The sequence below is a fragment of the Coloeus monedula genome, assembly GCF_965178545.1.
Source record: "Coloeus monedula genome assembly, chromosome: 8".
NCBI lineage: Eukaryota > Metazoa > Chordata > Aves > Passeriformes > Corvidae > Coloeus > Coloeus monedula.
The window spans coordinates 6,716,029-6,788,117 of NC_138788.1; the positions used below are offsets into that span (position 1 = coordinate 6,716,029).

At 38.7% G+C, this 72,089-nt stretch overlaps 1 protein-coding gene across 2 annotated transcripts; it reads right to left on the bottom strand.

The window, feature by feature from the left end:
* Positions 1 to 635: 635 nt before the first annotated feature.
* Positions 636 to 51,895, bottom strand: CABCOCO1 (ciliary associated calcium binding coiled-coil 1; the record flags this gene model as incomplete). 2 transcript variants are annotated; one of them, XM_082285921.1, is made up of 8 exons in its annotated part: positions 636 to 1,372; positions 3,992 to 4,120; positions 4,549 to 4,608; positions 34,339 to 34,411; positions 38,541 to 38,685; positions 41,775 to 41,944; positions 44,843 to 44,973; positions 51,878 to 51,895. In XM_082285921.1, 8 exons carry the CDS (start codon positions 51,893 to 51,895, stop codon positions 1,361 to 1,363), a joined length of 738 nt encoding a protein of 245 aa, XP_082142047.1. In that variant the 3' UTR covers positions 636 to 1,360. The 2 variants fall into 2 exon arrangements, with proteins under 2 accessions (XP_082142047.1, XP_082142048.1); XM_082285922.1 differs by lacking the exon at positions 3,992 to 4,120.
* Between the last annotated feature and the right edge of the window lie 20,194 nt (positions 51,896 to 72,089).

A 72,089-nucleotide genomic window follows, 5' to 3' on the forward strand; every position in this document is an offset into this window, starting at 1 on the left:
ACCAAGTAAAATGCTCTGTCCCCTTCCACCAGTGAACCATTGGTTTGCAGGAGCTCCATGCCCACACTGGACACGCACTCTGCAGAGCACACCCAGGCTCCTGGTGCCCAGGCACAGCTACTGGGTGCTGGCTTTGGCTGTGGGACCGCTTGAGCGCACGGGAATGACCCTTCCAGCTGCACGCTCGGCGCTGCGCCCACCAGGAGCGGCCCCTCAAAGTCAGGCATCAAATCAGACCTTTTAGGAGAACTGCTATAAGCTATTTTCATCTTTTGGCTGGCTGAGTCAGGCTTGCAAGTTTTTTTCATTTACCACCATCAAAAAATGAGGATGAAATGAAACAAAATCTAACTTTTTACTTAGTGGTAAAGAAATATGAAAATGCAATGAATAAAACACTCTATTTCTCATATACTCCACTAAACATGTAATCCAATCCAGCCTTTACGCTTCAAAGCATGACTTGTATTTCACATGCTTTCTAGGGCACAGAGTTCTGTGACACAGTAAATACAGGCTGCAAGTTTTAAACATAGATGTTAAACCGGTTCTTCTGAGGTCATTTATTTGGTTGGATTCCTTTTGAGCATGAAACATTTCTATCATGTCTGACAAAATATGGAAACATTCTCAGATGAAAGGATACATGCATTCCAGAAAAAATTCCACTGAAATCTAAAGGAACTCTTCTTGGGAATACTGGAGTGCAAACTCTTCAGTTATGCAATTTTAATATGGTGGAAAGAAAGAAGTGTAAGCTATTAAATTTTTTTTAAAGCTTAGGAAGCAAATTAAAACAAAATAACATACATATTATTAATGAACAGCTACAGTGAAAAGTCCATAATTACATGTTAATTAAATTCTCTCCTTATTATATCTGCAGTGCCTCAAAATGATGTTTTCTCTCTATGTATTCTCCTTGTAGCAACCTTTCCTGAAAAAAAAAATAGGTGTAAAGCAGAAACTGTTAAATATTTCACAACTGGGAGAATGAAACTGCAGCTTTTTTTTTTTTTTAAGCTAGAATTTCTATTCAGAAATAAACTGAATGTCACCATGTTTTAATTATGTGTCCTTCTGTTTATAATCTTCAACTTAAGTCTAAACTAAACAACAACGCTGGCAGAACACCGTAAATTTGAGGGACTGGGATGAAGTACTTCTAGGTAAATGTTAACAGAACCATTTTCCTCTATACAGAAATAATTTTGTTCAGGCAGCGAGCCAGACTCTGTGTGTGCCATCCCCTACTGCCCAACTCCTGCAAAATCCAGCATCACCTTTCTTATCTGGCTATTTAGGAGTTTTCAATTTTTCTGTTCTCCAAGTCTAAGCTTCTTCCTGCATTTGCAGCTTTTCATTTGTCTGCCTGTAAAGAAAATCAGAAGAAAGAAGTGGTTATGATGGAGCTATCTTAGGCTGCACATTGTCTTTGTGGTTTTGACACAGTGTAGTGCAGCAAGGCAGACATTATCCTGCACACCTTCCTGTTTTGCAGACGGAACGGTGTTCCAGCCTGTCCTTATGTGATAACACGTTATCATATTGCTGTGCACAATTCCAATGGATGGCATGGCTGCCATGAGCAGGAAGTGATCTGGGACAGCCATTCCTCATGTAACCTTGTCTTGGGAGATAGGCTAATTTGCCTGTATTCTCAGACAGCCTTTACCAATAGACACCAAATCAGAAAAATTGCTTTGGGATCTGGTTGTTGCCACTGTTATCCTTTGCTGCAGATGTTTGTTTTCTAATGTAATGTGTTTTATTGAAACAGTGCTGGAATTAGAAAGCATTACTGAAAATGAACAATAAAAAACCGTATTTCTGTGATGCTGCTTGTCTGTCTTAATTACAAACACAATTATGACTTTGTATCTCATTCTGGAACTCCAAACTGCTGTAGACATTGAGTGTTTAATTTGCAATGTAACATTTGTGGGGAAGATACAGGGGTTGTGACATATTCTAATGCAATCTTTGGCAGTGATAATGCATAGCAATCTCTGATTCCATGGCATTTGGAAATGTGGGATCACGGGAAAAAGGGCCACAAACACTGGTGTTTTATGGGTAATTTATGCATATTTATTAGTACCAGCATTGATTACTGCAAAAATACAAGAGAAATGGAAGTAGTACAATGACAGCATTACTAAGAGTCATAAAGTTTTGTTCAAACAACTTGGACAGGCTCACAGGTCTTTTACAGACTCTACATAAGCCGTTCCAAAACTCAGAGTTGCATTCTTAATGGAATCTTGATAAAGCAAATGGATTTGTCCCAGAAGTGTTTGCAGTAACTCGATGTTTTAGGAACTTTGTGGCTTGCCAGTCCTAGAAATCCCTGCTAGTGCCATTCTGCAATCTATCAGTGGGCAACCACAGCTAAAATGTTTTCAAAGTTCTCAGTAGCTCAGATTAGAACCAAAAGGCTGGAATTTCTCTCTCAACTTTGTATCTTTGGAGACAGCCTTCATCTTATTCAATCCAAGTGTCAACAAATATGTCTTCATCCCTTTACATGATGTGTGTTCTTGGTTGCTGGAACACTGATCCTCTGGGCTAATCCTCTCCCAGCCACTCCAGATGCCTTTTCTTCTCCAGTTTTCACATGCCTCTGTCTCTGGTCCTACCTCCAGTGAAAATCATCTGCCACCACACTTCACTATGGCTGCTGCTAAGACCACTGAGTGTCAGCACTGTGACATCAGACGAAAAGTTATTTTCAAGACTCAGTTAGAGCAACAGCTGCCTTGTTAATGCATATGTTAAGACATAATGCAGATTGTGAAATCATATTTCACACATAACAAAAACCGGTATGACTTTGATCATGAATCAGGCAAAAATCTAATTATAAGATTACTTCAGAGGTCAAGAAACTGAGAAAATGGGTGAAAATGATACACTGGTGAAAGAATTAAAACCTGAGGGGAAATTATTTCCTTTTTATACAACCAGAGTTGCAAAAGAAGGAAAAAAAAAAAAAAAAAAGCATTTTTCTCATCTGTGCAGTTTTGTAAAGAAAAAGCCTCTTAGCACTGATATTAATGGCATCAAGGTCAAGTGAAAACTAGGAATTGACTCTTTTCTATTGGTAGAGACAAGAGTAAAGTAACATAGGCCAGAGATTCCCTCCGATTTCTACAGACATTTTGAAATGGAATATGAACTCCAGTAGGTAGATCTAATGATGGCATCATTATCCTAATTCATATTCCCCACTGATGCATAGTCCAGGTAAAGCAACTTATCAATACCACACTATTTTCAGATAATATTAGGTATCTATTAAGCTGCTGCTTCATCAATAGTGTCTAATGTGCTGTATCTGAAGTTCAAAGTGCCTAATGCCACCTGCATGTTGCCAAATTCCAGCAGTTCTTTGGTGCAACTCCCTTCTAGCAGGTTTGCTTTCAATCATTTCCTATTAATTCCAGAGACAGTAGCTTCCTTCCCTTCCATGAACCTCACAGAAAGAAATCATGGACCTCTCAGAGTCTGTAGATCACATACTGACAGCTGATCTGTTCCATTGAGGCAGCTCTTGTGTAGTCACACACCTACCAGACAAAGCCTAAAATTGGCATAAATGAGTCATTTCTTACACAAATTGAAGGACGTGTGACATAGATGCATCTAACAATTTATATTAAGCACACATTGCATATACTCCAGCACAGAAGCTGGTCCTGAACCCCTGAGAAGGAATTTTACCACTGACATCCCTGAGAGCAGGATTTGGCCCGTGTTTTTGACACATCGTAAGGCTGAAGATATATGTTGTCATATTACTGAGTATTTTTTATCTTATCATATGTAAGCTGACTAAACTAGGAGTTATTTATAGAAGCTAATTCACATTTTTACAGCATATGGATGTGCTTTTTGCCAGCTTTAGCACAAATACAGTTTATATTCATTAAGACTGAGCTAGCTAATTAACCATAGACAGAATTAGTGAATAGCTTTCTAGTAATAGTACCTCAAGGTTGCCAGTAATTTCATTTGGGATTTCACATACTGCAGACTTCTCATCTTCAGCCACAGCATCTGCCTTGGAAGACGCTGCCTCTGGACAGGGCTCTTGCAGGTAATCCCTCTGGTCAGACCCCTAGCAGCAACCAGCCACAGGTTGTAGTGTCAGCCACAGGTGTAGAGTTAGAACATCCTCCTGCTCTCTACGAGACCCAAGAGCACCAGCACAAGGACAGGTAACAGTCCTGCTGAAACAGGACTGTTTTTTCCCAAAAACAGAGCTGCTTTTTGGGAAGTGCTGCCTTGACAGAGACCATCGTGGCTGTCTCACAGTGCCCAGGCCAGGCAGACACATCCTCACACAGGGCGAGAGCCCAGAGGGGCTCACTCAAATAAATTTCCTCTGCTGATTAATGCATTAAAAGTCATTTTATTCAATCTAAGAAGAGAATGCATGCTATGTTCTAGAGAATAAATTTCACCAGTGACTGGGATCCAATGGAAATTCATAGAAAAATAGTTTAAAAAAACCCCCAACATTAATTAAAAGGAACAAAACTATACCTGAAATTCTCTTGCTGAAGCTGAGGGGGAAACTGCAGGTTGGTCAAGTTCAATCTCATCCTGGTAGTATTAAACAGGAAAAAAGAAAAAAGAAGAAAGTAATTCATGTTTAATTATTTCTCAGAGGTTTCTTGCAGATTTTTTTAAATGGAAATGAAATGGCTGGCAAACAACAAAAACCAGTACCTTTTCTATTACTATCCAGGTGCTCAGAGCTGGAAAGCATTCTGAAAATGATTATAGATCAGCTTTAATTTCTAGTTGCCTCTCAAGGGGCCCTCTTTATAATACTTGGAAAGAACAGATGATTTTCATAATTTCATAACACTACAGCTTCTTACTCATGTGGATAATTACGTTTAGAAAACACAGTGCTCAGGTAACATTCTGCCTTCCCAGTGCAAATTTGTCACTTCTGAACAGGGACCTTGCCGCAGTTCAGAATTGCAGAGCTGTACCAAAGGAGTCAGTTGGAGTGAAGTTGCAGTGACACTAAATCAAATAAGGTTCTAAGAAAAATATTTTAATGTGTAACTAGCATTTAAGAGTCGCTAACGGTCCAAGTTTTGCTGCTTCTTCTTGTTCCTTTGCTGTGACCATGGGAACCTCACTGCTGTTCTGCCGGTGTGTGACCTGCAGCTCCAGGAATGCTCTGACAAGGGCAGGGCTTTTCCCCCTCGGAGCAGCTGGATGAAGCAGTGAGTCCATGCTCAGGTTCTCAGGAGTGATGCAGAAGGCAGCTCTGTGTCCTCTAAAGGGACAAGGTTTTGTGTCCTACTTTAAAAAAATGGATGACAGAGAACATATGTGCCAAATAGGGCGAAAAAAGGCATTTGTGAACAAGCAAGGAGCAGGCTACAGCACTGAAATGGTGTGTCTGGGGCCTCTACAGGGGAAGTGCCCATCGAGAATATGAGGCAGATGTTCCAGTTCTGAGTCAGCGATTACAAACAGGATTTTGCTTGGATGGTGTAAGTAAACTACATTAATTCACATCAGGGTAATTGCAGCTCCCATAAATTAATTTCCTCATACTTTTGAAATTGTAGCTAAGTTGATATTTGGGTCATTTCGTTATTTCCTACAGTAAAACATGCTGAAAATAGTAAAGATTCTATACATCTGCAGAAATTATAGCAACAGCTGAAAATAAAAAGTAAGACCTAGTCACCTCATTACAATAAAAATCTCTTTTCTAGTCCTAAAAGCTTTTCAGAACTTCTGTTTGAACTCTGTCACTACCTCCAAGGCTCCCTGCCATGTGTGAGCTCAGTAAAGCAGGTAGACAGTATTAGCCCATGTTTATAAGAACCTAAAAGGCTGACAGAAAGATTTGCAGATTATAACTGAGGAGAAGAATAGATTTATAAAAGCATTTTCCTCTATCACTTGTAACTCAAATTTTTAGCACTTTGTCAGTACCTGCATACTCACAAAAGAAATAGTCAGAAAGTTTGGGCTTTGTATCAAAATGAAAAAACTGGCCTAAATTGTATTTCTTTCAAAAATAAAGACACTTTGTTTTCAAATTCTAATTTTTAAAAAAACTGGGGCATTTTAAATTTAGCAACTATTTCCATTTTCTCTGATTTCTTACCTTATATTTTCTTATTAAAAGTATTAGCTGAAGCTAATGAGAATTCAAAATTACTTTCTGCTTCCTTAAAATAATATTTTTTGCTTAGTTAGTTACCTATTCACTCAAAATATATTTTTACTTAGATTAAATCATTATTCCATTTATTGTCTCCAGTCCAAATTTTAAAAAAGCAAAATAATGTTTAAAAGATAGACCATGTTTTTAGAATCAATTCCAAGCTGATCAAACACATTTTTGTTGCATGGATAAGATTTTCAGAGGTTCTGTTTTTCTGAATAAGATTTTTACTTCACTGCGTCTTTTTACAGAAAGCCATTCTTTACTCATCTGTTCCATGTCTAATAATAACCCTTGGATCATTAAGAAATAACTAAATTACAGCAGAACTAGTCTCTTTAATGAGCCATAGTAGTCCCAACATTCAGCCAAAAGTTTTTTTTAAAGACTGTGAAACTTCAATGTAGAATATGAAGCATTTTGTTTAGTAATAACAAGTTTATGAGCAGGACTACAGTTTACAGCCAAAATATAGTGACCTAAAAATGCCATTCTGCATTGCTCCTTCCTATACATTGTGTCCTTAACAAGTCCAGGGAAAATGAGAACGAATGAATTGTGGTGAGAGCCCGAAGCCAACAAACGTATTTAAATGAATCCTTCTGATGCAATACTTTCCTTTAAAAAATACAATTAAGTCTTTGTGTTTCCTTTGAACAAAACCTCATGTTTAATAGCACCAATGGCTCTGTAGTAAAATCTATTTAAAAACAGAGAAGGAGACAGAGTAAGTTTTATACAGTTACAGTGGCTTTAGAAAAATGTTGCTAGTTTCTGAAGTCTGAGTAAATTTATGGTGAATTACTCCCACTGACCTACATTAAAAACTTCATCCTCCTTTTTTTAATTCCTGAAGATTTGTCATTGTGTGAGCATTATTCACTATGACAAAGATGTATTACTCAAAGTGTCCTCTTGAATCAATATAACTATTGAAATGTGAGAAACAGTTTGGCAAGATGATAATGCCTTAAAATTAATTGGCAATATTTTCCTGCACATTGCGGTCCAGCGGGTCCACGGGAATTCAAACATAACGAAATTGTGAGGCAGTTGCACAAATGTAGCTGGCATATCAGTGTCAGCTGCTCTGAAAGAGACTGGAGGGACAATTAGGTGCACTGTTCTTACCAGTTCCAAGATGAGGGGGGCTGCCAGGAGGGCACCTGGCTGGGAGAAGTCAGCACAGGTTGATGTGGGACTGATGGGTCAGCACCACTTTCCCAGCCCAGTGGCACCCGCCCAGCTGAGAACTGCAGCTGGTGCAGACACTGCTCTCAGAGGACAGCCCTGGGCCTGTCTGGAATCCCACTCCAGAATTTTTTCTGGTACAAGTGTGCATAAAGACAGGTTTGTATAAAAAGCGCTGTATTGTTCTGTACATAAACTCACACTCTTTTCTTGTTGTTGAGAGGTAGAAAATTGCCTTTTTACAAACGTAGGCAGAGAAAAGACAGTAAAATAGTACACAGGGAGATTTCTAAAACGGAATAATGGCAGGAAAGAAGATTGGTAAAGCATTCTAATAGATGAGTTCCACAGATGTGGTAGTTGTTATAAAATTTGCTTTGCATAACTTACCAATATACCATTACATTTTTCCCCAGATGTTATCTGTTACTTAAATTAATTTTGCTTAAGTTACTATTATTGCAGATTTTATCCACGCTGTATTTTATTATTTAAGCTTCTGTGGCATAAAACAAGCCCTGGCTGATAGCATTACATTTAATAATATATATAAGAGGTTTTAGTAGTATAGAAATGGCTGCTGGGTATATCTTAATAGTCATAGCACAGAACGTCTGCTCTCAAAATATTATGTAGATTAAAACCAGCTATTTACTTACACTCTAATTCAAGGCATTGGAAAGGTTTGCAGTATTTATGTATGTGGTACGAAGGGAAACAATCTACTCCAGGAATAAATATCAGAGTTTGGAAATTAGCAAAGCTAAGGTCAAGGTCAGTTTGGATTTACTAACGTACTTGCTGAAAATGAGAATTCAAAGTTTATGTTTACTTATTTCATAAATGAGATAAAAGACTGAGGGGGTGGGGTGATACATTTGCCTCTTTGGTAGAAGGCTTTTGTATCACAGAAACATTTTAAAACCACCTTTTCAGCTTGTTATTATCTGAAATTCTGTACTCCTTTCCACACAGTCTTAACATAAATTCTCTGCAGCTAATCTTAACCAAACACAGGAAAATAATTATTTATAAGGATTGGATAAAAGATCCCACATTCAACATGGACCATTTCTAAAGCCTTGTAACATCTTGCAAAGCCTTTCAATGGATTTGGGTTTGATTTATATGAATGGCAGATGAGTTTCAAAAAGGGAGTTCTTTGTGCATTTTTCTCTATATTCATATCGCCTGTGTAGTTTGTACTTGTATGCCATGGGACCTTATGCTACCAGAGGCCTGCACAGATTTCTCTCACATATATGTGAGATTTGCTATCAAACAAACTCTGTAATACAGGATTTACATCAGTTTGCTATTCATGCTAAGCATGCCTGGCCACACACCTACAAATGTGCTGAATTCAGCTGCTAGAATAAAAGGCATTTACAAGAGATGGTTTGTTGGCTGCCTGTATTTCATGTGGCTGAATTTGAATGAATACCTAATGGACAGAGATGCACTGACTCAAACCTGCCTGGCTTTTTTATCCCTCTCCTTTAACCTGCCAGTGTATGCAAACACAACAAATGCACCCCACCTGCCTGCGGAGGCATCGCCCACCAGCATTCCCACAGGAGGCTCCTGGGAGGCTGCTGATAGCTCTACAAATACATCTGCCATCCTCTTTTGCAGCAATTTAATACATGAGGTCCAAAGGACTGAAGGATTTTACGAAGCACTCAAAAACTTAATCCAGATATCTGATCTCTGTGGTGTGACTGAGGTGGCAGAGCTTCCTCCTGCACACCCTCGCTACGTGGATTTGTATTAATATTAAAAGCAGAATTAAGATCAATGATGGCCTAAAACTCTGCCTCTGAAGGATGTTCCCCAGTTGGTAATGATGCACATGGAAATTCTGTGTGTGTGTTCCTGGGCAGGAGTTTTCAAGCCACTACTCCTAAAGAGACAGAAGTTCAGTGAGTCAAAGGTAGGCTTTATGCTCTTTTTCCTGCATTTCAAAATCCAAGCCAATATGTTCTAAAGAGAATTTTCCATGTTTCTGAGCTGCGATGTGAATTGACTTTGTTGACAATACATTAGTAATTAATCTAGTCTAAAATAGCTATTTGAAGCAATTTGGTGCCTACATTGACAAAACAGGATCTCCTCCTCCCCCCAGGAAGCTGTAAATCAGTCAGTGACATCTGGCCTCAAGGACATCAGAGTCATCTGAAATGTGGTAATTTATATTAATGAACATCAATATTAATTTTTAAATAAAAAGAATTTGCTACTGCCATTATGTTTACATAAGAAATATTATTTATAGCTTGTGTTCCTCCTTTCCTACATTTTGCCCATAAATTACTGTAAGGAAACACAATGTCACAGTTATAAATATTTTTCCTTGGAGTTAAAGCTTTTACATATCCTCTTACTGTTTTCAGTAACTGTATGAGGACAACAACCAGGATTTTCTTGCTACTCCAGGAACTGCTGCCAATTTTAATGCTTGAGTGAGTAGAAAAGGGTGCTTCTACAAAAAAAACCAAAGCCTTCCTCTCTAGAGATATCTTAATGCAGAATGTCCTTAATACCTAGATTCTGTAAGAATCTATCTATCCTAACATACCAGGAAAAAAAACCCCAATAAACCCCTCCAATTTTATTAGGCTGTAGTTTTCTTCTACTGCTTTTACCAAGCTTCCAATTATTGCTGCCAATTTGCAGATTATTTAGAAAGACAAAATGAAAGACATAGAAAAAAATATCCCCAGTTGGCTTTAATGCTGAGGACACATCACTAAATTATTCACCTTGGAATGGTCACTCTAAATTCACATTGTATTTAGCATTGCCAAATCTCCTAGAGTTATGGGATTACAAGAGAATCTCAGCTTTCATTTAAAAATAAAGTTAGCTCTTATGGTTGCAGAGAAAAGATTGAAAACATAAATCTTGAAAGCTCAAAAACTAGACTGCAAGGAAAAGGAACCAAACAATTATTTTTAAGCAACTCATGATTTTTTGGGATATGTCTCATCATTTTAAATGCTCGAGGTTAATGTAACCCTTTTAAAAATAGTACCTACATATTTTCAGGAGGGCTGAAGGATTTTTTTTTTTTAGTTCTTGAAAGTGCAAGTCTTGCATGTCTGGACTCTTCAAAGTACCAACCCCCCACTTTCCACTTCAAGGGCACCCATCAAACAAGCAAAGAGAAGCCAGCTCCTATTCTGGCTGTACAGTCATAATCAACAGGGATCTAAAGTCATTTAAAAAACAATTAAACCTGACAAGCACCTTTCCCACAGTAACCACCTATCTAGAGCTACAAATGTTTTTAAAAAATGAAGGCCCTTTTTATTATTCATGTGATCACATCTGAAAACCTTAAAAGTAAGTTCTGTTGAACCCAATGAACAATAGGCAGTCTAATATTTTGGTGGCATCCACCTTTATCAGGTTGGAGCTTTACACCTCTTTTTTGTGCATCTCTTTTCCCACATTATTTAATCAGTAAAGATCCAATATGAATGCTGAAAACGTTATGATAAAAATGTGAAACCACATTTGGCCAGGTGCATCTTGGTACCTCTTTCTGGGACCAGGCTTCAAACATTTTATAAATACTTGCTGCAATTCCATACTCTCAGAAAACCAATTTGCATGAGATCATGTGCCTTTGGCAACAAAATGGCCTATAAGAATTAAATTGCTTAGGGGGCTGGTATTCATCACACCTGCTTTAGGGGCTCTGTCAACCCCCTAAACCCCTCCTTGCAGGAAGTGCAAAGATGATTGCCTCTCCTGAGAGACAGTCAGAGCAACTAAGATGAATTAAGAACCTAAAAATTCCTTAATGTACCTGCCCTGGACTGCAGCAAGCACAGCCTGCTCCCTCTCCTCCTCCTCCCTAGGGGAACCTAGGAAAGCTGTCTTCCTCACTCAGGGTCCCTGGTTTGCCTGGTGCTGAGAAATATGAAATATTCCCTTTTATATTCAAATGGTCACTGTAGGAACTCAGAGATGATTACCAGCACCACGTGTTCCTCCTGCACCCCTGTGTGTAGAGGAAGAGTCAGACAGCTGTTGGCAGTATCCTGGACTGTTTTTTCCAGGTGTTACCTCTGAGATGCAGCAGTATCTCACCAACTCTTACTGTTCCACAGGGCTTTAGGTCAGCCCTAAGACTTCCAAAAAAAGCCTGCTAATGTAGACATGCCTGTTTCCAGCACAATGTGAATTTCCAGTGTGTCTCATGCTCTGTACACACCAGTTCAGAGCAGCCTGTGCCCCTGGAGCTGAGCCCCACCAGATTTCTCTTAGCTCAGCAAGCAGAGACTTCAGGTTTTACCTAAACAGGAGTGCCATGTACAGGAACGAAAGGCAACAAGAAGATTCCAAAAACCTAGGAAAACTTAATCCCCCACCTTTTAGAACAAAAAGGGTTTGAGAAGAGCCTGGGGGCTCCTGCTGAGAAAATCTGACAGCAGAAAAATAGTATTTTGCTGTTGATACAGTAAAGTGCAGTCATTGCCTGATGCTGGAAAGAGGTCCCACCTCCTGCCTTTGTCTGCCACTGCTCTTGGACAGGCTTCCCTTCCTACCCACTTCCTCCGAAATCAGCCTTTTCTCCACAAGACTGGTCATGGCCAAGCCCCTCACACAACTGCCCCGTGCTCTGCACATTGTCTCAGCACCAAACACCAGGGGAACAAGCTCTCTCCAAACTCCTCTCAGTCATTAGGTGCATTAGATGTGGATAGGCTTGTCTGTATTGATTCACCCCCAGCTGATGCTACAGAAAATAGCTGCACTAACATTTAAAAGGTTGCATTAAAAAAACCCCAAACCAACGCAACCTAAGGAATATTGATCCAGAGCTAAGAGGGGGAAAAAACTGCTCACACAATTTAAAAAATACAATATAGATTTTTTTTTTAAAAAATGCCACATTAGAAAACTTTCCAGAATATATAGCCACATAAAAATGGGGATCTTGTGGTTTTTGTTATTAGACCTAAAACGTAAGGTCTTTGCCTGAGTGTGTAAGTTTCTGTTAAAACAACAATTTGTCCTGTGGACTGTAAATTCAATTACTGTTTTTATTGGAATCACATTTTGCTTTGGAAACAAACATGCAGAAAAACAACGAGTAACGTAGACATCTTAAAAACATCTCAGAACAGGCATGGTTCTGAGAACAGATCAGTTATGGTAATTCTTCCACTGTGAACTACAAGGTTTTTAAAATCCATTTCCATATTTTTAATTAACACCTAGTTAAAAAAAAAAATCTTACTGTAGGTCATTTTAATCACAAATGGGAAAACAAATTTGTTTTATCAGAAAATTGATTCAACACTATTTTAGGGACTTATTTTTCATGTTTTTATCATAAAAATTAAGCCATTAGCATACATTTCCCAATTTGGGAATGCAGAAGCAAGCCAGTTCTTCTCTGAAATTTCAGAGTTACAGTTTTCAGTCACCTCTCTATGTGAAACTAGTCTATTTTAACACCAGAATATTTGATCAGCACACACAAAACCCCCACATAAGTCTAAGATATCAGTAGTTCTTTACAACTCCATTTCTATATAACTTGAATCTGCAGAGTTCTAACCATAGCCTGTTAGTCACAAGAAACCACCCCTTCTTTATGTGACACTTGGATTTGGTGCCCCATTGTAAAGAGGCTCCTCTCATTACGTACGTGTTCATAAATCTGTTAATGCTGCATCTCAGCTTGAGTGCCTGTGTTTGTTTTAACTCTCCCTTATAATCCTGTCCTTCACGTTAGATAAAAAATGCAGCTGTGGGTAAGGGCAGGGTTGGTCTGGTGAATGCAGGAGTTAAACAAAGCCTTGCCTCAGCACAGCTTGGCTAGGTGGGTGATTTGAAATCTAGTAAAGCTTCCCCTTGGTAAACTGCCAAAGCCAACCACACCTTGGATGATGTGAGGTTGTTTTTGAGAAGGTAACATCTCCTTACAGATTATCTCCTCCCACTTCGACTTGGAAGGTTTCTGAGAACAGTCATTTCCATTTCTGTTGGGGCATGAAATGGTTTCTGCTGAGAAAGAGCATAAATCTCATTCTGCTTTGACTTGTTAGGAAGCTCATGACAAATCATATAATCCAATGTGGATTTTTAGAATTTGTTTAAACAATGCATGAGAAGAAACAAACATCTCTACTGAATAATTTCTTCCAATTAAACAAACAAACAAACAACAGTCTCTTAACTTCTTATCCCTTATAAATTATGTTAACTACATCTTCTAGAAAATTACCAGGCACAAAAGTAACAGAACCAACAAAAATCAAAGATTTCCACAATCATACAGAATTCTATCACAACTCAGAATAGAGAGCAAACACTTCCAACTTTGGAGTGAAAATCTTGAGTCAGCCATAGAATAAGTGAAGCTAAAGGGTACTGCATTGAGTTGTACACTGCAGCCTTTCCTCTCCTCCCCTTGTGCTTTGTCCTTCTGAGAAACTCTGTTCTACAAAAATAGGCAAAGAACATGTGATCACCAAGTTTGCACACAGTTTGCCTGATGAGATAAAGACAATGTGTCGGCTTTCGATGGGAAAAAAATGAAGCAATGATGCCAAAGGGTTTTATTTATTCCTTTCAGCAGCACCTTTTCCTTGGCAGCTTTCCTAAATTGCAATGTCATAAATACCTAGAGGGAGCAAACACCCAATGGCAGCATCTTCTCTTGAGAACACAGAGCCATACCCAGAAACCTGACATCACCTACTCTGAAGCTGGTGTATTTTGATCTAACCCTTAAAGAAAGCACTCAGCAGGAACATCCAATGTGTCTGCATTGCCAAGCAGAGACGTGGAGAAGATAGGAAAATCATTAATGGCTGGGAAGCTCAGCTGGCAACAGAGAGAAAGGCAGGCTGGATGAGGGCACAGGACTTCATTTGGTGCTGTGGAAGGAAAGAGCAAGGGCAATGGGAAGCAGCAACCACTTCTCATGGGCAGAGGAGAGGCAGTAAGGCTGAGTGTAACCCGGAGAGCAGATCAAAGATCACACTGAAGACTCCTCGAGGTGGGCCCTATTCACTTCCTTACCTACATCAAGCTCTTCCCCTCCAATAGCCCCTTGCTCCATCTAGACAAAATGTCACATATCCCAGGTCCTTCTATCATGTGATTCTCCATTTTCATTTTAAAAACTGGCAGAATGTGAAGCAATTCTCACATCTGTCACTGGGTTTGTGCTTTTATGTCAGCCAGAAATATTGACCTATGCACTGAAAAACAGTCCATACACAGACATACACATATATATATGCAACTGCTAATTGTTGTTTAAGCCTGGAAGGACTGAAAATAAAATTAAAAAAACCAAGGTTTTTGGAGTCAATACCAAGAGCTGAAAACAAAAATGACTCAACTAGAGACCCTAAAGAGAAAAGACCTTACCAAGTGTGATAGACAAATTTTCAGTAAAGTCCCTCTGCACAAAGTATCTTCACATTTATAGGACTGACTGGTTTTAGAGTTCTTTGCAGGTGTCCATTGTATCATATATACATCCTAACAAATTATACTGGATGCACAGCTCCATGTGGAAGAAATAGAGCTGATAGGAGGTACCTTTGAAAAACTTGGCCCCAGAACCAGAGACAGGTTATTTTTCTGTGACAACAAGTAATAGATATATTTCTCTCTCCATGGTAAATTAGTCTCAAAGCAACATCCTCCATCAGAGAAAGACCTTAAGGCGTTCTTATAATACAAGCAAAAGCCAAATTGAGCACTTTAACTGGATTTTTTAACAGCCCTAAAATTATTAAAATCATGAACTTTAAATAATTATATTTCAACCAGTGTTTTACTAGTTCTCTCCCTACCTTCTCTGATTTTAATTTTCTCACTTGTCAGCATGTCTTGGCAGTGAGAACAAGAAAGACCTCAAACCTTTGCTGATTGCTTTCCAAGCAATCTGATTTCTATAAATTAGAAGTTGCTGATGGGAAAGCAGACAGCAGTACCCTTTGATCAAGATACACATCTTGATCTCTTTTATCATTTTTTTAAAAAACAATAATATTACAACAAAAAAAAAATCATCATACAAGCTTTTCGATCAAAGTGTGTCACTGTCTGCTTCCCAGTCAACATACTGCCAGTAAATTGGCGAGGTGCCCAGAACGCGCAGGCAGCAGCTGGTGGGTTTGATTACCATCTGTATAGCCACTAATGTATAAAATATTGTGTCTCCATCTAGTGGGCATCTGCAGTTTACAGGAAATTTGAAAATGGGTTGGAGCCGACTTCCGTGGGTGGCAGAAGGAGCTTCACTCAACTCCCCACCAGCAGAACCGGGCTATCTGAAACAAGGAAGGCTTTGGAGCTTCGCCCCAGTTCCATCCCTGTGCTGGCACTTGTCCATGAAATCATGTTTTCTGCAGAGGCATTCACAGAACAACTAGTTCTGTTCTCACAACAAGCCACCTCATTCCAGTGCTCTGCAGCACCCTGGAAATCTTGGTGGCCAAATTTGAAAATGTAAAAGAGGTAACAGGAAAAGGAAGAGCAAGGGTGCCATTAATGACCTGAACTCCTGAAATAAACAATAAGGAATGAGATGAATATGCCAAGACAATGTCTTTCCTTATATTAAAATATTACAAACTGCCCCTCCCCACTGCTTAATGGCAGGACATGCAAAAGGCCTGTTAACTCTCTCATATGGTTTCTGATAACATCCTTGACTAAAAACCAACAGGGGTAACACAAGATACATAAACCTGTTTTTCAGGAGAGTGCCACAGAAACAGTCCTTGGGACACAGACTTTAGAGTCCATGTCGCCACCCAAAGCAGAAACTGAGGCACAAGGCAGCACTACAACATCTCTCTCACAACAGACACAGGACTAGAACAAACAGTTAAAAAGATGAACTCTACCCCACTCGTTACACCATGCTCCTTTTCATCGATTACCATCCTTTTTGACAACTACTCCACTAGCGATGTACTGACTGGGCATATTTTATGCACAGCCATCTACTGTGAAAACTGCATCTTAATGAAGAATATCAGTACAGCAAAATGAAATAAAAACCAACAAGATCATACTATTGATTTTTTCCATCCACACGGACTAGACCTAAATTCCCCTAGCTTGAAAAATCTGTTGAGATAACTCTCCAACACAGCATGATTACATTTCATCTAATGACTTCTCTGGATCCTAGGTCCTAAAACAACTCCTCTTTTTTTTCTGAATAGCTTTTAATAAAGTTTTTGTAGATGTGTTTTGATTTGACACCTAAACTGGTTACAGTAAAGCATTTTTTATTTTTATCATATATTCCATTGCATTAGAGGAAAGTTTATTACTCTATAAATAATTCATTCAAAGGAACTTCAGTTTAACAGAACCTAATAGACACAGTCACTTAAGGTAGCATGCTGGCAAACTTCAGCTTTAAATCAGAAGCTGATCTGTCTTCACATAAAAAAAAGTCAACTTCTCAGAAGAAAGCATCGGTTTTAAGAAACTCAGGCATGAGCACTTAAAAACGAAGTCAAGGCATGCCAACAACTTTTGTACTAATTTATTATATTGCTTGTTTGTGCAGGAAGGGGATGAGATTTGTTTCAGTCTAATCTAATACCCTTTATTTCAACAGAAACTGGAAGAATTAGAAATGACTGTTGTTCTCTCAACAATTTGCTGTGATAGAAGCTTTATTTTTCAGGTCAGCACTCTCCATTTTTGATTGCTCAATGGGAGCGCCACTATGGCTAAAAAAAGAAGGCTCTGAAACTTCAGGAAATAGAAACTGCTGAGTACCTGGTGAAGGAATAATGATTTATAATATATGAATAGGGGCAATAATTGGATAGCAGGCTGTACTCAAAAAAGCCTTAATTCACAGATCTGACATCAGAAAGTCATAATCCATCGATCTAGCATCAGAATGATGGATTATGACTTTTTGAGAACATGTAGACATGTCAGCTTCATGAGCATTCCGGGAATCGTAGTCCAAATTGTTTTACTGAGGTAATTTGAACAATTTCAGCTTTTTCCAATAAAGCTGATGCACTAATATTTTGAAATATAAAAGTTCCATTGTTTTTCTTTTAAACCCTAAAAATCCTCCAACTAAACACCACAGGTTGCCGTAGCTTGAGATTGAAGAATTCTTTTTTTTTTTTTTAATCACTTCAAGTCTGTATAATTTTCTAACAGAGATTACAACAATTTTAAAACCTAATTGCTTTTTGTGTCAAAAAAGTTTTGTATTCAAGTTTGGATGCAAAATAAACAAGGTGCAAAGTGAGGGATTAATTATCTTGTTTTCTTTCAGGAAAGAACTGACATATCCTGTGCATGTTTTCCCCCTAGGCTACTTTAAAAAAAAAAGTTATTATGTGCATTTAGATAGAATTCTTTATGCAAAGAAATAATACTCTTGCAATGCACGAATACCTAGAGGTTGAAAAGTATTTTTTATACATAAGCTTTTGACATTTTAAATTAAAAAAAGACATAGTTGGAACTTCACTTTCCCCATAAAAACAAACATGGACTGAGGTTATTGAATAAAACGTTCACAAAATTCTAGAGATCATTTCATTGAGCACTGCATACTTATTTAAAAGTAAACCACACTTTCATTCATAAAATTCCATTGCAAAATCTTCCACTGGCTTTTCCACATTACAATTAAGTGAAACAACCTATCAATTAACAACTGCTACATTAGACTAATTCAGTGGCTCAGATGGGTAAGAGTTCTTCCAAAAATGCTTTCTGCTTCAGTGAAGTGTTGAGAATAAAAAGAAAACCCCACATTAAATGTAAAATATTACTAAGCATTTTCAATGTATACTCATATTAAAACTATAAAAAACCTGTGACTAAAGCCTCTTCCAAAGGTATAAAAACTTTATGTTATACAAGTAACAAGGGCTAAAGGGCAAAAGAAACAAATCAAACCAAGCCAGGGTTGCATATCTCTGTATTTTTTTTTTCTGGAAACTCATTTGTCTAGGAGGCTGAGTTTCTCCTTCTCTGGTTTTTCTCACCTTATTTTCCTTCTTACTCACAAAATGTTCGAAAGGGAGCTTATTAATAAAGGAACTACTTAGGTGAAGTTTTTTGGGTTTTTTTTTCCCCCTTTCATCTGTGTTCCTAAATAAAGCTATCACAGAGGAGAAGTCACAGGGCTCTTTTCTAATGGCTGAAATAATTTCTTTCACTAAGCCCCACGTATACATTAAGTAAAGGCATTCTGGGTCCAGTCTCAGCCCAGATTTCAAAGCAAACAATGACAACAAGACCAAAGGAAGGGAAAAAGCTGCAGGAAGAATAATGCACTTTTTAGAGCAGACAGAAGCAATTTACTTCATTTTGACAACTAAATATGAAATGGCTAATAAAAAAATCACTGCCATGTTCCACAAACTCCTTCCTCTAAACACACCTAATGTTCATAAAGGTCTCACATAAAGACATCACATCACTGAAAAGCAACTACTTCTTTAAATGAGCCTTAAGCAACAATCACACTGCACAACTGATCAAAAGAGGGAGCACCTCATGCGATTAACTTTTCTGGGGAATTACCATTGGCAGGCTGTAATTACTCACTTGGAAGGCAGTCACGAAGACACCATGGCCAACTGTTCTCTGCCTGTGATTTATATGCCTGAGGTAATGACCAGTGGCCAGGATGTCAGTGTGGCAGCTCCCTTCAAAGAGCCTGTTGTGCAGCACCAAACAAGGTTCACTATTACTTCATCATCAAACCATCTTCTACCTGCATTTTCCTCGGATCTTTTTCGACCCAAGTATTTACCCAGCTCAACTCAATTAAGCTTATGACATCAAATGAGCCCAAGGAGGGTGGCTACAACCTTTCCAGACTGAGGGAAGAGTAAAGCCCTCAGGACTGCATGCAGGGGAAGACAGAAGTACATTGGGTATCTCCCGATTCCTCCTCTTTTTTGGACCCATGCATTAGTCCTACCCCTTTTCTTGTTATTGAACTGGTTGTTCCCTTTCCTTGTCTCCACAGACACCACGAACCCATTCAATGTAGGTTATGAAGCAGCAGTGGGATGTTAGCTTTCTGTCTTCAATGATGTGCTCTTGAACCAATGACCTCGAAGTGCAAAGCTGTGTAGATCTTTACCATTCCCTCGATAGCCAGGCCTTTATTCATCAAGTTCATAAGCAAAACCTGTGTGCAAAAGGAACGCTTACTCACAACTACTATTACGGTCGTTCTGCTGGGGCTGTACATTGCACTGAAAGAATATGAATTATAAAGTGCATGGCTTAGTAAAATTTAAATTAAGCAAATGTTTAATATTAAGCCATTTCATCTTTTTCCAAAGTTCGGCAAATTTATTACAGAGCACTGAAATTGCACTTCAAGCCCTAAGGCTCGCAGTGTTGGAGCCTGCTTGATTAATATAATTAAAAGAATAGCATAACTCAAAATTTATTAAATAATTAAATATATGCAGACTTATTGTTTACTTCCAACTGATAGCATGATTTCTAGCTAAAAATTTGCACTGCTTCATAGCTGACAAGTTGCTAGAGCACATCCCCTTTTTCCTGCTGTGCATATGATTAAAAGAGCAGAGGTTAAACACAGCAATAAAAAAAAAAAAAATTGGGGAATTCTATTTTTGGTCACAGGGGTGCTTAGTTCTTTCCTCTCTTTTTTACAATAAGCAGGTGCTGCTGAAGAGGTGGAAAGTCTCATGGGAAGAGGACATTGAGCTGGAGAAGGGTAGGAAAATGCTTCCTTGGAAAGAATTGTCCTCCCTTCCACAATCACTACATATCTTGTACTGCATTTTTCTACCTTAGCCAAGACCCAGCTTGCAGGAGAAACCAAGCTATATCCATTAGATTACTGGGTATACATAGCTTGTGAGACCTGATCCAGAGGATTTCTCAACAAGGGCAAAGCTCTCAATTTTATGTGGCATAAAAATCCTGCCTTACTCAGTGCTTGCGAGCCACTCACACCTGCATGGCCAGCAAATGCTGGCTGGCACACCGAGGGCTCCCAGGGGTCACAGAGACAGGTTTTATGGGATGGAAATCTTATTTTCTTCAGTATGAAACCACAGTAAAAATGCCTACTTTTTCTGCAAATGTTGCCTGCTTATCTTCATTTTCTCCTGCAACAATTCTGCTTTCTCCTTCAGCCACTGCACTGATCAGCAGCCCCTCCCAATACATGAGGTGGAAAGCCAATGACAAAATTAAAACAAGTTGGCAAATGTACCTATATATACATATTTCATGTCAGCACAGTTATGCTTTAGAAATTATGGCAACAGCAATAGAATTCTGCTGCTGTGATCATGGATAATCAAAGCAAGCGAAAAAAAAAAGGCAGTGCTGAAATATTTTCAAAGGTATGAAAGTCTTTACTGTTGTGTAATTTAAATTTACTTGCCATCACTTGAAATTTCCTTTCGTCTGCGTGATTAGAATTTAAATGCTCCCAAAGTACATTAACAAATATAATTCCTGTTATATTGCAGAAATACTGCAGCAACCTCCTCTTAATGCTGAAAACTAACTAGGCTCCCTAATTTGCTACAGAAAATACAAAGCACAATTAGTTAAAATGTTTTCAAATGAAGTCTTATTTGGGAATGACCCACAAGATGAACCACTACAGCACTTTCTACTCTACTTATACAGACACACATACACCCACACATTACAAAGCTACTATTTTCTACAGTATTAGCAGTAGAAATTATGTAGCAGTATTTTCTACAGCTGTAAATATGGGATGTTTCCATTTTACAGAGAACATTTCTAATGTAATAGTTTTCAGTTTGAGGCCAAATTTTGCCGACATTACACATCATGGTAATGCAGTGTTTATTTTAGATACAATCCTAGTAGTTCCCCTAAATTTACTTGGGGCACAGCGGATTGAGGACACATGAATTGAACAGTAAATCTTAGCTGCTCACTCACAACTTATATCTGACAATGGTGACAGAAGGGCAGACATTACAAGCCCTCTCAAGCATTATCCCATGATAAATTTGTCTAAAAGTCTCCATCCCAAATTCTTTAATTTTCAAATTCAAGATGTTCTTGATGAGTAGAAATTACTGTTCCCTGAAGACAGAGTTCCACAGAACATTAGTGTCACATTGAAGATTTTATGCAGCCTGAGTAAATTGGGTCTTAACTGGGAAGTAGTTGACAGAGTCAACCTGACCGCCAGGTAAAAATAAAGCTACAATGCCCTGCTGGAACACCACTGTTTATTGTAGCATTGGTCAAGTTTAGTGTACTCTTCATGAGCACCTCTAATTTTTCCCCACCTTACTGATCTTACTGGATTTAACAGGCAGAACCCTGCAAGCAGCACAAATCTACAAAAATGACCTTTTACACAACGGAATTCCACAAAGCAGGATTTAGTTTGTTAAGTCATGCTACCATTTCTTTAGTCTTTGTCCATTCTTCTCCAATTGATTTGGTAGAAGGAGAAAATGAAAATGTAAAAAAAATCAAATTCTATGTGTCTGTGTAGGTTAGAGTTATTGGTACCTATCTGATTAAGAAATTTATTTTGCTAATAAAATTGCTAGTATGTTAACAGATAAATGCTAAGGAAGAAAGCAGATTTGTCTTTTTAATTGTATTAGTTCACTACAAAATGAAACAAAACCAACTCACATTATGGTCTGCAAAGCTGTAAATGTGTTAAAATGGCAATTAAGCTCTGAAAAACTTTAAGGCTTAAGTCCCAATTCCCAGAGGAATCCAGTCCCCTGAGTAATACACCATGTCCTGCTGACCATTTAATGTACAACCTTTAAACTTTCCCATTCCCTAAATAAGCTTCCTTACCACAGACTTCTTCTACATTTTATTCTAATGCATATGGTTTGCTGCTTATTAGTTTGTGTAATGTTCCCACTACTATGAAAGAAAGAAAAAAACCCAGCAATCCAGGAGACAAATTCTCATTTTATCTTACACTTGTCAAATATTAAGATTCTCCTAGTCTGTCAGATTTCTAAGCTTGTCTAATGTCTGTCATTTGTATCCAAAATTAATAAAGTCTATCCATGCTGTATGATTTTCCAGTTGCTCTGATTCTGATTATGCACAATAATTTGTAATTTAAATTCACAAAGATGTGCCAATGTATTTGTGTTGTCAGTTTTAAAGGCTTGGCCTTTTTGACTCTGATACCAAAGCCATGTTCTTTCTGCTCACTATAAAGTTCCAGTAATGCTTGGACCAACCAATTACTCCTGGTAATTTGATTATGTATCCTCTTTCTTTTATTATTTACCCATTTAACTGAGGATTGATCAGAACAAAGAGACAGTTAAACATACTGCAATAAAACCAGTATGAATAACAAGAGTAGGAACTGAAGACAAACCAGCAGTAGTTCAGAAACACAGAGATAAGACTGAAATCCTGTCTTTAACTTCTCCTATTGTGTTTGGCTGTGTCAGGGCTGCAAAGAAAAGGATATTAATTTTACATTCAGTAATTCAGAGAGCTCTATTTGCAAGCAAAGAGGAGGGACAAAAGATAAAATCTGTGTCATGGCAAAATAAGTAACATTTGGCTCCTTGCTTCCACCTTGACAATTCCTTGATTTCTCAAACAAAACATGATTATTAAACAGAAATGAATGGTTCAGTGCACAGTTCCACACCAGCATGCATGCAGTATCAATAGACTCAAGGGGTCATTCTCAAAATCGACAGAAACATAATGACATTTTTTGAAATTCCACCGGAGGGCACCACAGTGGACCAATGGTAGGATTATTTAAAAAAATAAATGGAAAACCAAAAAAAAAGCCACACAGAAAAAGCCAATCCTCGTTCCCCGCCCCCACCCTCCCCAAAAAAGTCACCAGCTTAGGCTCTCGCCCTCACTTTCTTTTAACCTAGACCTGCCAGGACAACAGCAACGCTAAAAATTGAAAATAGTCTATTGTGACAAGCCTAAATGAGAGTAAAACTTTTCAATACTTCATTGGAATATGACCATTACAGGTAATTTAATGTTTCTGCAAATGTAAGTCTTCAACTACATCCTAATTCCTGAGGAATACAAAAAGCTGGCACAGTATCTTTCTTAGAACAAAAGAAAATCATTAAGATCCTAAATGTATAACAGACAGAGACAAAAATGATAAATGGGCACCATGAATACAAAATGAATTCTAAGAAAAACGCTGAGAGAATGTAAAGCAGATATTCAAAGTAGAATAATCTCTAAGGAACATCCCTAGCACTCTCCCATTTTATTATACAAGAATACTACATGCACTGGTTGCAATGTACTGCAATCTTTTCACAACACACAACATCCAGTAGATCCAGAGACAGACCTGAATTCCAGCCTGTTAATGCCTGAAACTTGTCCACAGCCTTGATCAATGCAAAATTCAAGACTTCTCAAGCACAGGATGTTCTCACAACTCTGAGACCATATTTGGATGGTCTTCCTATAAATGAAGCATGCAACATTCATCTTTATCACTTACAATCTATGCCATTTCCTTAGATTGTGTTCACAAGCCAAATTTGATATGCACAGTCAAAATAAATGACAGTGCAACTGCACGGGAGATATTTTTCCTTGCCTAGTGTTATTTGAATAGAACAGAAACAACACACCAAGCACATGAATTCTAATACTAAGAAAGTAGTCATAAGCATATTAGCAGGTAATTCATGCAAAATGTCCTGTTCTGTGGGAGTGGTGACAATGTTTTCTGCGATATGTATTTACAATATTGTTGGATTCTCGTAGAACCAACCAAAAAGGTCAGAAGGAACCACTTGTCATAAAAGTGGAGAGCAGAAACTTGAGGTATTCCAGCCAAAAACATCTGTATTTGTTTGGGTTTTATCCTGGACACAGCACCAACTGCGACGTAACTCTGCAGAACCTACACAGGCTCTGACATAGGCTTTGCAGTCAGAGGACAAAATCTGAGGATGAAATCAGCCTAAAAAAAAAAAGGTGAACACTGACCACATAAGCATCTTAAGGTCAGCCAAAGAGTCTGCCTACTCTAACAAGTAGGAAAAAGCAAACATTAAGTATAAACAATTATACTCTCTTTGCTTTAAGTTGGCCAAGAAGAGATGCAGGATGAGGTCACTACCAAATTTTCAACAGTGCACGTGGGAAGCCAAACCATAAAATACTTTAGATAGTAGTCTTGACCCTGAAGAACACCAAAAGGCTCCAGCTGCTGTGTTTCCAAGCCTGCCCTGAGGAGATACAGTATAGTCTACCTATTCGATGTTGTTTTTCTGAGTGCTGGAAGCACATAATGAAATCTCAGCTTCCACAGAAATGCAGTGGATTTGTGGGAGACACAGGAAGCACGAGGCTAGCTAAGGCTGATGGAAGTGACAGATGGGAACCTACTTCCCAAACCAGAAAAGGAGACAGTGAGGTTCAGTGAACTGGAGCTGGTGGGAGCTGGCCATAAGCCCACACTGAAGAAGGGATTGGAAGGACAGAATTTCCCACCCTGCTCTTTCGCTAGCAGCCTGAAAATGACTCCTGCCTTGGGATCAAATGGTGAAGGAAACTGCAGACAGGAGAGAAAGGGGCCAGAACCAAGGCCCTGCACTGTCACACCTGGGCTACCTCAGCCTGATCTCTTTGGGTGCACACCAGGTGCAGGGGAAGGAGGACATGGAGGGCACACTACACCCAAGTATGTGTATGGCTCTCCTTCCAGTACCATTTGGCAGCTTATTCCCATATTTCTGGTGCCTTACAATATTGTTGCAGTGTATTTAGATTCTCATGAAAGAATCAAACATTATGCTTTGGATAAACTCCATCCCTTTGCCAAATGTTTTCCTCATTTAAGCCCTAATAAAAACATTTTGAATGATTACACTGAACCTAAACGGTGTTGAAGTCTTCCAAAAGTCTAGCAAGCTACAAAGAACAAATAACACAAATGCTGAAGAAAACAGTTGTTTTGTTAATATTCTATTTACACAGCTGGATTCTTAGGAATTTTATCCATCTGTATATTTAGTAAGCAAGGCAAATTAATGCTTAGAATTGCCATTTCCTAAGTGAAAAACAAACCAGTAAAATGAAAAGGCTCCCCCACAATCTGCCTCTCTCTGCCCCATTCCAGATAGACACGCACACCTCCCCCGTAGCCATGAACCACGAAGTAACTGGAGAGGATTCTTCACAGACAGATGTAATTTATAACAAAGGCAGGAAAAGGCAACCCTAACTCAGAGCTTGCTGCCCTTCCTATAAAGTTCACCTCCTTACCAAGAAAAAGCAGAGAATAATTTGTTTGGTTTCTGTACTCAACTCCTTTTTCTTTTATTGTGAAAAGTTTCCATTGTCCTTTTATGTTTTGATTATTGAGTAAGTTTAGAGACTTGCCAAATAGCCCTAGATTGTTAACAGACCACCACTATTTAACTTTGAATGCTTTAACAAAATAAAGGCACAGTTCACATTAATATTCGATGCCCTCATTTTATTTATTATCTTTTCTTTGAAATTTAAACAATTTTCCTAGCTAAGGTTTATTAAATGTAAACCTAAGTAGCAATATAAGTTACCTCACATACCAACCAGACATCCTATAAAACTCAGCTTTCTAATGAGTAACACCACATTTTGCTGAGCTTAGCATATTCATAGGAAATCAAAATAATGTTTTATGAATTAAGTATTCAAATACATCAGATTCAATGTTCAGTAAAAATACTTTATGTTGTATCTTATGACAAGTCATAAAATTCAAGGTGAAATTAGAAGACATACAAACTTTCTGGTGCATTTTAAAAAGGAACTTTCAAGGATTCCAAAACTTGTCTGTTATTTAGACTTGGATTACATTTGTCCTCATAACATCAACTAAACAGATGAAAATTTATTAAAATGTATATCGATTATAAATCATCACAGTAAAGAAATGTCATGCTATTTATTTATATGAATAAGGTCAACATGTTATTCATAACATAAGGTCACAAGATGTATGAATTTGATACATAAATATTCACCCGTGGGGATACATTCCCATGAAATATCACATCACTTGCCCATTCCACAGATACTTTTATGAATACAATTTAATCTTCAAGATGATGAAAAGCTGCAGATAAAGGTAATGGGTACAAAACAGTTGTTCATTGTAGTATAAGGTCATGGATCTCTGTCTGCCAATTACCAAAATTTATGCAGGAAATTTTGGAAATAGGGCAATTGCTCTGGAAAACCAGTCTCCAGTAAGTCTCACTGTACAAGCAGGCACAAAAATGGTACCTGCTGGCAAACAACTTTAAAAAAAGGCAGCTAAATTTGAACCAGCAAAATATAAATGAAATGTGGCACCTTCTTGAATAACTGCTTGATCCCTGCTACATTACATGGAAGAGTTTAACACCAAAAATAGCATTGTTCTGCAGCAGACATAATGCATTGGGCTCAAAATAAAATGTCTCTGTTTTCTTTTTTTGGCAGATTCCTTTCAAGTTATGTTCTTTGAACTTCCTAAAAATTAGTTATTGTGCAAATAACCTTCTGCCAACATGCCAGCAGCAGCCTACCTGGCTCTCACCAGCTTATGTACAAAGCCCTTCCAATGGTTTGGCTGATATAGAACCCTGTTTTCTAGATTCCTGTCTCCCCAGCAACATGCCCTATGGAAAGCTGAGGGCACACCACAGACCCCTAAATCATGTGGGCCTTGCTCCAGTAGAGCCAGCTACACTGTCTGGCACCAGGATGGAGCTGGGGCTCTGAAATGATCTTCAAGAGCACTGCTTTGGTGTCAGGGAGTTTAAACACAGACATGTAAGAATAGCAATTCTGTTAAGTGTTTATTTTTTTGTTTTAAACTGGAATTAAATCAAACTGCAAAAAATCTCAGATTCTCCTATGAAACAAAATTACTGATCTTTGCTCAGCTCCAAGTACTTTCTTTTATGTTGGTCAAGTAAAACAAGTAGAATTCCCGAAGGGCACCAACAGAGTGAGCTATTCTGGAATACTAGAAAAGTAAAACAAAATTCATATCCTAATAGTCTGCCTTCAGTTACTTTGCTTAACCACTTTAAAATTTCTCCAAGTCAATAAATTTCTGCCAATCTCAATGTCTTCTATTAAAATTTACATCTTGATTGATAACCATTTTTAAACATGTGCTGTAGTGTTCTGATAGAGCACTTAATCATTTGGATTGTAGAACATTCTGATGAATGGCAGAAACAGGCTGTCATTAATGTACTGACTATCCTTCCAGTCAAAGCCTACAATTCCTAGCTGACCTGCATTCCAGCATATAAACAAGCCATTACTGCTCTTATCACAACTACGTGTTTTTACATACATACAAACACACACATACGGAAATCAAGCCACTTTCTAAATAAATAATTTAAAAACTCATAGAGCACATCTGTGTATATATTAATTCCTGCATAGTTCCAGAAATGTTTTCCTGCCAAGAATTCAAGCTTTTTTCCCCTCTCTCTAACATCATACAGTCAAAAATCATGATGGTTTGTCAACTGTACAACTGAACTAAAAAGTGATCATGAGCCTCAATTTTTTTTTCTCCAGGATCTTTAGCTTTTTATCCTCCAGGGTGCTGAACAATGTGACCCCAGTCACTTCTCAGTTTAATTCTGTGTATGTGAATAGGTCCATTGAAATTAAAATCCCTAGTTTGTCAAAAAGAGGTGCTTGTTGAAACGCTGGCTGGGTCAGAACCATGGCGCTCAGCACACTGAAGGCACAGCCCATGTCAGCTATTTGGCATTTGTCCTGCCTGAATTCTTTTCTTCCGTGACTTCACGCACGTTACTGAGTTTAAAAGCAGGCTTGTTTTGTATTTGATGTTTCCTAAGAAAATAATTTAAAAAACGTTTTGTTAATCATTCTCTAAAGCATTGTAAAAGTACTCAGCACTGGCTTATGAATTCCACCAGCTCTCTGGAACTCTCAGCACTTTTCAGGGCAGAGCAGTTCAGTTACCAAAACTCAGGAATGTTGAAACTGCTGTAGAAGACCATCAGCATGCGACCTACATGGAAATGTAACTGCTAAAGGTCAGTGTATCTCCCCTACTGACACAGGAGTATACCAACACAATCTTTGGAAAACAAAGGTTGCTTCTTCTAGGCAAGAGATGCTTCAATATTTTAAGTAGCACTGCACACAATTCCAACAGACTCCACTTTTCATTCAGACTAATCACAAGTCCTTCAAGATCTCTGGTTACAGCCCTAGCAAGCCTCAAGATCAAAGGGCTGGATATCTGTGAATTTTGTCACAAAACCCACTGGCTCTCCAGCTGTTTACCTCAGTAATTCGGACTTGGGTATGACACACTTCTGTAATGGACATGAAAAATTCCCCTCAGACATCAAAAGTCCAAGTACCAATTTTAAACATCCATAATCAGAAAATAATGAACCTACTCCTGAGGCTGTAGTTTTGATCTTCATAGCAGTAAAGGCTTGAGGGACATGTTTTGAAGGAAAAAAATAAATAAGAGCATGGAAATGAAAGAGAAATGGAATGTAACACAACATCAGTTTATCAAAGATACACAATGCCAGACTAATTTCATAGTTTATTAAATAAATAATTTTCTAGACAAAAGCAATGTGAGAGACACGATCAATTCATGAGTGAGCAGGAATACCAACAGATGGAACTGAATGGCCTTGAAGACTATTCACTCTTGTATTCAATGACAAATTGGGAGGTGACATTGGGGGGATATTTTATTTTTTAAACCTACAGTGCACTGGGAGTACCTCAGCTAGAAAATACAATAACAAAGGAGAACCAGAATAGCAGATGTACGATGAGACAGCCACATGACACAGGTATAAAATGTGCTTCTAGGACCTATCATGTAGGCTATTCCCAGCAGAGGAAAAGAAAGCACTATTGATATTTTACAAGGCCTTGCTTTTATCTCAGCAACAATATTATGTCAGTTTGGTCACTTATGTTCTAACAAAACTGATCTAAAGTGGAACAATTATAGAAGAAGGCCAACAGGATGACAAGAGGCTGGTATGGATGTAAGAAAACGTGTATCAAAGTCTACCTTGAAAGCAAAGATTAGAGGAGGCTAGCTTTTCTAGTCTAGCTGAATGAAGGCTGACAATAAGATTGCTGTCTCTTTATACACTAGAAAAATAAACACTGGGGATGGAATGAGAGCTAAAGGTCAATACTGGCACAAATTGGCACAAGGACAAATGCACATAAGCTTGTCATGAATACACTCAGACCAGAAATTGAAGTTTTATAACAAGTACAGAAACCAGGCACCAGGGCACTTCTTAACTGAAAGAGCAAAGACAAAAAAAGTTAACTTTTTAAACTGGAGTTTGACAGGTTTCTGAAGAGGATTATGAATGTTTCCCTAGGAGAAAGCAGCATGAGAGCTGACAACTGAAGACATCCCTTCCAGTCCTATGCTCTTCTTGATGTCTTTGCCATGGTGATATTTAGAAAACAAAGCTACAAAAAATCAACTCACTGGTTTTTAGGCACTACAAATATCTGAAACCTCCAGGCTTTGAAAAGCACTTCATTAGCTGGGGAATGAGTTTCTGTGGTGTGAACTGATATGCTTGTGGAAATGTTCTGGTTTCATACATCTCTAAAATGCAGTTCTCAAGAAATCATTGAGCAAATTTGTTTAAACAATGATTGATTAACCAATCTAAATATGCAACACCTAATGAGGATTACGTATCAAAGTCAAGTCCCAGACTTTAGGGCTTTTGCCATCAGAAGAAAAAAAAGCTTTATTAGCTTTCAGAAAGCATATTCTTCCTATCCACCTCCTTAAATTCAAACACAGAAGGGATTTTGTTCAAACTTAAAAAAAACCCCCAACCCAACCCACAATTGGATAAGGACCAGACACAGTCCAAAAGCTTAATGCTTCAGAAAGTAAGGAGTACATGGAAAGAAAGCATTAATGGAAACTGTTTTGGAACTCTAAGTACAGAGGATGATATCTAGTGACTGCTATAATACTGAATCTGCACTGCCATTAAATTTAATCTTCGATATTTTTATTGCAACCTGACCCACTATGACATCTCTGAAGAAAATTACATTGTACAGTACTATTTCAAGAAGTCAAACTTAGCTAGTCATCTGGGCCATAAAATAGCAGATTACTCCATCAGGCTGGCTAAAGCAACTAGGAATAAAACTAGATTTACCAACCACATTATTTTTATTAGGAAATGTTTCAAAGCAGACATAATCCCAAAAGACCTTAGCCTCATACCATCCAAAAATACACAACAGAGAGCAGCAAAAAACATGAACTGCAGTATAAGGTGCAATTTGTAAATGAGAGAAAAAAATATTGCAAGATATGTCATAATATATCATCCTATCAAAGCAAAATAAATTAACTGAACATAGAAATAGAAAAGAATAAAAACTTCTACACAATTAATGTATTAACAATTTAAACCTTTGTTATAAGATCTGACGTGTTACTAGGAATTGCTCCATTGAATCCCTGCACATCAAGATTTAGTCTGAACTCCTTTTGATTTCCTTGAAATTGCAAGCTAATATAGGTGTATTAAATCACAGCTAGAGAGCAAAATGTCCAGAACAGGCAGAAGGAAAAAACCAGTATCTTTAACAGCAATATTCCTGAAGAATCCTGCTATGGTAGCACTACTTGCATTTTATTTTGGATCATAGCCACAGAACAGCTAAAGCACAGCTTCTTCTGTAATCATTCTAAATGGGGGGAACTGCTCATAATAGTAACAGGAAAAAAAGGCAATGAATTTACTTGGCAATCTCAACACTTCTCAGCAATTCCTTGTACCGTCATGTTTTCTAACAGGTATTCATGCATACATAATATATAGGTCTTTGTAGATCCGGAATGAAGGAGAAGTAAGGGATTTGATAGCTGGAAAGGCAAGTTTTAAATTTTAAATACTGTCAAAGTAGGTTAGAAGTCTGATGTGTGTTTTATCATCTAACCAAGCATTCATGTCTTTATGTTTTAACCTTTTTTTTTTCCTAGGCAATATGATCACCTCAGGAAGTTTGGGGTTTAAAGGCTTTAGCCAATGCAAAAAAAGAAGAAAAATTAAATTAGCCTGGCATTTGTTACCTTTTTTAAAAGACTTGAATACTGTCTGTGTTTTACAGAGGTGGCTTTATTATGCTAGCTGCATCAAATGCAGAATATTAATCAGACTGTGAAGCTCCTCTAATTATGTGCTACATTTAAATAACTTAGATTTTGTTAAGTAGCACGGCCACAAATATTGTATGCATAATCTGAGTTTTGAGTCATTTCCCTTTCTTGTCTGATTTTATTCTACACAGGAAATGACAGGGTCATTTGGAAATAACTGCAGTGAAAGATCAAAAAGGAAACTTGATTGAGAACACTGTATAATTGCCTGTGCTAGAGAAAAAAAAATTCCAATGACTTTACAACCCATCGCTATAAGATTTCTCTGGAAAACACACACTGTGGTTTCCCTGAAAGGATATCCATTACAACACTGAGTACAGCTTTTATTTGTTGTAGCTGCATCTCTTTTAAAGAAGCAGCTCTTCTCCTGAGGCTGTTGGGCTTTTATTCAGTAGGTAATTCTTTCGGCACACATACTCCCTGAGCTAAAGCCATTTCAGTGGAAGCAAATCAATTCTGTTGAAGCCAGTAATTTCACTGACTCATCTCGAAGTGTTCATTTGGAAAAGGAGATAATGCTGTAATTAAGCTCTTGGAACACCGTGGTTCTTGTTATTTGGGAAAATCTGGCCATTACAATTTACAGTGTCCTGTTCCAAAAGAACAGGCTTTTATTGCTGGAGCTAAAGGAAAACTTTTTAGATATTAGTTGCACTCAGCTTAGAGTCAGGATCACATCCAGCTCTGGGCTGTGGTGTGTCTGCAGTGGCGTTTTTTGTTTTTCGGTAAGACATTGGTCTACATAACAGGACAGCAGCCAAACTTTCAGCACAGATTTACTATCTACTTTCAGCACATGGATTTCCCAGTCGATCTCCTGTTCCCTGAGCAGATGCACTGTGGAGCAGGCAACCTCAGGTGTGCTCCTGCCACAGGCACACACACTAAACCATGGCAGCCCCAAAAACTCTGTTCATCTATGGGATTGCAAAATAGAAGTAATGATTTCCTTTATGCATAAGAATTTCTAAAAAAAACAAAGTTGCTGTAAAAGAATTTGAAATCTATGCTGGGTTCACCTCTCATCCCATTTTAACACACAAAGCAAGTGCAAGTAATGCCATAAATTTGTATGTGCAGCTTCAATGCCCTAAACTTTTACTTACTGAAGAACAATGCATCACCCTATCAAAATAAACTCTAACAGAATATAAGTATTGATTTTCTTGGGTGTTGGAGTGTAGTTGGACAAATTAAAAGCTCTCTGCCATGGAGCTCAGAATACAAAACAGACAGATTAAAGTGAAGTGGCACCATAGGTAGGAAAGGGCCGCAAGGGAGTTACAGCTAAAGATTGTCATGCGGGGTTTTGTGACAGTTGTAGCTGCAGATGGCACTTGTTGCTTGAATGGATCATCACCAAAGTCACTCCCTGAAATCCATTTCTGCCATTGCCCAGAGGTGCACCCTCAGCAGAGGTGGCGCTCCCCAGCAGAGCCTGCCCAGGGCAACCCGTCCTGCAGCTGGGACAGTGCATGCTGATCTCACCCACCCAGAAATGCATCTTCAGGAAACATAGAGGCATTTCTTTTAAGCTGGTCTAAAACCTTTTAAGATTCATGACCCAAATTTACACAAGACTCACTTAATCTAAGCCTCATTAATATCGTTTTTACCAATTAAGAAGTGCTAGCCATCCATTGATCTAATTACCTAATATAAAAACCCCACCCTAACACAGTAACGCTGAAGTTCTGCTCTACCTTTGTATTCACAGTTTTGTCACCAATTTCATCGTAGCTGGAATTTTAACCCACCTTGTAAATGATGAGAATTATTTCCAAATATTTGCATCCATGTCAAGAAAAGTCCTTTTTTATAACATGTCTACTTAAAGCAACATGGAAAGCAATTATCCCACATCATCAGAGTCAAAATACCAGCTGAAAGTGTAAAGGAATTTTTCCAGTGCATTAATTTTAACTTCACTGTGTACTGATAAGCTAAAATACAAGTACTATCAAAAAAATGACACTACTGTGCCTCTCTGGGCAACCAGTTGGCTCCTAATACAAATTTAAAATGCAAGTATTTTTTAATGTATTGTAACATATATCCTCAAAAGGCACAGTCAAGCGAAAGGAAGGTTAATTTGATTAATTGAACCAGTCCATTTGATTAAAGGCCACATCCTGCATCAACACATTTTCCTACGTATTTTTTCACGTGTAAGTTAGAACACATGACAAAGTTCGCCATGAAACCAACTCACTATTGTTAACTGAATTCTTTCAAAATGCTCAGTTTTTAGCTCCCTTGTTTTTTTGCAGCCAGTATAATTAACTCTTGGTGGCTGCAATAGAAACAAAACTCTGTACATGCACATGCATACATCTCTATTAGGGCTCTGGTCAGACTAGGCATGGCATACCACCTTTTCTGATTTTGACTGCTGATTTTAAAGCAGAGTCAGACTCACACACTGCTAATTCAAATTACATGCATCAACTTACAAACACCTATACAAGTGTTCCTGATTTAACACAACTAACGGCTTAGCCAAGCAATGCATTTTTTTGAAATCCCAAATTAATTTTGAATACGAGGATCAAAACCATCTTAACTTGCGCTCTTTAATCAGCCATTTTACGTTAGTAATGCAGGGACGTTGACATGAAGTTGCTTTGAGCAATATAAAACATATGCCATGGTGCACTCGTTAAGTAACTCTGCATAATGAGTTCCATCCATATAAATGACTCACCTCATTACTTATCACAGGTTCTTCTCTACGACCATGGAAGAGGTATTCATATTCTTTATAGTGTTTAAATAAGCTGAAAAACAAGACAATATAGACTATTACAGCTGGAAGTTTTTGGAAAGGTAACAACATTACAAGTTTTGTTAAACTAAGAGTTAACCTCCAGCATGGTAACAGTTCAAATTTTAAAAAGAAACAGTTGTTTAACCTCAGATACAACATGCAGCATATTTAGTTTGCAGGATTTATTATCAGATGGCTGTAGAAAATACTGTGTGATACTTAAAAATCCATCCACTTAGCCCTTATGAAATTGAACTCTGAGAAGACAAAGTTCTACTCTGAAAAAAGTAATCCCTGAAACACTTATCACCAGGATACTTATGCCTTTAATATCAGCAACAGCAGACAAGAAGGAAACAAAGCCAAATCAGCTTTCAGATTCTGGGATGAGCTGCCAGTACAGGGAGAAAGTTTGATCTTGGAACACCAAAACAATAGAGAATAGAAGAACTTATACTCTCGAGGTCACTTTGCAAAATCAGTGTATTATTTCCTCAAAGAAAAACTAAAAAAATAGATTGACACCAAGCAGCTTTGTGTATTACAACAAAAGTAACTTTAAATAGACTTTGTCAATGGCGTAAAATATTTATCTTCCTTAAAACACGTATGGCTTTCCATTTCACATGTTTTAAATAATTTTCTTTGTTTCCTTTTCTAATGATCAATGATATGGCATTTGTTTAATCAAAAGTTTTGTTTGTCACAGTCCATCTGTTGCAATTAGTTCTTCTCTTACAGTCATGATACAGAACTCCTGGCTTCTGTCACGTCATTTTGACATATGATTTAAAACACTGCTCTGTGATTTCATAGCAAGTCCAGGTTGAAGAATGATCCCAAGAATTTATCGCAGTCCTGCCTGCTGTATCCATGAAAGGTACAGCAATATTTGCAGGGAACATCTGTAACTGGTTCCTGTGCTTTCTGGCTAGGGACAGGACACAGGTTCTTTTCTTGGGAGACCCATCAGCTGCATCAGCAGTACCTTTGCCTCGGTTCCTGCAAGGCCCGTATTAGAAGACTGGCTGCCAGCAGCTAGAGGCTGCTTTCCTCCAAACCCCAAGCACACAGGCAATTAAATAAGTTCTTACAGTCTTTGCAATTTGATTTAAGTATATTTTTATTGCAGCACTTCACCAAAGAATTCCTAACATGTTTCAGCGGAGACACAGAAATTATGTTTAAAGAGAGTTCAAGACAACCTGGAAATTACTCACACCGATTTATAGAAATACATGTCCCCTTTCATATACACCTGTAATTTGCTAAAATTCTAAGAGGAATTATTTGAAAAAAGACAAAAAATATTTTATGAACATCACAGATGTGCAAGAAATAAGACATATATCCTTCCAATCAGATTGGCAGAAATTATATTTCAAATTTGCTCTCTTACTTATCCTAGTGCTTTGGAAGGAAGACAGATTTACAGCACCTAAAAATCAGGTCTTTTCCCCTCCCCCTCCAAAGGTAGTATGATATTCTTTATGCACTATGTTACAGGTACATATAACTTAAAATATGTACCCAAAAATATAAGTAATTTTTTTTGGCATTTCTGAATTTTATGTCTTTATTTTTAAACAGACTTCTGTTCAACCTGGCACCCCTAATCCTGTATGAAGGAAAGAATTCCCCCATTTAATGCTCTTTGAATCAAATCACATAAATTAAACATCAGCATTTATTTAGAAAAAAACAGTGTAGTTTCTTTCTTCTATCAGGCATTATATAAAATACCCTTTTTTGTTTCTATTTTTTTGTGAACAATTAAAAAATTCTGTACCAGTGTTTCTAGTGATTACACAGAAATAATTTTACTTGTGTAAGTAAGATTGTTAAGAATAGGCCCTCTTATGATGTCATACGAGAATCTGAAGGTGATTAACAATGACATATTTCCCCAGCTCCACTGCTTCCTGAAAAGAAAATGTCAGGAGTTATGCTGATGTGTGTTTGCCCAAGGAGACAAGACAAAAAGATGATAACTGTCACCTTCCACCAAACCTGGAGGTGTCATTGTAGTTGCTGCACAGTTTGCGCCAATGTGGTTAAGCATTTGTCCCTGTTTCCATTATAAATCCCGTGAGTTTAGAGCTCATCTGTAAAAATGTGATCTGAACTACAACATGTCATACTGTCTTGAGTAGAAAAAAAGCTACAGGCCTATCATTTAAAATTAAACAAGAAAAAATGTTGAACTAATACAATAATTTGAATTGCAATAAAACTCAACCTATTTCTGAGTTCATAAAGTTTAAAGTACACCCATTTAAGTGTGCCAATTCCACTCTTATTTAGAAAAACATACTCCAGTGACTGGAATAATGGATTGCATAAACTGGACACACATGATACATTTCAGTGTATGTGTGCACATCCATGACGTCGCCACAGCATACATTTGTAATAAACTGAGCAGTTTGGACATACAACCACATATTTGGTGGCCAAAATACCATTCTGCTGCAAAAGTTTCGCAGCTTGATTGTATTCCTGCCCAGTTAATACTTTGGTGGTAGTAGGATGGAGCACCTAATCTCTTGGACGAAATTCTCGTGACTGTGAAGGAATTACTTCATGGACAAGATATCTCTCAATGGATAATTTACACAAGAGCTATAGACATGCTATTTGGAAAGAACATTTGTTCCATATAAATATACAAAAGACACAGACAGGAAGGGAGAAGTAAAAGGAGTTGAGACATCTCAAATGCCAAGTTTCCTTTTAGTTTAGGGCTAGTACTTGGCAGGACATTAGTTTGCCTTGACTACAGAAATTTGAGATTTAAAGAGATCTTCCCATTTCTTATGGGAAGAACTTTAAGTGGTTTATATTTTCCATGAAAAAGAAACAAAGGAAAAAAATCAGAGAGCAGGAGAAAGAGACAAATTTTATAGCCCAATCGTAAGAGAAATCGCCTGTTTAAATCCCCATCTGAATCCAAGTACTCTAAACTGGAAGGCTAATAGCTACCCTAGTATTTTTGCTTTTCTTCCAGAGAAAATATTTTTCTGCATTCAGGCAAACAGTTTAAAAACCTCCTCTTTGCTGTGTTAAACTTTTCCTAAAGAACAGTCAGAAAATTCCCAACAAATCTATGTATGGATCAGTCATGATCTTACTCAATTTTAATGCCCATCTGCCACAAATCCCCCCTCTAGCCCCCATTTGGGTCAGAAAACGGCTGAAGGGCTATAGCTGCACTACAGTGGATGAGCATATACTACAGGAGTAACTTCTTAATTTTCCATCTCCTTGCCCCTGACATTCATGGATGGTTAAACAGCTTGAGAACCGTTCTGTCCATCACGTACTGCAAACAGGGGTATGTGAGTACAGCCACTGCCTTAACCGTGGCATTTCAGTGGAAGTAGGTGTGTACATGTTACTATACAGTAAAAACTTTATACAGTTGCTATCAGACTCAGTATTTTTCTCAAATAAATAACGAATTTACTGCTTTTCGCATCTCTTTCTGTGTCTCTGTTTAAAAGCCAAGACATGTCACAGAACCTTTTCATGTACATACTGGACTCTAGCTGATTTTGAAATGCAATATATTTACGACTCCTATATGATCATAACCTTAATTCTGTAAAGTACAAAACTTTAAATCACTTCAGTCCACTATAACTGTCAAGGCCAGACAAATACTTAGAGTAACAGACAAGATCTACAATTTTATTCAGATGGAATCTAAAAATAGCTTTAAAAGCAAACCAAGAATATTGTTCTTACACCGCTCCGTTTTCTTTTATCACTCAAAACAAAACTCAAAAGGAATATTTTCAGCATAACCTTACAATTTGATAAACTTCCAGTCTAAATTTATTTTCTGGGCATTGACATCTGAGGCCATATCTTTACTGCTCCTTGCATATTCTCTCTTCTTTTTCATGATTTAAAGTTTGGCGTATGCAGTATGTTGGCACAGTAGGAAATATCCAGTAAAATAATAGCAAAATACTAGTAACAGTAGTAGTAGTAGTAGTAGTAGTAGTAGTAGTAGTAATAATAATAATAATAATAATGGTTGATTTTGTTGTTCTTGTTGTTACTGTTATTTTATCAGTCATTCCCCTGCTATATTAGATTACTGAAATAAGAATAGATTGTGTAGAAATAAATACCTGATAACCAAATAATCAATGATTGCTTTGGCTTGCTCAATGCTGAACAAATTCAGGTCATCTCTTTCTTCTGAGTCAGTTTTGCCTATTCCAGACATTGCTCCTTCAAGTTCTTTTAAATTATTTCCCAAGGTCATATGTTTGTCTGCAAAGTAATCCCAAAGAACAAAAACTATGAATAAACATGACAGGGTGGGATGAGTTTTTTGGCCCATTTTAATTATAAGACTTCTTGAAGTTTTAGTTATGACCCGTCACAAAACTGAAAAAAGCAACAGCAGTCAAACGCTTCTCTCTGTTGCCATTATTCTCATCAATATAGTGTCCATTAAAATTTCATCACAAAACCACCACTCTGCCTTCACAAAGGAAGAATCACAAAAATGGGTGCTCAAGACACTACAGCTTCCCCTCTTACCTACGCAGAGAGAACCACAGGCAGATTAATATGCAAATTTGAAAGGAAGAGTATATTTTTCTTTAAGATAGCCTACTGCTTATGTATTGTAAAACATTATTCTTCTGACCATGCCCCTTGTAACATAAGCCACTAATACAGGAACAGATATTAAAAATAGTGAACAATATTTTTAAGTGCTTACAGTCATAAGAGAATAAACATGAATATGCATAATACCCTGTATGTATCATCAAACTTGGAGACGTTTTTGTATCCTTCCAAACCAGATAATTACTTTACATTTTTACCCTGGAAATCAAAACCAAATGCCAAAACAGGTTGGAATTAGAATTTAAATTCTGTTTGTTAACTGTCCTGACAAAAAGGAAAATCTGAAATATATCAGTGCTTGCTGAATCTATAAAAAGAAAGGATTCATTTTTCTGATTTGCACAGTGTCTGCTGTCACTAGAACCATGGGGAGTTTAAAGAAAAAGCTTCAAATACAATTTATTTTTTCCTTTTATATCTAAAAAAATCTACAGAAAAAAAAGGAGAAATATCCACCAGTGGTGAAATAGATTTATTTTCCTTATTGTTTTATGTCTCTACTGATACACTTCTTGGGTTTTTTTTGTGCAGAAAACAAATTAAAAGACTTAGAAGACTTCTGTTCTTTTATAGTTTTGCCCTTTAGTGGTACAGTAATCAAAGACTTGAAAATTTTACCTCACTTTTCAGTAAGAGAGGCAGCACAATATAAATAACCATATGGGAAGGGACAAGAAATAAACACAGAGAATGTAGAGGAAATAGAAGCCATAGGAAATGAGGAGAAGCAACAGAACCAGAAATACCACCCTTTGTAGGGAAGTGAAGGCACATAACAGGATCACCTAGCCCCTGAGTCTGTTGCCAGCTCATCCAAATTTTCTCTTTCTTCTGCACACCTGATTCTCAGTCCCAACCACCTGTCTCAGGAAGACTCTTGCAGAACTTCTGTGAGGTAAGGAGCACCTTACCCTCAATGGATAGAAGAGGAATCAAATCACGTGACCCATTCTGACTCCCAATCAAGCACGGCCTCCAGTTTCCAAACCTCAGTTTTCCTTGCTCCTTTGCCAGCCTTAAATGCATTTCCACTACCCTCCTTCTCTAAATCCATTCTTCCTGCTCAATGCTACCCTTGCTACTACAGCCAAGTCAGCTTAATTCTCCAGGCTGATTGGGTCCAGTGCAGGGAAAGGAAAAGAAAGGGTCACTAATATAGAAGACATCAGAATTTTGCTTTTAGTTGAAATGTTTGGTAATTACAAGAAAATTCATCTCAGCCCTGGGCTACAGCATACTTTGTAAAATGGATTTTTCAGGGGACTAAGCTGTGAAGCAAATGTAAGAAGTTTCCTGCAAGCATTTAGAAACTACATTTTCTTTCTCTAAAAACCATGTATATCTTAGCCAAATCTAAATGGATTTTCACAGGACAGCAAAAAGCAAATTCACAACTTTTGCTTGCCAAACCTTCTATCTTTACCTCAGAGCACCGGGGCATTAGACCTGTCAAAAAAAAAGACACAAAATAGGTTCTTTTTCCCACAGCCTCTGTCTGCAAGCCCACTGAACTGGTTCAGTTGCAATTTTATATATAAAAATTCGCCAAAAGCAGACAGTGTCATGGAAAATTTCAGCTTAAAGAGTTAAAAGTTTGGCAAAGCTTAATGCAACTAAGATGACATTCCTGAAAAACGTCAGTCAGCTTTAATAACGGGTTGTGCTACCAGCCTGTCGTGTACACATGTATTACACGGTCTCATAAAACTAATTTCTGACGGGTTTCCATTCTGCTCCATTGTTATAGTAATATAGTTAGCATATGTTAAGATACTTCCTCATTGGAGACAGGAAGGACAACTGGAATTCCAGTGATCATAAAGCACGTACATATTCTGTCAAAATTCCAAGTCAGAAAGGCCCTTGAACTAAATTACAATGAAAGAGTATAATAACTATTATAAACTTGATTTTAAATATTCGCCTTCTCTTTTGAATGAAACTGCTGAGTCCTTTCATTCTTCCTCTGGGATGGACTTTTCTCAACACAATCACCTTCAAAGTGAATGTTAAGCAAGCATCAGGATCTCTGAAAAAGAAGGTTTTAGAGGACACTGCTACCATTTTTTTCTGGCTATTTCATTCCCACTAGATCAAGCTTCATGCTTTGTGGCAAATTTCCTCATAGCCACAGGAGCTGTGGTCCCTTCATTGTCAGTTTTCCTCTTCGGCAGCAATGCCAGTTTACTTCCCTCACCAGTTAACATATATTCTGTGCCAGAAGTGCAGCATTTGCCATATAGAAAGCTGTCTGAGAGTTGACCTCCAAGGATAAAATAAATGTAATTCACCTGCTGTAATGCTACAGGATGCACTGAATATCTCAAACAGCAGAAAAATATGCCCAAGGCTACAGTGGGTCAGTCACTGAGACAGCTGGAATTAGAATATAGGAGCTCCTTGCTCTCACTCTACTGTAATTATTATTTATTTTACCATAGCAAAGAAAAGGTCTCTTCAGGACCTGGCCCATTTGTACCACATACTGTACAAACAAAGAATGAGGAATATTCTGCTCAAAAGACTTGAGTTTTCTCTAACAAAAATTCAGCATCTGCCAGTAAGAATTATTTTCAGGCACATGGGCTAACATACCAACATTCAAGAGGAAGATAAATCATTTCACAATTACTTGTAATTAAATATCACTTTATTAAAATGACTGGGAAACATTCTTGCCTTCCACTCCAGATATTTATTTTACAATTCTTAATTATACTTACCGCTGAGGTTCTCCAAGGCGAAGTTTAATAGATCCATGAATCCTGAGAGCTGGATAAGACTGAAGTTCATTTCTTTAGCCCACCAAAATCCTGCAGTATAATAATCTAGTAAAATAGCTTCTTTCAAAGATGTCTTTAGTTGTGTAAGATTCAGAAATTCTTCCATCTTTCTAAAAAAAATTGCAGAGTAAAATAATGAAATTAAAAAACAAATTGCAGATTCCAAAGTCTTACGTGGTCTGCTTGCAATTGTATCTATATTTTTTATTATTAGTTGCTATATTATTCATGTGTGCATAATGGACATAATTTCTTGAATTGAGCTCCATCAATTCCTAGGTAAGAACATTTATGATCAGAGGACATATAAAAAAGTAAACAATCACCTGCAGGTTTCAGCAGACACTATTCAAGTGCTAAGATATGACTAACAAAAGAACAAAAGTTAGAGCATTACAAAACCAAATACATTTAGAATTCCAGAGAAAAAAAGAGTGTTTCATCAGGAACTGGTTTGTGGGATGAAATGACACAATTAGTCTCCACTTTCTACTATCACACTTTCACTCTGATTGAGATAATTTTACAGTAGTAATAAGATCTTGTTTCCATTTCAGGATTATTTTCCATGTGGCCCCTGATGAAAAATTACATTTGAAAATTAATGTAAATAATAGAATATATAATTACTGAAAGTAGCTAAAATATTTAGAAGTTTAAATTGCACTTCCATAATGGTCCAAACATTTAAAAAGAGCCTTATCCCATTTTACTGGCACACGATGAAAATTTTTCCACTTACTTTAACTTGCAAAATGTATGAAAAAATACACTCCCTTGTAGGAGGCCATACTGTTGCTGACACATTTATGTCTACTCTATCCAAACACAGAATTAGTTAGGTCTTTTATAATAACTGTCTGCTTTTTTCCACATGAAGAGAGGGGATGGGGGCTAGGACTTGGTTTCAATTCTTCCAGTACAACTTCAGCCATGTCTCAGGTTTTACATTTAAAAAAAAAAAAAAAAAAAGTTTTACATTAAAGCAATCCTTTGCTTCATAACTACAGCTGAGGATGCAGGTGCCAGGGATCACAGTTTCTAGTCCCCTGTAAAAGAGCAAAGTTTTCCCAAGCCCTGCTGCCTTCTCACTCCTTCCTACGAAGGACATTAATCCCAGACGTACTGATAGCAGCCATTAGATTTTCAGGGGTTTCACCGACACAGTACAGACACGCTGTCAAATGAGATGAGTTTCTTTTTTTAATTAAAGCCTCAATAGCTAACAGAGTAAAGCATATAATCCAATCAGTTTTGTTTAAAACATGTATTCCTTTGTTCTGCATGACAAATTTGTATGGCTGCACACATGCAAGTCGGTTAAAAACACTTAACTGTGTCCTGAAATAGAAGTGGAACGTGGCCAGCTGAACTTTCCAAGGTTTGAAACAGTCCATATCCTCTCTCTCTGAAGCTTCTGCCAACTCTGTGTTTTCATAATCAGAGCTTCTCAGGGATTTAGATTTTCTCTGATTCTGCTACCAATGCCAGTACTCATCTTTTCAGTATTTTGTAAGGCATGTCACTGACAACAGTATCTGTACATGATGGGGAAATGATGGGGCAGTTAGATTTCCTAGTTACCCTCCCTGCTTTTTCTTTCTTCATGGGGCTCCAGTCCTATGAAGATGGACAGCAGTACTAAACTCCCTGAGAGATGGGAATGCAGGACATTAAAACTCTCATACTGAATCAGACCTATTCTGATTTTCTAACCTTAGCTGTGGCCTTCAAACTGCTTTTGTAAATAGACACAACACACTGTGGTAAACAAAATTTTAATGCTGCTGCTAAACTGCTTAGTGTGCATAAAATACCCTGTAACTATGCTCCTTCCAGTAAGATGCAGTATATACTTAAATTCCCCTTGTACAGTGTGTATATATAAATACATATGTGATCAGCTGAGACTAAAAGAGAATATCATCTTTCAGTGCTTTTCTTTTTAATCTTAATGAGAAAGTTGCACGAAGAATTGTGTCGTTAAGCACATTTTAGTCTCCAGTGAGTCGTACAGTTCAGTCTCCTCTAAATTTAAAGAGACCTATTGTGCAAGAGAAAACAGGAAAGGAAAGAATTTTTGTATTATTATTTGATGGTAGTAGATTTTCTTTCCAGTTTTCTTAAAAAAGATCCCAGAAAGACCTTTCCTCCATAAGAATAGTGACAAATAGGAAAACAGAGTATGTTTCAGGAATATTTTAAGCTCAATTAAATGGTTACCTATTCAGATGAACAAAGTTGGATTTTATATATTCCCCCACCTCTTCCTTCCCAAACTAGACCGTGGCCCAGCCCTTTGGCTTTCAACACCCTAAGAACCTGCTAGCAGACACAAGCACTCCTAAATAATTCGTGCACTTCTGGAAAGCCTCATCTTTCAAATATAAGTCTGGAGTCTCAAGTTAAAATCCTGGCCTCCTAAATTCAGCTGCTATTAAACACTAATAACAAGAGAGAGTGTTGGTACAGGAAAGACAAGATAGGCTGACATCAGAAGTCTTTGGCTGTCTCCTATTTCCCCAGTGCTCCACAATGGCGACCTACTAATGCCTTCTTGAGCTTTCCATCCCTTGCTGAACTTTAAAGACCTTTCTGATTTTTTGGTAACTCGTGTTACAGTACAGAATCTCAAAGGTTTTAGCAAAAAAAAGTTACCAAGTGCAAGTTATTAAAAAAAGCTCAGTACTGACCTATTCTTATTTACATCTCAGTATTTTGTTTACAGTGTATTTAAAGCTATTGTAAATTCAGAAACCACAACAATATGAAACACAAGTGGAAAAAAAGAAGTCTAAGCAAAATCAAGATATACAGGAAACACAGTAACCAGACTGGATCTGAGATCAACAGTATTTCTTCCATCTTTTGTGATTATTAAATATCAATGATTTAACTGAAGAATTAAACACTAATGACATAACCACCACAAAAGAAATCTAACAAATAGGCCGCCATTTTTATTTCATTATTATATGGGTTCCAGCATTGTTGTCATTGCTACTTACTTTTCAACTCCTTCCAGATTTTCTTCTGACAAGGCAGTAATTTGGGAAAGAGAAAAAAATGTCCTATTAATAATCTCCTTTCCACCTACGTCATCCTGATCATGGTCTTCTTCCTGATCTCGGACTTCTTCCTGCATACATACATATAGGAATGTAATTTAAAAAATGTTTATTTTATTATGTCAGTAACTTATCTAAATAACATTTTTATATTGAGGAGGTATGCAAGGGATTAATTCAACAAATGCCAAAAATGTAAGACAGCTATAATTATATGGCAGTAACACAATACCTTAACACATTCTCACTAGAGAAAAGCTGGGCAGATACATGGAACATAGTATTTTTATCATAAATTCATGTGGGAACACTGTGACATATTATGTGCTGCACAAGATTAAATTAACTTGCAAGTAAAAACAACAGAGATTTAAAGGTGCAAAAGAATCCATGAATCTAAATTTGACCAACATGATACTGCATTGCACAATAATTAAATTTTAAAATTAAGTTTCTCCTAAACATATTATGAGAATACACACTTATTACTATGCTATTTGCTTTCCACCCTGTAGTTGATTGCATTTTCAAATTTACTGTCTACACTGAATCTTTCCCTAACCAAGCAAAAGTCCAAGATGCTTGTTGCAAAAGAATGATACACACACAAGGATCTGACAGTACTGTTCCTGGGAAGGATGTACATGTTTTAGGGGATAAAAACCTGAACCTGAACTAACAATTCAATGGTCTTAGAAAAAATAGGAACATTTTATGGTATTTTACATTGTGTGGTCATTGACAAAAAAGAGATTTCAGTAAGAAATCTATGAAATGCAAAAAACAGTAGAAAAAAATCCCCTAAAACTGCTTCAAAATAGAATATGTAGGTGACAAAGTGAGGTGTCAAAGCACATTATAAAATGAGAGATGAGGCAGCCCCTTCAGAGAGGTGAGAGCAGGGGCACAAAGGACAATGGTCACGGGACAGAGTGTTCCAGTTGAAAGGGACCCACAGTGAGGCAGCATAAGAAAAAATAATTCACTATGAACATATTTAAGCATTAGAATACATAACTCAGAAAGGCAGAGGAATCTCCTCCTTGGAGGCTTTCAAGATCAAACTGGACAAAGCCCTGTTGGGCACTGGGTGCTGGCCTAGCTCTAATGAAGCAGCTGAACCAGTCCCAAAATGCCTTCCAGCCTCCTGCTGGGAGTCTGTCTGGCCTGACCACACAAACACCTGATCACAATTTGCTGGTAGCAGGTACACTTGTACATCTGCAGGACCTGGGGTTTAGAGAAGTGCAGCAAGGCAAAGCTTGCAGAATCCTGCTTCCAGCTCACACGGGGAGAGTGAAGCAGAATTCCTGACACACACTGATTTTTGAGCCTGACCAGCACTGCTCTGGGCTGACACCAACTCACTCCAGCGCTGGTGAAGGAGAGCCCCCAAATAAAGCTACACTACTCCCCCTGCTGCTGCTGAACTGCAAGATGTACTGAAATCTGGGACCAGCTGAAGAACCACAGTCAAGAGGCACGAAACAAGACTGAGAGCAACAAAAAACATTCACTCAGTGGACAGACTATTCTTCCCCTCTCTAATTAAGTACTAGAGTACTTTCACACTTCAATAAGAAAAATTACTGTTCCCAACTGTAAACAAGTCAGTCTCAGATACAATGTCTCATCAGAACAGGAATGGCATAAACGAAAGCTTCCTTCACATAGTTAAGAGCATGACGTTAGTTTGCTTTTATTAGCAATAATTTACACAGCATAAAAAAAATAATCCTACAGTCAGTAATGCTGCTATAATTGAAGCTGCAGGGAAAAAACAATACCTCTACATGCTAATATTTTACAATTATTGAAAGACCTATTTTAATAAGTAGAAAAAATATAAACGCTTTCCTGAAGTGGTGTCAGAAATCTGTTGAACATGAGATTTTTTAGAAGCTGTGGAAGCTGAATTAAAAGAATAACTGATATTGATGTTTTGGAAACTGAATTAATGCTCCTCTCTCACTTTCTCTTAGGATGTTCAATACATAGGATACTTTAGTATTTATAGTGACCACCACTATATAAATTACGTATTACTGCTCAGTCAGTCAACATCTTACTGGGCATACTTGTTAGTAAGGCAAAATGCTAATATTTTACAAGTTGCAGTTTAAACTGAAGAGATAGGCAGCTGCTGTAACTCAGTGTTGCAGATAAGGCTCCGTAATCTGCACATCAAACCACAACAGTCTACAGGGCAAAGTGAAGGCTTCCCAAGAACCATTTCATCACATTCCCAGCAGCAATATTCCCACCAATGCACTACTGTTTTTGTTAATGTTTGTGATAAGGATGGGGTTGGGGCACCACTGTCCACTTTAACAAGCACAGGTATCAGATAAGAAGAAATACTTATGTTACAAATGTTACAAATGACAGATGAGGAACTACAGGAGATAAAGCACGTGATTTAAAAATATTTTTTTAAAATTAGCTATGTTTCTGTAATTTAAAAAAGTCTTCAAGGTCCATAAATCATTTAAACAATCCTGTGTTTATGGACATTTTCTGTTTGGGCCGAACCTACACAAACACACCTGACTAAAAGCTTACAATTATTTTGATTGATTACTTTTGTCTTTTGATTGCTGTCTTAAACCACTACTGAAAATACCGGGAGATTATTTTTACATGTGTTCACTGGTGTCAAAGAATTTACTGTTCATTTCAGTGTTAACTGCAGTGACTGACTGAGGTAACCCAAGGTGAGTTAATTCTAGTAATGCTATCTTCATGTGTCAGGAAAAAAACTCCTGAACCAATCCTACCAATACACATTCCCAGCAGTAGACTTAGCCTATTTAAATACAGGCTGCTACTAGAGAATTATTTGTTACTGTGTTATTTTCCTTGGAAGGATTTTTAGCTGTTCTGAATGCATAATATGTTTCTGGCTGTTCAATACATTACTCCAAGTACTGTCGGCATCCCTTATTAACAGCATCAAATCAAAATACCAAACCAAACATTCTAAAACAAAAGAGTAAAATCTTTCTAAATCTCTCAGCCAATGTTCAAAAATTAAACAGGAAATAGCAGTAGCAGAGTGATATAGTTAAACAGCAAATTGCAAAACACCTTTGTGTTTACAGGGGTGGGGAAGAACTCTCAAAACCCCAAACCCATACCAGGTCATCCCTGGCTAGGAAAAATGCCCCACTACCTGCAGTTTTGGTGAAGGCCTTTCCAGAGTGGCCAAACCTTGAAACACAGCAATGGAAATGAGCACCAGCATTCCTGAAGAAAAATAAGCTTGTCGTCTGGGATGAGCCCTCTGCAGAGGTTGAAGATAGTATTTGCATTTGCTTGACAATATACCACCACACTTTGCAAATCATGGCTTCCAAAAATATAGGCTTACCAAATTTCTTCAATTATAGCAAATACTTGAAGTGTGAGGAACTTAAGAGCCTGCTCTCCTCAGCCTACCAGGGAAATCAGACTGGACTCAACTTTCCAGTAGCTCATGTAAAGCAAGCTCAGCTACTCTGGCTGGGCTGACAGCAGTGCAGATGTACCCTAGAAGAGTGTTGTATATCAGTTACAACTTTAATCAAAATGGGAATGAAAAAAACCCAACCAAATTACACCAGCAACACAGGCTGTTATTTGTATTATTATACACATTTTGTTATCAAGCTGTCAGATGCTTCAGCAGCAGCAGAAAATCCTGAAGCTTTCTACATAAATAGTTAAGGCAGAAACAGAAACACATTCACTGTTCCTGTTTGTTTTTAAAAGGCCCCACTTGTCCACTCCCACAATGGGAAGTTAAGATCAATAGTTGATATTTTTAGTCATGAACATTTCTTTTGTCATCAAACAAATGAGGAAATAAAAATAGCAGCACTAATTTCAACTACCTTCCAAAGGGAATTCTGCAGATGCATTAAATGCAAAAGACAAAACCTACAGGCAAAGAAAGCTTTCAAGGACCATTATAAACATGATAGTGTCCTTTTAATAACAAAATATGTTGCAAAAATTTCACACAGTCCAAACATTAAGATTTATGGTTGACCAAATGTATGATGATAATAAATTTTACTGATGTTTTCACAGCTGCAGACCACTTATAGGAAAAAATGTGGTTAAAAATAAAGCAGCAGCAAGACTTGCTAAGATCAGGATTCAGATTTTCTAATATACCTTCTGCCAAAAGTCATTACAAGTCAGAACAATTATAAAAATATTCAATTTGAATCAAAAGGAATTGTCTTAAAAGGTAAGAAATTATACGAAAAAATAGTGCCAGAATAGTGTTTCCTACACCTTACATATAGACCATGCCAAGCTATCTTCAGACAAAACTACAGACTATATAATATAATTTATAAAAACACACAATTTCACAGGGTTCCAAATAAAAATAAATCATAAAGGACAGACAGAAATATCACAAAAGTAAGCTACTGCGTGTGGAACAAACTTCAATACATAAGGAACAGAAAACATGAGAAAAAAAAATTGTTCACTGAATTCCTCTAAAGATTCTTTTTATAAAGCCACGAAGTAAAAACTACAAAAATTTCAGTGGTACATTTCAAACAGATGTACAATATATTTTTGACAGCCTGTCGTTTCCCATAGAGCACACCCTGTATCCTTTTACTGTGATCTGACTGCATTACCCCAGTGTTACGCTGCTCCAACTGCCAAAATATTTACAGAGCACTAACAGAGTGCACTGTGAGAGTTGCATATATTTTTCATAAAGCATTTAGAATACTTAATAACACATTTCACATGGAAGAAGGTTTATTTATTTAAGGAAACCTAAATGTTAAGCTTTTGTACTGACAAAGATGCAACCATGACACTGGCTGAAGGCACTTAATCACTCCCACAACAGTCACAGCAACTTCTTGGCCAGCGGAGACAACAAAGCAGCTCAACCAGAAGAAAATTATCTTGTAGTAGCTACAGCTACATAGACAGGCTTGAGGGAAAAATTCGGAGTTGATGCAACACCTCATACGTTCTTGGGAGGAATAAATTTTATTCTTGTATCTCTTGACATGCAGCATGAGACGAGTCACCTGTCAGAAACCACACCTCTGTCAACCAAGTCAAAAAAGGAAAGAGGAAAAAAACAGGGAGGAGGCTGAAGACAAGCAAATAAAGCACATATTAATGCAAACACTGTGGGTTTGTAAAATCCTCCAGCACACTTCAGCTACCTAAAACAATGAAAGGTGAGAAACACAACTGTGATATTGCTGGAAGGAAAGTGTCAGCTTGCTCCCACTCCCTCAGTGGTCTTTGAAAGGCAACCAAAAGCCTTTCCCTCAACAATTCAAAATTAGGAGATTCCTACCACCACAAATAAGCCAACTGTGTTGGTTTGACCCAGGCTGGATGCCAGGAGCTGACCATGGCCTCTCTGTCAGCCCCCTCCTCAGCTGAACAGGGGATAAGAAATATAACAAAAGGCTTGTGGGGAGAGATGAGGACAGGAATTACTGTCAAGACCAAAATAGTCTCAGCTTGGGCAGAAAAATAATTTATTACCAATGCAATCAGTGTAGAATAACGAGAAATAAAACCTACATCTCAAAGCACCTTTCCCCCACTCCTCCTCTCTTCCCAGGCTCAACTTCACTCCCAATTTTCTCTACCTCCTTCCCCCAGGAGCACAGGGGAATGGGGCAGAGTGCTTGCAGTCAGTTCATCGCATGTTGTCTCTGACCCTGCTGCCTCCTCATGGGGAAGACTCCTCACACTCTAACCCTGCCCCAGCACAGGAACCCTTCCATGAGGGATAGTCTTCCATGAATAGCTCCAACATGGGTGTCTGCTCCACCGTGACCTCCATGGGCCCCAGGGGCACAGCTGCTTCACCAAGTGCTGCAGAGCAATCTGCTCTGGCACCTGGTGCATCTCCTGCCTCTCCTCCTCTGCTGGCCTTGGCATTTGCAGGACTGTCACTCTCCCATATTCTCACCCCCCTCTTCCATCTGCTGTTGCACGGTTTCCTCCTTCCCCTTCCTAAATCTGTTATCGCCGGGATCCTCCCTCTGCCACTGGCTGTGGCTCTGTCCTGGAGCTGGCTGGCATTGGCTCAAGTGGACATGGGAAAAGCTTCCAGCAGCTTCTCACAGAAACCACTCCTGTAGCTCCCTACTACCAAAGCCTTACCACACAAACCCAACGCACCAAGAAATAACCATACACTTCTGAAGGAGAGCTCATAACCGGGTGAAGCCTGGCAAGGTAGTGGGAGGTCAGAAGTGGACGAGGTGCTCAGCAGCAGCTGCTCAAGGTGAGGTGAGGTGAGGTGAGGGACAGACCCGGCTGGGCTGTGCCAGCCCAGGCCCCGCAGTGTCTGCTGCAGGAACTGCCTTGCCGGAACAGGCAGTGTCTCTCCATTGAGCTGCCTAGGGGACAACAGTGACACAGGCGTATTTTTATATATATATATTTACACACACACTGCATTTTTAACACCACGCCCTTTTCTACACAAAGTCACAGAATGGATAGGGTTGGCAGGGACCTCTGGAGGTAATACAATCCAACCCCCTGCCGAGGCAGGGTCACCCAGAGCAGGTGACAAAGGAACACGTCCAGGTGGGTTTGGAATGTCTCCAGAGATGGAGACTCCACAGCCTCCTTGGGCAGCCCGTTCCAGTGCTCTGCCACCGTCAACATGAAGTTCTTCCTCATGTTGAGATGGAAATTCCTCTGTTTTGGTTTATGGCCCTTGCTCCTCGTCCTGTCACCGGGCACTACTGAAAAGAGTCTGACACCATCCTCCTGACCTCTGAGACATTTAAACACACTGATGAGATCCCCTCTCAATCTCCTCCAGACTAAACAGGCCCAGCTGCCGCAGCCTCTCGTCACAAACGAGATGCTCCAGACCCCTCACCATCCTTGTGGCCCTCGGCTGCAGCTCAGCACAGACAATTTAACACAAAACACCCCAATCCCAGCGGGAGCGCGCCGCTCCCGTCCCGGCGGTACCTGCGCGCCCTCCGCCATGGCCGCCGGCCCCAGCACGGCTGGCCCCGCCCCCGCTCCCCTCAGAGCCCGGTCCCGCCCCTCACGGCCGCGCTGGCCCTGCGACTCCGCCCAGCCGGCTCCTGCTCCTTTTTCTTTAATAAACTTGGAACAGTAATGAACTAAAACTACGTTGAAACATTTTCTCTGCCAGCTTTGTATTGCATGTAGCAGCAGTAATTCAGAGTAATAGCAGTTACCTGCAAGATCAAATAAAATGCAAGCATTTGGTAGGTGAACAGTAATGAGAACGAAGAAAGAGCTAACTTTGCAAAGTTTATGGATGTGCTGAGGGAGCTGGTGTGACAAAACAGCTTCTTTGCACTGCCCCACATAAAGCAAGGGCCTCCCGGGATTTCTGCAGCTGTTTCAAGCTCTGCCACTGCTTTGGAGCAGTTTGCCACCTTCAGAAGGTTGTCATCATCAGTTTCTTAAAATGCGCAAACCACTAAGTACCTGTGTCCTAGCTGGGTCACGAGAGACAAGAACATGCCCATTATCCACTAAGATTGTGATTTATAGTGTGAGATTCACCACGTCTGTAGCTCCTGTTCCTGCTCAAACACCCTGACCCTCACTGACACATGTAGACCAATCGCGCTTCCAAAAGGAGTCAGAAATCTGTTTGAGGTTCAGAGAGCTGGATCCTGCAGTGTTTTGTAGAATTATTCATAGTATTTTAAAGAAATAGAGCCCACACTGTGAATTTTAAAGAAATAGAGCCCACACTGTGAATTCCTACAATTTGTGCTGTGCTTTGTGGCTGAGAGTCATACAGCTGTGTTACTGCCCCTTTTACTGTGTATATAAATCTAACCAAATAACATTATTCAGAGCTGCAAGCACTGCACGTAGTAAGGTGTTAAAACTGGGGAATTAAGTGTGATATTTGGATGCAATATAACATTGTGTACATTCATTATTATGTTATCTAGTTGGTAAGAGATAGATGCTAGACTTAACCATGCATTCCTCTGGAACCGAAAATGCCCATTGATTTCCATGAACATTTTCAATGTAAAAGACTTGGTGGCTCAAAGCCTTTAGAAAGATCTAATTCTGTTTCTCCTGCTCAATATTAAAGGACTGAATTCTCTCTTACACAAAACCTGAACTGAGCAGATGATTGAAGCTGAGCACTGATTGAAGCTCAGACCACATTTCCAGTAGTGAGCTCCTAAACTTCCTACTTTTCAATTTAGATTTTTAGAGAGTTGGTGTCAGAAGGCTTAGAAATAAAATTTAAAAAAAAAAAAAAAAGATTCAATAGCCATGCCATCATCAAGCCATGCCATCTAATTTCATGAGGATCCTTCATGTTTACAAAACCACATTTGTGTGTATGTGAATATTTAAGGTGGCTTTTTGATTTCCTTCAAATGCAAAACTTGTAAGTGCAACACAGAAATACTGAACTTAAAATGCTGACCTAGTCCTTTTCGACTATAGGTAACCATGGTAGATTTTCTATGATTCCTAATGGTCACAGAGTCCAGGTTAGAGGAGAACAGCAGAGCTCTTCCTCCACTAGAGTAGGTGTGTTAGATGCAATGGTTTCCTGAAAGTGTCTGTTCTGGCATATGTAATTTAAACAGGACATATTTGAAAATCTGGCTTTTACATGGTAAGTGCTCTTCTGTTTGTCTGAGAAGCAACCAGAGTTCAGGCCTGGAGTTGTTTTGCCAAGGCTGGTAACACTCAGCACACGAGGACCTTGGAAGGAACACTTAATCTTTATCTTCTCTCTTTGATTAAAAACTCTTCAGCTCATGGTGCCTGGACCACCTCCAGCCTGTACAAGATAACCACCACACAGCTCACTAACACTCAGCCCTGGCAGGGGCTGGGCAAAGAGGTGGTTGTTCCCCTCAATTTTCTTCAAGTTCTCAGATTTTCATTTTGCTAATTATGCACTGAAGCATCACAAATACAGCAATTCCACACTGCTCCCTGCACAATGAACTACACAGTTGTCTTTGTAGAAATGCTTTCCTCTTCATCATGATATCGTATCTTTTGGGCAAGGAGCAGGTTCACCTGCATCACACAAGTCCATGTCAAAAGGGGAATAAAGGTCACAGCTGCAAGCAAAGCTTTGATGGTGCAGGCTACCTGCAATTGGAACACAACCAGAAGCTGCAAGTTCTCCAAAATATTCCACTGAGTCCTCCAAAGTTTTAATAACCAAGGTGATTCAGTGTGATTTGGTTACTCGTTGCAGAGATCCTGGCACTTCAGGAATAAATGAAATGTGTTAATTTAAGAAAAGGAATGAATTTTCAGAAGTTGCCTTTTACAAAGCAAAGGTTTTGTAAACTCCAGGCCCACAGAAACATCCTCCTACTGACAGAGATCCTATGAAAATGTTCAATCGCAAACACGTTTCCATTCACTTTTAGTTAAGCATCACCAAGCACAGTAATTAGACGCAGGCAAATTCAGGATGAAAAGCAGATGGAAATTCCTAGAGGAGCCTTGCTTGTTACATCAACATCAGATGGACATATAGCTCCCCTGGCTGCCAGCCCTCATGACAACAAATTTCTTATACTCATGCCCTGGGGGACAAGAATTGAGAAAAAAACACAGGCAAGTGGAGGACTTGCACACAGTATTTGGGGTTGACCCTCCTAGCAACAAATGGGCAATTTGTGAAAGCAACAGGACATTAGTGTTACATGGCTCTTACTAAAGAGCCCTGTGTTACTGTACATAAGGGCATTAACATAGTAATTAATCATCCCCTCCTGGCTCCTTTATAACATTCTTCGCAGATGCTCTATCCAGGGAACAGCATTCCCTGTAAGGTAATGTTTTTCTGTTTTACATATATAGATATACACCTTCAGAAAAAAATTCTGGGCATGATTATGTACTAGGAAAAGAAAAACATAAATCCCAGGTTGTCAGGGAAACTTGTTTTTAAAACAAAAAGATAATTCGGCCATTTCTTAGGCAGTATCCAATTAAAATGAGATACAGGTACAAGAGGATATAACTGCTTTTGTGTATCAGCAGCAGGATGGACAGAGTTCTGAGTTATTAAGGGAGAGATACTGCTTCTTTTTTGCTCACTGTTTGTCAATACAATCTAGCTCAGTATCTCTCCCTGTCTGTTTAATTAATAGGTAGGTAAAATTTCCAAGTGATATGACAGTGATTTTGAAAGACTTGTAATATTAGTACTCGGCCCAGCAATAAGAAAGTACAAGTTAAATGTAGCAAATCATAACTTTTCAATTATTCAAAACAATATGCATACAGAGAAATGAAAGTAGTAAAACGTGTATTCTATCAATGATTCCATTATCCTCTCACCATAAAGAGAAGTGGCTCAATGGAGGATAAAAGCAAATTTTAGATTGATTCTCTTCTTGATCATAGCCAGAAGACTGCTATATCTATTGCCAAGAAATTGAATCAAGGTTCATAGAAATCCTAAAAATTAGATAGAAAAGACTTAAAAGAACATGTAGCCCATCTCCAGGGGACCTGTACTTTTTCTTGCCACCAAGAACTTCAAGCAGAAATAGGAATGTATTTAACCTGGTAGTTCAAGACAGCTCCTTACCATGTATTAAATTGTAGGAATAATGTAAATGTGCATATAACATTGCAGTACGCCATCAGTATGAACTAAGAAAACTTAGGTTTTTCTCCCCTCTAAGTACCTTTTAGTAAAAACCCTAAACTATGAGACCTGATGCATAAGATAAAGCAATATGGATAATTTAGAGTGCAGCTGTTTCAAACTACCTACCGTCAAGGTCACCAATTGCTAAAACAAAACCCAAAATCTCTGTAGAACTCAAGGACTCCTCACAGTCGTTATTCAAACCAGGACAATCCACTCAGAAGTCCCAAATTCAGGACAAGAGACAAAAAGAAGAGCACTGGCCACTGAATGACTCTAAGCCCCCTAAGTCTTATACAGCCATGAGTGCACTGGTGACAATGGACAAATAATTTAACATAAGCATAGTGTAGGGGTTTGGGTTTGTTGAGAGCATTGTTTCACTGACAGAGCGCTGCATTCTTCAGGAGGACACACTGCAGTACAGAATGTGCCAATTAATGCCCTGAGAAAAATCACTAGAAAGAATAATTAAACAAGTTATAATAGCAAACAGAGATAAAATCTATCAAATACAGTATTACATATATTCATATTCTAGATAAAATATGCTATATATTAAACATATATACGTAAATATTGGTTCTATGTAATATATATGTATATATTCTCTCTTCAGACTGCCACTTGAGCTCTGATTCCCATCTACTCTGTATCTTTTCTAAGGATATAATGTATACTGTTAATCTTGGCAAGTTTACATGAACTGGAGTATATTTTACTCCATGAAAAAGATGAGACATTAATCTTCCAGGCAAACTCTCTTGAAATTTCATTTTGATAGACAAAACTTGACTTTTTAGTTTGAACTACTGCTTAATTCTGTTGGCAGGCCAAAGAAGATAGAAAGACACAACTGTGTGAAGTATTACATCTTAGTAACAGAGCAAAGCCTACAAAAAAAAAAAAAAATTCACTGCTTCCATTGTCCTTGCCCTTTTGCCCCCAAATGGGAACATCATTTCTTTCAGAGATTTCATATTCTACTCCTTTCATGCCTTTGTTGTGAAGCTCTATTGATTTTTTGCCACCTTCTCCATATGATATTAACCAGCTTTTAGAATAACATATAACAATTTAGGGCAGCAAGTGAAAAAATACATCCAGCTGAAATTACAGGGGGATTTTCAATAGAGAGACTATAGGTACTCAAGACGAAAGTTGTCTTGTATACTAGAGCTGACTGCATTTGTTGTTCATTTGTGAATCGTTGCTTGTTGGACTACACAGCTTCCAAGGTGTCTCAATATCTCTTTAGTCATTTAATAATGACTGGTAAGCCTAAATTACTGGGACATAACATAAGTGGTGTCTTGGAGCAGAATCCCAGCTATGGCAGCAACACCTGGACAGTCAGTCTGGCAAATGTATCTCCATTTTACAGAGTGAGATCTATCCAAGAGAGTGAAATTTGCCACTCTGAAGTCTAGCAATACATCCGAAGCATCCCTGCCACCAGAACCAAGTAATGAATTGGGTTAGATGTCACATGTCTTCTCCTTGTGTACTTGGAATTACAGAGTACAAATCCCAGGGAGTGGATGAGCACACTCAGGAAGAATGTGTCCGTGTAGTCTCCTTAAATGCGTAAGCATAAAGGTTATTCTGTGATCACTAGGCAGTAGGGTTAAAATTACGATGAAGCTGTTTGTTATTGCCCTTCCCCTCTTCTTCCCTGACTCATTTGAGGTTATGGACTCATCTTGGCAAAGTACATTAAAATAAAAGGGTATATAACTCAGTAATCAGCCCTGGGAGCACTTTCCGTCCTGGATTCTGAATTTGAAATATCTGCTGTGCAAGCATATGTTTATAGAGAGCTGCAAGGAGGAGTTAATGTCCATATTCACTCCAAAAAGATTATGTAGTTGCATGCAAAAAATGAATTTGCAGAGCTCTAGAGAGCTTAAGTATATTACTTCTAGTAAAAATAAAACTCATTGAGCAGAGGACCCAAGGCCAGCACATATATTTGTGCTAAGAGTATCACTTTAACTACATACGAGCTCTGCATGTGATGTCATATGGAACATTCATGGGTTTCTCCCAGAACAGGGGTCAAATGCTTCCATAAGGTATTTATTAAAGTAATGTATTGATTTAGCTGAGGCAGAATTAGCCTGTTGTAGAGTGGAAGTCTGATTAGTCTAACCGATTCTCGAGTTCCTCAGTATCTTGGAACCCAAAATTCAAAGGAAGAGAAAGATGGGACACAGCTCACATACACTCCTCTGCTACCACTTGTGACTGTTGGGTGATGGAGAACAGGGGTGTACTTTGGTCCACAGGGAGCAGAGTTACCCACATACCTATCCTAGGAAATTTAGAAGGAGAATGAAAAACCTCAGTGCACTCTTTGACAGTCTTCCTTGAACTGGAGCTTATGATTTTCTCATTTACTTGAAATTTGAAAGAAGATGATAGAAGTTAATGGAGTTTCATTATGGTAAAGCAGCGTAAAAGGAATCATCCCCCTTGTTTTAACATCTGTGAACAAGATCTTCCTCTTCCTCGCAAACAAAACATACGAGATTCTGCTCAATTTTAATGCTGTTTGGCATCTGTGCCTATACTGCCAGGGACATTCAGAACCATTTACATTAACAGCAAATATTATTTTCACTCTAAAGAAGGAAACATATCCTTATTGATATTCAGCAAGTGGTGTGTTGTTGCAACCAAGATATAATTTACTCACTTGTCTGACTGGATTACATTACTCCATGCATTTTGTAGCTTCGTCTGTGAAAAATCGAACTTTAGTTCTACTGCTGTCATTTCCCATAATTCTTTTAAAACAATCTGTGGCAAAAGGATAAAAAATAGCTCCAATAGCAACTGCTTTCTGGGGATGGCATTTGAAAGGACATTATTTAGAATTAATGAATTAGACTAAGAAGTTTGTCATATTCTTTACATGAGCTGTGAGTCAGACTTTGTATACAAGTATTTCTACCATTTGTGTACTTTGTAAAGGCCGGGACTCCCTTTGTTCCCTGGGAACCCTGCAGTGAAAGCATTTGTGTTCAGAAGCACACGGCTTTGTTAGGCTGCATGGGTCATGTTTCCAGTTGTTCTCCTCAACATTTCAGTGTGCCCAGAACCAGCAATGCCGTCCCTCGCCAGGGCTCCCCCAACTCAGCGCTGCAGCCACCTGAGCAGGGCAGCAGCTCAGCAATTCACAGGCAAAGCCACAGGAGTTCAGCCAGTGCGACGGTGGGAGGACTGAGCCATTACTTATCTATAAAACTAGCAATTAGAACTCGACTGCAGTAAAAATGGAAAATCCCCAAAATGGAGGGTCAGGGATGCTCTTTCAACTCTGATTTCTGCCTCTTTATTTCCTCTGATGTAAATTTTGAAACTCCCTTTGATGAAAAGAAGATCAAGCTCCAAAACCAGATGAAGCTTCAAAAGATGACTATAGGCTTTCCTACACAAAAGTGACTCAAAGTTTTATTTCCTGGGTTTATCAAACACAATGTAATTTTTCTTCTACCTCTTGCTTTTACACTAGCACATGGATCACACATTCCTTCTTGGTAACTACCTTTTGCATGTTACCCAAGCCAGACATTACTCTTGATAAATGACTATTTAAATTTTCACTGCCTCTGCTGCGTTTCAAAGTACAAACTGTAACTGGATGTTTTATACACATACCAGAGAAATATTTTTCTCACAGCCACAGTGAAAAGTTTTGTTGAAAATATAGAGAAATTGAATGCAATCCAAATAAAGCATTTTTAAGTTGAACTCAACGATGTAAATTTTTGATGCCAAATGAGAATTAAAATCAGAGCCTGCAAGTAGGGGATTATAATGGAAACAATTTTTCCCGTGCTACCTACACCTTTTGCTGCTATGCATAAATCCTATTATCACTCATGTAATAATGATAGAGCAATCATAATTATTTCTGTATTAGACCAAGAAAATTTCCTGTATGACTTCATCTGATGGTAAAATATAAATCATTATACTAAATAGATACAATTTGTCTGCTTACAGAAAAAAATGGATTCAATCTTCTTTCTCTCCACCCTATATAATTAAAAAAAAAATCAGAAACCAATTTTTAGCCAAGCATTCATCAGAGTATGTATTGTTAACAGGTGTTGTGTATTATATTTCCCATGCACACAGTGTTGGAATGTAAAACTGTAATACTGCTCCTAGGAACAAGTAGCATAATTAAAATTCTTTGTGAGTTTGATTTACTGGGTATTTTCTTCCTTTAAAATAACTGCATTGCAAACAAGAGCCAATTTCTTAGATTTGATCTATGGGTTGTACAGCTTATACTTCAGGTTCAAAATGGTGATTTAGACAATAACACATAACAGCTGAATAGTTATTTATAATAGCACAGCACCTGCGGCAGATTGTCAGCTGAAAAGGCAAATCTAAATGCTTTCAAATTCTCTTGTGTATTATAATGGCAGTAGTAGTGGCCACTATAGATACAATAGTTAGGCATGTAATGTAACTTTTGTTTCTGATTGCTTGCCATTTTCTCAGTTTTATTCCTTTAAGACTGAAAATGTTCATACTTAGTGTCAGTCTATATTTCAGAAGTTCAGACACAATTTAGCCTTCTGTTAATTTGGGGGGGGGGGGGTTGTCAATGAAATTAAATATTAAATAGAACATCAAACTCCTTTCTTATAAGATTTTCCACATTTCCCAGACTGTTACACATGCATAATTAACACAACTTTGGCTTTTTTTAAAATCTTGATTAATGCTGCTGAGAACTCTGGAAAATTTTGATCTGAAATTTTAAAACTCTGATGACATTTTTCTTACCTCAATATGTGCCAGGATTTTTCTATGAGCCTTTTAGCAGCAGCTTCCCTTTAAAATTCTGAACTGCAGTTTCCTTTTAAATTTGGTTCCCTCCTGGACTGAACCCCGCATTGATCATTTGTGTGATGATGTGCTAATTCTGCAGTGATGTGAAACACATGTTAGGAAGAAATGTAACAGCTTGTTACAGCAGATCCAGGCCCATACATGAACCATCAGTGCACTGATGTAACCTCCACCCACAACAGAAAGTCCATTTAGATGCACAGTCCACCAAGCAACGTTCAGGTTTCCACCAGAAAGAACAGCTGGGATGTGAATGTGCAAGGACCATTCCCAAAAGGCAAGCACTCTAAACCCATTAGAATTTTCCAGACAAGACAAAATTTGAACTCCTTTTGTCTATTAAGTATCTATAAAATTACCTATTTACCTCCTGAGTGTTGGGAGGCATGAGATGGGCCATGTGCTTTGCGATCTTTAGTTGGAAGGTGACAGGCAGTCTAAGTACAACTGTACATTTCTGCCAGAACAACCGAAGTCGTATTAGATAGTAACTATAAAAATGTAAGCAGAAGTAGCATCTATCTCCAGATGAAAGGAAAAATAGTTTCCAAGGAGCTAATTGCTTTAGAATACAAGCAATAGAAAAAGAAAAGAAGGAAATGACTGGTCTGTACTAGAGATCTGTAACAGAGGCTGGGAACAATCCACTTGCTCTGGGATTGATGGGATGATGCCATTGCCAATTAGCATGAGTACTTTGTTTTATAACATCCATCTACTCCCTGTATGACCTGTTTTAGTGTACACCTCAAAATCATCTTTGGAGTACTTCCACTGGAGCCAAGGGAGTTACTCCAGGAATTAGCTTGGCCAGTGAAGTAATTCGTATGCAATAGAAAGAGTTACAGAAACTTAGTTGGAAAAGAGTAATGGAGAGAGATTCATGTATGCTATAAATCTTCTTGGCTTTGTGCTAATGTTATTTATCTACTTGAGATAGGGAGGACGTTCTATAATGTGTGCATACTGTGCAATATGGGACAGTGGCTTTGTAATATAAACTGTCCATTAGTAATGCAAAGTAACTTATTTTCATCTGCTAGATCATTACTGCAAATTTTTCTCCTGAGTTTTGACATTTTATAAATCTTCATGAAGTCCACATTTGTTCTCTTTATCTTTTACTTCCATTTGATTCACTCTATTTCAAATGTATGTAAACACACTGTAGGACCACCAAGCTTTTTGTAATTTCAGTAGGGCAATGCTTCCACTCCTAGGAAGAAGTCGATGCCCCACATCTCAGTCTGCTGGCCCAGCTGGGGGAGACTCAGACATTCCCCTGAGCATCCCTCACTTCACAGTGCCTGTACCACCATAAGACACAAAGGATTTAAATGGGTTGAAGCACAGTTTGAGAGAGCCAAGCAGAGCTGTGGCACCAGGAGGGTGCCAGGGAGCCAGGTGTCAGAGCTCCTCCAGCATCCCCTCCCCAGCAGTAACCAGTAGCCCTGCAGAGCTTTGGCAGCAACACGTGCTGAAGCAGCTCTGGCCTTTTGGAGGGCGGCTGCCTCGGGGCTGACTCACACCCCCTTCAGCCTCCCAGCCCAAAGCTGCGTGAGCCCTCCTGGCATCGCTCCTGTCAATGTAACACTCGTGGATCACTCACAGGACTGCGGCCCCACGCCAGCTGATGACACCAGACAAGATGTGACCCCTTCCACCAGCTCACAGACCTGACCTCTCAAACAAGCTGCCACACGGCCGGTTTGGTACACCTGGGTTTATTTCTTTTGGTCACAATATTTCCCATACTCTCTGTCTGCCAATAAAGAAGAGATGGAATGCAAGAAGCAGTAGCTGCTACTCATCCTGGAATAACTTTCGGTCTGGTGGGAACTGTTGGGATTGTTATTAACCTGTGCCTTCACTGCCTATGCAATGCAGATAGATGTACTTACTCATCAGGATTCCTCCAATTGCTTCTCATCAGTAAACCTGTCTCAGCTTGGTACAGCAGAACCCATGTTGTTGCCCCCGACTCATTCCCTAGAAGAGCAGTTGTGTGCTAAAGGAATAACATGGTACTCCAATGCCAGGATTATTTGCATACTCTATATTATCCTGACTTCCTTATAATAAAACACTGAAAGAAGAAATTGGGTTTTTGTAGGACACCTGTCCTATTCCACTTCCTGCTGCAGATCTGCAGCCACAGCCACTGACAACTCTTTCACACTACTGCGGTTTCTCTATAGTTTAATGTTGGTTTTATCTAGGTGCTACTGTAGCCTCTATCCCCAAACATTCACAGCAGGAGCAGGAGACGTGAGCTTGCTGCTGCAGCTGGCTTTTCAGCTAACTTGGATGCATAAGGTCCAGTGATGTCTGTGCCTGGTATCTCATCATCATCCATAGATCCTATAGAGCAATTTCACTGACTATTCAAAGCTGGACCTACTAGCACATCACATTTGTATATTTTTGGAGTAAAGAAAGCTGGAGCAAAGTCAGTCCAATGCACATAGCTTAGTTATGGCAGAAAAATCTTAAAAATGAAAATAAGAACTTTCATTTCCAGCTCTTCACTTCTCACTAATTTTTGTGGTTTTGGTTAAACCACTAACGGTTTTTAAAAATTATTTCAATATAAAACTAGGAACCAACATTTTCAATAGCATCAAGGCATTAATGTAACTTAGAACTCAGAATGTTTTTAAAAATCACTGAAGGTGTGTATCTGAGCCTTCCAAGCAAATTTAAATTTTCTTTCAGGATTCATCTCCACTTCCTTCAAACTCTTGATTACATTATGTAATAATTGCATACACTTTCTAGATATCTTCTAAGTTCACAAGGCTCTACTAAAAATTATTTCATTAATATTTATAAACTACAAGTAAAGCTGTAAAGCTTTTTTTCCCTACAATAAGAATTATACTTTTAGCATTGCATATATATATATTTGTAGGAGGTATTTATTGGATTTAATAATCGCTGTGGGAAGCCAGCAAAAATTAAGATTTAGCTGACATCCCTTTATCCAGGAAATCCTGATTAGCAGAATCTTACATAAGAAATACAGAAAAGTAATGCAGTTTTACATTCTCTTTAGGAATAGGCTCTGGGGATCTGGATTTTCCTTCTTTGGACAAACACCTCCAGGGAATTTCAACCCAGGAATTAGAAACTTTTGCTTCTTCCTTTCATTCTTTTTCATGCCCATAAGCCATCTCTACTCTGAAGACTATTAAATAGCTGGCAAGGAAATGTCCTTTATTGTTAAATAGCACTTACCTCTTTAAATAGTTCACCAACTAATAGTCACAGGTTAATAAGATAAAAGCATTAAACACATTATCTGTATGCACTTCACCTGAAATGAATTCCCAGGCACTTCCTGCCATACATGAATACTGCAATTTGCAGGATAACCAAACCAGAGCTATTGGTAACTCAGCTGACATCCTTTGTTGCAGTTCCCAAGGGTTATAAAACCCTGTGTATGTATTCTACCCCTGTCTGTTACACACACTAAAATGAATCAGGGTTCCGTGTGTGCTCCAGTTCTGTTCACACTGGCTCCCAGACAGGCACAGCGGGGCTGCCTTGAGCTCAGTGATGCCATGATGGTTTTTTTGCCTTTTCTTTTATACCCCTGTTATACCTTTTTTACAGCTCCTGTATTCTTAGTGCTTTTTGCCTACATTCTTGGAGTTGTTAGTTCAGCTAGGAGACTAAACATCTTAGAAGCTTCGTAGCTAGGGATCAATGTGCCCCAGACCCCACTCCAGAACACATTCTGCACATTCTGTTAGCTGAGATAGAACCATCCAGGGGCAGGGAAGGTTCCCTGGGGGGGGGGAGGGGGAGGCACTCATTCAAGCCTCTCACTGGGGAATTTTTGATAGATAGGCTAATTAGTAAGACCTATAATGTTGTACCAGATCTTTTGGGGGTGGGCACTGTGGTGTGCATGGAGGTGCATTCAACCTGGACATGGTGCACCTAAGGATCCTTAAAATAAATACCAAGGTAAAATCCCTTTTTCCCTTTTAACCGTGTTTGACTCTTGATTTTAAGACCAGAAAAAGGCATCACCAGGATGCTGCCATGCTCCCTATTGCAAACACATAGACATGGAGCAGGCACTTCTTCAATGCTTTCCTTTTATCAACACCACTCCTTTCTGGCAGGAACCAGTGATACACCATAGCAGAACAGCCAGCAGCCATGATCAGTTGCCAAGCTAACAAGAATGCAATATTTGGCTTCAGGCTCCAGAAAATGTTAAACCTATCCCTTGCATCTTCCCCCTCACTCTGGTAGGCAGGAAATGCCTTTCCTCTGCCACATCTGTGAGGGAAGGTTTGATGAAAGATGGCCCTGTACTATCAAGTATTTACATTGAAGTGGCAGAATCGCATTGACCTGCTACCCCACACCATGTGATGGCAGACCCTGTGCCACAAATCCCCTCTCTCAGGCCATCAGTGGGAGCTTGACAAGCTGCCTGACAGCAAACCAGATATTCTGATAGCCTTATTCACTGGTCATAAATTAAAGCAATATTAGCTCATAGGTTGTACTTGACTGTTGGAGATAAATAGTTGTTAGCAATAATCCATCATATTTCAAACCATTTGGCAAAAGGCAGAGAAATTCTTAAGTGATGCAGTAATTATAAAGCTGAGTAATTTCTTTATATTTATTTTAACAGTATGGATTTTAAAGTGCCCTCTGGGACCAAAACGATGTTAGTAGAGATAAAGCTGTAGGGAGCAATACATTCATGCCGACACGTGTAGCTGAACCGCCAATTTTGCTTTATTAATTTAGTTGCTGGATTTGTTCCTGATATCTACAGCTGTATTATCCCCTCACAGAGGTGGATGAGTGGGCGGAATGAGGTTGATTACAATTGATTTAGTAACCAAAGAGTAATTTTTTCCATTGTTTGTTCAGCACACTACTAAACATATGGCTTAATTACGGTTGCCTTGTGTTCTTTTCAGTGTGGTATTGCTTATTTTGCTGAGACACTGATTTATGCAAAATATTAATTGAAATAGAAAACAGACTTACTATGTGAGCTGACATCCATAAAAACATTAGTTGCTTATGTTTTGCACTGAGCCTATTGGACTTCTCAGGGGAATCAGTGTTTACAGTTTAATTTGGAACAACATGGGCTCCCTCCCTCCAGAATCAGTGGTAGTGCATGTACCGCAGTCTGGAGCATGGATAAAAAAATTTACTTTTCCCAGCAGCTGCAGAGGGAAATCCTCAGAGTTCTTGAGCCAAAGTCTCAAAAATGTGCTGAGGTAGCTGTTCCATTTCAGTGTGATTGCAATAATTGTATGCAAATGTCTCATTAAAAGTAATTCAACTTTATATAGCTATAAATAAACTACTATGCTGTTGTAATGTGTTTCCAGGCCATTAAGTAGTATAATAAAGATGCATGGATTCTCTCAATAGATTAGATAATCAAAAAAACCACCCACCCCCAAAGTCAAGCAACTATACATTGAGAGATCTTGTTTTGTTTTCAGAGTCATCTTTATAATTAATCTATTTGGAATAAATAATTCACCAAATATAAATATAAAATAGTGTTCAGTCACAGAACTCATAACTCAATATATCCAGGAGGAATGTTTTTGTATTTCCTATTCAGGACTTTATTCAATGCGTTGAATTTTGCTGTCTCTTTCATAAACCAAATCTAATACACAATCAGCTTTATAACCAGATAGTCAGAATACAGAATTAAATAGTTTTGCAGAGGCACATATAAAATCCTCCCAAATATTTTTAAGAGAGTGTATGAAAATTTTGTAACCTTCACTACCCACTAACAGGATTCAGATATCCACTGTGAAATGATCCAAATATTTCCTGGGTAACAGCCTCTGCAGTTATAATATTAATTTCAAAAAAAACCCCAAAAACAACTAATACACATGTCTATACTGCTGTATAGAGATAGTCTTAAGAAGCAAGACTAGCCAATGAGGGAAAGAAAAAGCGAGCCACAATATCAAAGTCAGCAGGAATGGCAAAGAGAAGAGTTTGGATACCATCACTGAGGCCACATCCAAGGACTAGCAAGAACAAAAACCAGAGCAAATCCAGTTTAAAGTTTGTCCTACGAGGAGGTGAAGATACCCAGTGTCTCAGTGGGGGCCTGAGGCAGCTGGAACGTCCCCACACGGTCAGCATTCACGGTGTTAACCACAGTTACTGCCTCGCACGGGCCCTCTGCCTGCACTAGGCTGCGCCCAGATGACTTTCTTTTGTTTGGTCCTTAAAACTACGAGAGGAAACTCACACTGCCCAAGAACAACAACAATATTAGACGTTGTGGGGCCATAAGGAGGCATTAAAATGGATGCATGGTATGTTCTTGCCTTAGTTTAACCCCCAAAGATTTTCAAGGCTTCAGAAACTGGAGAAAATACTTCTGGGAGAAAAAAGGAGAGGGAGAGCAGGAGAAGAGTTGAAATTTAAGTGACTTTTTAACAATAAGTAACACAGGACAAGATAATATTTCAAGGCTTTGGGGGCATCAGGAGAAAAAAGTGTTGGGAGGCATGGACAATATGCTTATCTGTCGCGCTGAAGTTAGCTAGGACAGGAAATGGCCACCTTCAGTGCAAGGTGCTTTTAGACCTGTGGTTACTCATAAATGACAACCACGTGCATTCTGTCCGGTTGGTTTCTGCCCCCTCACTGCCAAGCTGTCAGAGAAACAAACCAGAGACAGTTGTTTCAAATCCCAAATGTTCTCAGCGGCAATGTCAGGATGTGCAATGTACCCAATCCCTGCACTGGTGTCTGCAGGGGCACACAGGGCAGGTTGTAAAGTGAGGCAGTATCTTGGGAGCAGCACAAGCAGCTGCCACAGCCCCAAACTCACCCTTTGTCACTCCTGCTCAGCTCCTACAGATTCCCAAGCTCTTCCCCAATAGCAGAACTACATTTTCTCCACACTCCTGAGGCATCCTGGGGGTCTGTATTGGAGCACATCAGTGCTCACCTTCTCTGAGAAGGGCTGACTGCAGCTGCAGTGTATTCACAGCTCAGGGCTCACTGCTGCCCCTGCCGTGGGAAGGAAAGGAAGGGCACAGAGCTGCAGAAGCATTAAGGGTAGTCAGCTCAGAGAAGATGCCAGGCACAGAGGCACAAGCCACCAGGTCTCCAAAAGAGGCATCATGTTCTCCCTGAGGAAGTTCTAAGCCAAGGAGCTAAACCTGAGCAATTCCCAGTTGGTGCAGCTCCTGATGAAGTCCATGGGCAAAGGGCAGCACTGATGAGCAGGATCTGATGTAGTAAACCTTTGAATACTGTTCAAAAATGCTTCAGCTGCTAAAGACTTCCCCATGTTGATGCTCTTGTATCCTTCAAAGGCTTATAGCAGTCCATTAAACGTAGTCTTAGTATGATACACCCCTAAACCTTTCCTCCTCCTGGAACGAAATTACAGCATGAGGCAAGATGCAATTCAGTGATACAACATGCATGGTGACAATTTTCCAGAATGCTATTATAGGAGAAAAAATTCCAAACCCATCACAATCACTCTCACATAGTAGCTTGGAAACCTGAAGCAACAGAAGAAAAAAAAAACCAACAGAGAAAGAAAAAGATATAAACAACTCCAAAATGAACTGTTAATTCAAAATTGCAATATAATCTGTATAAAATATTTAAGATGTTTTTCTATTTATTCCTGAATCTAGAGTGATTAAAATGCCGCCATAGTACAGTGTTGCTCTTTTTTTAATCACAAATGCAATTTTAAGCAAGTAGACAAACTCTAGGAAATTAAAGTGAATATTTATGTCCATATAAACTTCTTAATGGCAACATTCTTGCTGTGAGCACAGCAGCTGAAGAGGGTGGATTAAATTATTTTGGCCAGATCCTGTTACTATTGTTTTCGCTGGCAAAATTCCCACTGACTTAATGGGAGCTGGATTAGATCCTGACTTGAATAAAGTACATATCTCAGTTGCATATATAACATAATCACTGATGTTCCATGCATACACTTTAGTTTTCATGTCTGTTTTCCCTCTGTGAGTTTTACTGATGCTCTGAAAATACTAATCAGGTGAACTATGTAGCAGTGATTAAAGGTGTGCAGTCTTGTGTTTCCAGATTTGGGAAAATTTGTGGTTTACTCATATTTGAAATCAGAAACCACAGTCTGAATGATATTCAGCCTCTTGAGCACAGGACTTCAAATCTTGGTATGTTTAGTTCCTCCTCTTGCAGGCTTTGCAAAGCATATGAACAGCATTTATTTAAAAGGCCAGAGAATTACAACGCGTTTGGCAGTCAACAGATGCTGTTGGTATGATATTTTCTCTCTCTCTCCTGTTTCCACCATTTGGGAATATTCAAGAGCATCGTGGAAAAACTAGGAAGCTTTTGAGCTTCATTCCTTCTGTCTTGGATGATGACCTCATACAAAAGAGAACAAGCCTCCAGAAATTTTAAGAGGACATGTTAATGCACAAGGGACACTGCTTCATCAAAGGTCTTACAAGAGCAGGAGTAGTTCCATCTCCCTCAGCAGGGTGCTTCAACAACCACAGTTCTTGGGGCTGGCACTGCTCAGCTCCTGTCGAGTGTGGGACAGCCCCTGGCTGTCACACCGGCAGTTTCATCCCGAGGGACCTTGTCCTGGCACACGCTCCTGACTTTGCTGCTCTCACCAAGCCTCTTTCAAAGCTTGCTAAGGGCGTGCTAAGGGAGGAGCTCGCATGTAGCAGACAAGGAGTCTGACGTGTGACTACCTGACTCCAGGTGTACATAGGGCTCCAAGAAAGGGAAGAACAGCCCTGCAAGGAGGCTCAGTTGGAACACCCAAGTGCAAGGTGTCCTTTAATGTATCTTGTTACCAAAAAAAAAGTAGATTAGCTGAAGCAGGGATCCTGAAAGGTTCCCAGGATCCCCAGAGCTCACAGGAGTTAGGAACTGCACGCTCCATATGCTCTGAGTCAGGCTCTGGTTTCACACACGTGGAGGGGAGTGGGTTTTCTAAACAAGTGCTCCAAGTCAGTGGAGGTTTATCTGTGATTACTGTGGCCCATCTTTGTTTTGGCTTGGGAAAGCAGTGTTACTTATAAATGACAGTGTAATTTCCTATGCAGAGGCTGTTTCCCTGTATGACTCATCTACGTATTGTATTCCAAGATGTAAGTATGAATCATGGATAACTGATAGAAAAATGCAAATGAATCCATTAAATTTTATTTTTTTTTATTATGCTCTAAACAGAGCAACTTCTAAATTTTTCTCCTGACTGTAAAACTTACTGGAAATAAATTGTATCATATCCAATTGAGAAATCTTTGCATTCTCTAAAGCCGCAGGGCTTCTTATTGCTGTTTCAGTGGGGCTGGGGATGTGGGGGTGGTTGTTGGTGCAATTGATTTTTATTTCATTTTTTTGCACTAAGCATACAGCTGGAGCTTTATGGCCAATGTCAGCAGCAGCAATGCAGTTAGCTTTTTGATTGTTTGTTTTAAATGTAATAAGGGAGATAGAAAATTAACTGTTGATGATTATTATTAGGTATCAGAAATGGGCTGTAGGTGAGAATCCAAATCCAGTAATTCCAAGGTTAGTACCTGACATTTAAAGAATGACTGTGAACAGGTTTGAGAAATTCACTGCAGACCTGTTTTAAAGAAAACAACCTGCTGTAGCAGCTCAACCCTGTGGCATAAGGGAGTAATTTAGTGATGAGAGTGGAGAAGTCACCTACAGAGGGGAGCCTTGGAGAGGAATAGATTGTGAGCACCAGCTGCAGCGAGCCAGTTCTCAGGTACTGAGTGCAAGAACCAGCCAGCCCAAAATCAGGCATTCTCTGCCTGGAGCCGTGCAGGGAGAGCAGCCAGGGGACACACGCCCTGCAGAAGGATTGAGATCATGGCTTCAATCTCCTGGGAGGGACACCTGTGAGGAAGAGGCTGGTCACAGCTAAAGGAAGACATGTGACAGGGCTGGAACAATTAAGCTAACTCATTGATTTCTTTCCTGGACTGTGCCATCTCTTCCACAGAACAGGGGAGACATGTAATTTCAAAGACTACACAAATCTGTGACTGAAGTGCTTTGATACCCAAATCTGTTCAGCCTCTGCACCGTCATTTGGTCTTGAACTGTGACATCATCATCAACTATTCAGTTAGGATTTGAACTCTAAGGAGCGCAAAACCAAATCCATGGTGTAATGAAAACTGCCACATGAACAGTATTAGATACAGAAACAAAGACCACCTAATTTCCAGGGCTGGAATTTTACCATAGTTTTATCTTGCCTTAGAGCTTTTGTCCATTACAGACAACCCAAATTCAAGTGCATGGATTTTTTCTATGTACTGCATTCTGCATGCTACTACTTTCCCTATTTTGAGCCCATAACACCAATTCAGAACACAGACTATTATGCCTGGCATAATGACCGAAACTGAAAATACCTTTTCCTGAAGTCCCTGGGGCAACAGGACATTTATGCCTTTGATGAAATTAAACTGACAATGTCAGCTTAATATTCTCCTGTAAAGAGATTAGGATATCTTGTATTTAACTGTATGCTGGGATTCAGTACACATCTACCTGTCCAAACCTCTGCTTTTTGGAAGGACTACTGCTAGATCTGATTCCTTACAAGTAGAAGAATTTTTAAAAGAAACTGCCAAAGTAAGAAAATACAAAAATGCAATGCTGGCTGTAATATTTACTTCATGCTTTTTGAGACAGTATGTCCTGAAACGAAAAACAAAATGTGAACTTCATAAATCTCAAAATCTATAATTAAGAACAACACCTGACAAGATCATTTTTTCAGCTGACAAATAAATGTCACTTTTAAAGGAATCTTCCACAGAGTGATAAAAACAAGCAAAGGGGCAAAAATTGTTCTGTCTGCATTGGTAGAAAACATGGAGGGGGTTTTGCTAAGTACTTACAATGACTGTGCTGTTGACTTGGCAGCCACATCAAAAGTGTGACAGACTTGATTCATGTTCCTGTGCAATACAAACAATGACACAGGGGCTCGATCTGAGCGGCTCTCAGCAAGTAATTGAAGGGAGCACAAACACATTCTAAAGAACCAGCAGTGCACAGTTCTGCTGTTAATAAATAGAATTGTGAGCTAGACATGCACCTTGTTATTCCATGGTTTTCTCCAGCTATTTATTTAATTTTAAAAGCCCTTTTTGCCTTGGGCCAGGGACTTTCAGAAATTAACTGGTCCAGTTAACTCTGCAAAAAGCACCAATTCCTGTCACTGGTGGGGCAGTTTTGCACTACCTGTATGGGGTTACACAGGTGATTTGCCTCCTGCTGCTGCAGAAGTGAAGAAGTCTTTGCAAATGAACACATGTTGACCCCCATGTACTTAAAGGCAGCAGAACTGGAAGGCATCTTGCTTGATTAGGTATAGCTGCAGTGATTCTTCTCTGGTTTTGGAGTACTGTTCTAAATAATACAGCACAAGCAGTTCTGGTTTTAAATGCAATACTCTCTCCACCGGTACCAAGACGAATGAATATGAAATTACCAGCATCATAGCAAATTACAGTAGGTCAACACATAATGCTTTCATTTTCCAGATGTCTGAACCCAAGCCATTTCCTACAAAAATGTTCGTATTTACTCCAAATTAATAATGCATTTTCTTGAGACATCAAGTCTATCATTCAT